The sequence below is a fragment of the Lathyrus oleraceus genome, chromosome 2 (genome assembly GCF_024323335.1).
Source record: "Lathyrus oleraceus cultivar Zhongwan6 chromosome 2, CAAS_Psat_ZW6_1.0, whole genome shotgun sequence".
Classification (NCBI taxonomy): Eukaryota; Viridiplantae; Streptophyta; class Magnoliopsida; order Fabales; family Fabaceae; genus Lathyrus; species Lathyrus oleraceus.
In genome coordinates, this window is record NC_066580.1 from 190,416,687 (window position 1) to 190,488,775 (window position 72,089).

The following is a 72,089-nucleotide window of genomic DNA, read 5'->3' on the forward strand; positions in this document are numbered from 1 at the left end:
GGGAAACTTTAGGTTTTGAATGTGGGAATTTTAGGTTTTGCATGTGGATTTGTAATTACATATAGCATAGAACGATTCTTTTCTTGATAGATCCTTTTGTTCTGAAATTGACACCATGAGAGACTTGGGTTTTTGGAAAATTTCACTGAAAATACTGCAGAACCCAAAAACCCGTAAGGTTTGCTAGCAACTCGCTAGGCGAACCAGAAGCGGGATTTCGCTGCCACTTCGCTAGGCGAAGCAGCAGCGAGCATGGCAGTAGTTTGAATTATGTGTTGCTTTCTAATCTGTTTGTGTGTTGTGTTGCTTCCTCTTTATGTTTTGCAGATGGAATCAAGATCCGGAGCTTCGAAGAAGAGAAAGGGAGGGAACACTTCCCGTCCCGTAACAATACAATTTGACACCGACAAGTTTGTCGGCCCGAAGCAAGCCGCAAGATACGTTGCTTTGGAGAAGCGGAAAATTCTACCGGAGAAGAGATTCATCATCAACCCTAAAGGCACGAACCGAACATTCGCCGGGTTGATTGACACGAAAAAGTGGGATCGGTTAATTAGCCCCCTGGAGCATTATGATATTGCAACGGTGCGTGAGTTCTATGCGAACGCACTTCCAGATGATGACGAGCCATTTACATGGACATCTAGAGTGTCCGGTCGTCCTGTTGCTTTTGATCGGGATGCTATTAACCGCGTCCTTGGTGAACCGCTCCAACTGGGAGCCGAGGAGAGAGACACCTACCACACAGAATTAAGGCTTCACCGGGATATGGATGCCATTTCTGCTGCCCTGCTTTTAAGAGGGAAATCAGTTGAGCTCAACCCATCTGGGGTTCCTATGAGATACCATAGGGAGGACATGACTCCCTTGGCTCAACTGATCCTGCTGTTGGTTCTGACAAATATCAAACCTAAGTCCCACACTTCTACCGTGCCGATCCCAGTGGCACACTTGGTACACTGTATCCTCACTAACGTCCAGATCGATGTGGCGAGGATTATTGCTTTGGAATTAAAGTCCGTGATTGAAAGCGGGCGGAAGGCGGGGGCACGAGTGAATTGTCCCCTTGCTTTCCCTTGCCTAATCATGAGTTTGTGCATGCAAGCGAGGGTGAGACTACCCTCTAGGGGTCAAGTAAGGATCCCGCCACCCATCGATGACCGTTACGTGGCCAAGTATTGCAGGGCGAAGAATGTTAGAGGTAGTGCAGCTGCTGAGGGTACCCGGGCTTCTAATGGTCCTGGTACTTCTACTCTCGGACCCGATCCTTACCAGCAAGCTGTCTGCAATTACAACTGGGACTGGATGGCGGCAACTCAGCGTGCCATGCTCGATATGCACGATTCTATGCAGCTGTTACAACTGCAGGGACGTGACCCCACCGGTGATCACTCATTGATGACGCGTGAGCAGTTTCTGCTTAACGCTAACTGGCCTGTGGACAGGCCTGTGTTTGGTGAGGGGGCGGGTGCTGGTGCGTCTTCTGGTGCTGCTGATGGTGATGGTGATGATGATAATGAGGCTACCGGTTCTGAAGCCGGTAGTGAGGAGGGTTATGAGTCCGTGGAGGGCTAAGTTATTTTATTTTTCATGTTATGTTTTATTTCGATTGTATTTTCAGAATTATGTATTTTGATTTTGGCTATGTACTTTTGGGGTGTTTTGTCCCCCATGAACAAATTTAAATTTTGAAGTTAATATTATTATTTATGTTTTAAATTTTGTTTTTTTAATAAATTTTTGGTTCGTTGAGTGGCAAACCTTCTAGATTGGTTGCTCCTCAAAGAAGTATCCAATGAAGGTGCATCCGAGCTTGGATGGCAATGATAAGAATAAACAAGTGAATAAGGCTAAGGTACATGGTTACCTCCGGCTAGAATTTTAGAATGCACTAAGAACTTTACTCTTTTTTGTAATTGAGTATTGTCTTTTTGCAACATAATTGAATGAATGTTTCATCTAGGACTTAAAACCACAAATTGTGAGGAAACCTCCATTGTACACTTAAATGCTGGATTCTAATAAGTTTTGTTGATTCATTTGATTCATGCTTTGTCTTTTATTATTGTGAATATGTGGAAGCAATTAGAAATGATCAAGGCACTTGTTTTCTATCGAGCACAACCAGTTCCAAATACAACTTACCTGTGAGCAGAGAGAGTATTCGTTAACCCCTTTGAGCTTAAACAGTTGAATCTCAGCTTGAAATAAAGCGAGATTTCAAAAATCTTTTTTTTACAACCCGAAAAATCTTGATTATTGTTCTTTTGCCGTAAAAAGTTAAGAGCATTCACTTAGGGTGAGTAAGAAATAAGTTGGGGAGAACGAAAATGAGAATCAGTAAGTGCCACAACTCTTGAAAAACCGAGCAAGCATTGAAAATAAAATTAGAAAAGAAAAACATCTGTTTTGTAAATATGATGTGAAAGAAAAGAGAAAAAATATAATATAGAGAAAATAAAAATGAATGCTTGCTTGGAAGAAAAATAGTGAAAAACAAAAATTGAGTTGTGAAATAAGAGTTGTGAAGGTTTCAAATGAGAAACAAATGGAACGAAGTTGAGATGTGTGAATAATGTACAGTGAATGTCTCTTTTGCATCGGCAATTTCATTTTCAATGGCCTTAGAAATGACCCTTGTTTGTTAACCTAACCAAGCTTCAACCGAAAAGTCCTTAGTGATCTTCGTGCTTCCACATTACCATTTATAATTGTTAGACATTGTATGAATCGAATTGATTTCTTCATTATTTGTTAGAGAGTGAGATTATTCCCGCGGTTGCAAACGCGTAAATCCTTCAATCCTTATTCGAAGAGGAGAGATAGGGTGATTCATTCAAGATAATATTGTTGTAGATAGATACATATTTCGCATTGCTACTAAGTCTTAGTTCTTGTGTATTATTTTATTCGAACCGTTGGAAATTTGTATCTGCTGATTCGCTTGTGTTTGAGCCGTTTTATCCAACTTCGGAGAAACCTTTTTCTTAAAGCAAATCCTCTTGTCCTTCAAGAGGCATACTTTGCTTGAGGACAAGCAAGAATCTAGTTGGGGAGAGTTGTTAGATACCCAAAAGTTCTAATTTGAGCTATCAAATATGGGTATCTTTCACTCCATTTCCTTGCTAAAGTGTTCGAAACCACCTTTGTTTTGGATGAAATGCAATTCAATGATAAACGATCTTGGTACCTTTGATTTGTGTGTTATTGTGCAGGAAGTAGGCATGAAATAATAGAAAGTGAAGACACAAGAAATTTGGCAAAGGGATCAAATAAAACAAGCATTCATCAGCTTGCTCGCTAGGCGAGGGCTGTGGCGAAGGACTCGCTAGGCGAGAGCCCAGCGAAAAGCTCCAGTATTTTACAGTGGCAAACATGACCACACTCGCTAGGCGAGCTTCCAGCGAGGTGTGTGGCGAACACGTCCAGACTTGGTGAAAAGCGCAGCCAGCACTCACTCGCTAGGCGAGCCTTTAGCGAGCTCCCAGCGAGCATTCCAGTAGCAAAACCTCTCAACCTCGCTGGAGCGAAGGTTGAAGCGTGGCCTTCGCTAGGCGAAGGTTTTGTTCGCTCAGCGAACATGACAGTCTGGCAATGGTTGTTTCTCTGGGCGCAGGTGCCTCAGGTGCCTCATTTAGGGGCTCGCTAGGCGAGCCATTCTGCTCGCCTAGCGAGCATGACAGCCCAGTAGCAGCTCTATAAGTAGCAAGGGCTACTTTTTGGAGCCATAACCTTATTTTTCCATACTTTTGTACTTTTTCTAGATATTTTTACAACATTGTTCTAAGGATCTTTTGTGACCTAGAAACCATTTTTCTTCATCTCTTAACCATCTTTCACAAAAAGAAGGTGGATTCCCATCCAATCTCGATTATTCGACTCAGATGTTGATCAACCTTCTTCCGAAACTTGTTGACCAAGCTACCATGAAAATGAGTAGCTAAGTCCTTCATTTTGTCAAGGTTAGATGTAGATGATCATTAGCTTTGTGTGTAAATGTAAGGATCTTCATTTGTAAACTCTTTAATGGTGAATATATGGTGAAAACTTTGTTCTTATTGAAAACTCTTTGTGTTGGTTTATGATCGAGAGATGTTTACCAACTCTTAACCTAGGTTTTCATCCAATCTTGTTTGTTAGCTAGAGATAGTAATGAATGATTTTGTTCACCATAAGGTTGAACCAAAAAGTTGTCATTTTGATAGATTGTGTTAGAGATAAACAATGGGTCAAAATGGGAAAACTCACAATGTGTGTTAGAGATAAACACATTGGGAGGACTTTGTGAAATAGTTTATCATCTAAAGGAGTTTATAAGTTTTGTTGATCTAACATATACATGCAAAGTGATCGTCGAACCCTAACTTTGGCAATATTTCTCAAATATTCAAACCAAAATTTTACCGCATTTTATTACACTATTATGCAAGATACCGTGACAAATACCAAAACCCCATTGTTACCTTAAGCTAAGAATTAAAACAACTGTCGAAAGGCGGTGATGTCTCACAATCCCTGTGGATACGATAACCAAAACCCGACACTTAAAATTACATTCAACAACTGCGCGTTTTGTTATTTCACTCTCTGTTATTTTTGTTCTTTTTCACGTTAGGGTTCTCACTGCTACGATTTTCGCTACTTCTAAGGCGTTCTCCTTCCACCTCTGTTAGATCTACGACGTTACCTCCTTCTATTAATTCGTTGTTAGCTGTTCGATTTTGACACCATAGGTATTTTTCTAATCTTCATATTACTTGGTTTCTCTTCTGAAGTTCGCTAAATGAGTGTCCTAAATGCGGTGTCTCGCGATATAAGAACAAGTTGTCTCCAGCAAAATTCTTGTGGTATTTTCCTGTTATTCCGAGATTTAGACGCATGTTTCGAGTGATGTAGCAACATTTGGAGTCGGTGCTGTTCAGGTTCGACCGAAAGGAAACTAAATTTGTAACGTTCCAAATTTATCAGACCATAATCTGAACAATATTTACATGTCATTTAGGTTCTTGCTACGATTTTAACTTTGTGGTTAGCAGACAAATCTGGTCGCCGGCTTTTACTTATTGTGAGTCTGAGCTTTTTCGATAATTTTTGCATTCACATTACTATTTGTTTGGAGGGTAATAAGAGATTAATCAAAATCTCCTATTGCAGGTTTCTTCATCTGCAATGGCTTTGAGTCTTTTGGTTGTTTCAATATCATTCTACTTGAAGGTAATAATAATTTTTTTGTTTGTTATATTTTTTGAACATTTTTTTTTGTTTATTTTTATATATACATAATACATTAACTAGATATTACACATGCATTCATGCATAAATGTTCAGAAATTTGTAACACATATTCACAGGATTATATATCAGTAAATTCTTCTTTATATTTTTGGTTTTTTATATGGATAATATATTTTATGTTGAATTTGCTCTCAGGAATATATATCACCAGATTCTGATTTATATGCGACATTGAGTCTCGTATCGGTGGCTGGAGTTGTGGTGTGTAAATACAACTTTATTACACAAATGATGGTTTCTATTGTTTGTTTCCCTAACTTCATTATTATAAACTTTCAATTTCTTTCAGGTCATGGTTATTGCATTCTCTCTGGGATTAGGAGCAATGCCATGGATTATAATGTCTGAGGTACAATTTTCTTCAATAATAATATGCATGACAACCCTATATGAACAAACCTTTGTTGTAATATAATGTGATAGTTGATGTGTTGAATATATTTTACATAATAGATTCTTCCGATTAACATCAAAGGCCTAGCTGGAAGTTTTGCAACACTTGCCAATTGGTTCTTTTCCTGGTTGGTTACATTAACAGCAAATTTGCTCTTGGATTGGAGTTCGGGAGGTTTGTGTGCATTGCCTATGTTAATTTTCTATAAATATCTATTGTTTCTAACCAGAAGCTTCCTATGTTTTTATCAGGAACCTTCACAATATATACTGCAGTGTGTGTTTTCACAGCAGGATTTGTTGCCATTTGGGTCCCCGAGACAAAGGGAAAAACTCTTGAAGAAATACAACAGTTTTTCAGATGAAGTTTCCTTTCGAGTAGCACTTCAGCTAGTGTTCACTCAGGTATTCACATTCATATTTTTTTTTCTGAATCAACTCAATTCATTTTTGTGCTCTTTGGTCTTGTTAAATATGAAAAATACCAAAACAGTGTGATTTTCTAATCTAGCAGCATACTTGCATTTTTGTTGTAATTGATTGATTATAAACAAATAAATGAAAGAGAGTGGTTATTATACATTTCAATTAGAGTAGCAGTGGTTTCGGTTCATGACATTTCAAATAGCAAGAGGATCATATAAACAATAAGCATATATCAGTATTTGTATTTTAATATTATAAAAGCATAAAAAGAACCTTTAGTTGCTCTTGTGAATTATAACAAGCAGATGTATGCCATTTTCTTCTGGTTACCTCTTGTGGCTGCAACATAACCTGAAATGAGAATATGGTCACAGAGACATGTGATGCATGTAAATGTTAAATAACCACCCACTTTAGAGGGCGCTTTCCAAAATAAGCGTCCTCTAAACCCTTTAAATTTCCACTTTAGAGGGCGCTTTCCAGTAAAAGCGCCCTCTAAACCCTTAAAGGTTTCCACTTTAGAGGGTGCTTTCCAGTAAAAGCGCCCTCTAAACCCTTAAAAGTTTCCACTTTAGAGGGCGCTTTCTTTAAAAAGCGCCCTCTAAAGTGGCCCTTAAAGGGCTTAAAGAGCCACTTTAGAGAGCGCTTTCACCAGGAAAAAAAGCTCTGTCTTTACCTATGCCAGCGCCAGATTAAAGGGTGCTTTAAAGCGCTGTTATAGGCCAAAAAAAGCGCCCTCTTTTCCCTTATTTGGCGTAGTGTGTCGAAGAAAAAAAATTGGTCTGTCAAAGTGGCAGAGAAGGCACTACGCCAAATAAGGGAAAAGAGGGCGCTTATTTTGGCCTATAACAGCGCTTTTAAGCGCCCTCTAAAGTGGTGCTGGCATAGGTAAAGACAGCGCTTTGTTTTCCTGGAGAAAGCGCTGTCTAAAGGGCCACATTATAGTGCGCTTTATGAAAAAAGCGCCCTCTGGAGTGGTCCATAAAGGGACACCTTAGAGGGCGCTTTCTGGAAAAAGCGCCCTCTAAAGTTGTCAATGTAAAGTGTTTAGAGGGCGCTTTCTGGAAAAAGCGCCCTCTAAAGTTGTCAATGTAAAGTGTTCAGAGGGCGCTTATTTTTTTAAAATAACTAACACTTTAGAGGGCGCTTTCTGCAGAAAGCGCCCTCTAAAGTTGTCAATGTAAAGTGTTTAGAGGGCGCTTTCTGGACAAAGCGCCCTCTAAAGTTCTCAATGTAAAGTGTTTAGAGGGCGCTTCCTACAGAAAGCGCCCTCTAAAGTGTTAGTTATTTTAAAAAAATTTGTTTGAAAAACAGTGGATATTTAATTGGTAACCTGTTCGCATGCTGCAAAAGTGTAAAATTCATATTGATTTCATCCTTTAATCCAATGTTATACACCATTAATCCATTGATATATACAACATGAATCCATTTATATACAACATTAATCCTCCATATATATACAACATTAATATATGATTCTTTGATCAACAATATACAACAACATATTCATGATTTAGTAAAGGTACAACAACAATATACAACATATATACAACAACAACATACAACAACAACATTCCATACATATATGTACAACAATATACAACCTAGCTATATGATTCTTTGATCAACAATGAATTGACACAATTCATCCTTCATTTCATCCAAATGAGCTCTTGAGTAAGATTTGTATTCCTCAAAGTACTACAATTAAGAGAATAAAACATATTCATGATTTAGTAACAAATTAGATGAGTTATCCGATAATATTAAAATAAACCCTAAGTTATTATTCCATACCATTTTTGGGATGTCTATACGATTCAACGCAATGATATCTCTCATAAATCTCAATACAAAAAATCCGCAATCGACCGAATTATTTTGCTGAGGACACTACACAGAAAAACAAACAATATATATATAGTTAATTTCTTACAAACACTATTATAAGCAAAAAAACAAACACTATTATAAGCAAAAATAAGATACTTAATATATACCTGAACTCTGACCCAGGTAATGTCCTTCCTAATGCGGTAATTCTTTTTCGATCTAAATTTTATTATTGCCCTAACAAAATAAAAACGTATATTGAGATCAATCTGACAGACATAATTAAATATAGAAATACACACGAATATTTAAGGGAATTTCACTTACGTGTCAACCGTCTTCTTCAAACCCGGATATTTACTCCAATCACCCGATAACGAATCGAGATAATACACTATTAGTCTCGAAAGATCCATAGCAACCAACACCCAGTGACCACTGTACAATAAAACAAAAATTTAGATGAATGAAAATTTTCTACGTAAAAGATATACATAGATTAGAATGAAATTATTAGAAAGAAAATCTAACCCGTTGCTAGAATTAAACGGTAAAAAATACAAACTGCGTGTAGTATTATCGCCGGCCGCCATGAATCTATCGACTAGATCATTCTTTACGGATGTTGGATTTTTCGATATTAACGTTGCGTTGACACGGGAAGCAGCAATAAAATTGAAACGGTTACACAATTCAGTTCCCCGCATCAATTTGTCATACATATACCTTAAATAGAAACATAATAAATATTAGACTACTCATTGAAATGTGTAAATAAATTGTTCAACTAAGTAAATTATAGATTGATCGGAGTACCATATGTATGTATGAATGATAGCGATGCCCAATTCGTCGTGCTCAAAAAGTTGTTGCATGTCCTCCTTTCTAATTATTTCGGAATGAGCTTTTCCGAAAACACCTTCATCAAAATCTATACTACGGATGGACCCGTCCATAATATCGGACTCTTCCACCATTTTCTCAAGACGCATCATAATTTGAGATTTTGTCCCGGACGTCGTTGGAATATCCTTCGTTGGAATATCCTTCGGTGGAATATCCTTCGTTGGAATATCCTTACCATCGCTTTTCAACTTTCGACCGGGAACCTAAAAATTCATATAAAATAAATCATTACTTTTTGTGATGCAAAAGAATCGTTGTGTATATAATTCAATGGGTATATATATTTGTACCTCTTTTTGAGATGCAATCGACTCGATGCGTCTTGAAATCCCTTTACCAGCTTTAGGGGTGGGTCTTGTAGGAGTCTAACATTACCATGTAATAAGGATTGATTAAATATCATAATTGTAACTGAATTGAAATGTGAATACTAAATATTCATAATCATTTAGAACATATATACCTCGGCATCAGGGAAAATTAGATCTGACGGCCAACCAACAAAGGATCCGACTGCATCTCGCATCAACGTTGTCTCTGAAACAACGTCGGGTAATGGTAGACGGGCGTCCGTATCTAATACGAGGTCAACCGAAACTTTCATAAATCCCACCGGGAGGGGATTATGGTGAAGTAATTCACCCGAAGTAATGTGCACTTTTCCCTTGCCAACCATGCGATAAGTTGGTGACGATAGATACAGCTGACAAGGTGAAATGCCCTAAACCAATAATAAATGTTATTGTTAACTTGTATATGTGTCAAGTAAAAAAGTGCTATTTTAATTTCATAATAACATATATAATTACCTCGGGAAATTTCGGTTGATGATTGATACTAGCTCGGTCACTAGTATCTTTTGCCTCGGAAGCGCACCTTTCCTCTCTATACCTTGCATTCTCGTTTTGCAGTTGGAGTACTTGTGCCCTTAACTCCGCCAAGGTCTCCATCACCTCTTTGTTGGTAGGATTTTTTGTTTTGATTTTTTTATAAAATGACGACGGAGTCACACCAAAACCCTTACCCCTCACACGACCGGAATACTCAGGAACATTTAGTACTCGACTAAGTACGCTCCTGCAATCCTGGACCTCGGTTGAAGGTACGGTTTGGGATAAAGTCTCCTGAAATATTATTAGAGGAGATTAAAAATGAATTATATGTCTAACAAAATTTTCGATATAATTAAAGAAATAATGTTACATATACTTACACATTCGTCATAAACATTTTGGACCGCTTCAACGACAGCCCCATCCTTCCCAACCCGAGCAGCCTTCCATAATACGTGCTCCGGAAGAGATGTTGCGTCACTTTTCTCCTCGGCTAGCTACACATTGAATTAGATTATAAGATCATCAATTATAACATATTGTGACAATGTATAAGCTCATAGCATTTGAATATACTCACAATTCTTTGTTGTAACCGTGCATAACCCGTACGCCCTTTTTTGTACGGATACGCGGGTTTTGATGCCCTTTTCCTATTTATGTCGCTTACTTCCTGGATAAAAAAGTTTAAGGCATATTAGAACCAAGTAACTGAACAATTGTATAATACCATAATTAATAGACATTACATGGAATTTTTCGTTTCTTCGTTTGGCGACAAAGTTATCCCATTCATCGGCTGAAATAATCTCGGCATACTTCATTGGCCGTTCTCCTTCAACAAATTTTCCTTCCTCATCTTTGAGAAATTTGTTGCACAAAAAGGATCGAAATCCTCGGAGTCTTTTTCCGGCCAATTGAATACAATATTTTTGCCGGCTTTCATCGATGTGAAAGGATCTCTAAAAAACATACAAATGGAGTGTGTTATTATAAAGTAATATTATAACAATATATGGTTAAAAAATAGTCAACAAAAAAAACATATAACAATATATGGTAAGTACCTGTATCTCCGACCATATTTTTTCCTTGCCAACCTTCAAATCCGGACTTCTCCAATTATCACATGTAATCGGAATATGTTGGCGAACAAGGAAACCAATGTAACTTGCCAACATTGAACCGTTAGGCTCAATTAGTTGGTCTTCAGCACTCCAATGTACTTCAAATTTTACACCCTTGTCTCTTGCACGAATGATTGACTTCATAACAGTCAATCCTCGTTTGATTTCTTTTTCAACATTATTACGTGATTCATTCGCGGCATGGGTATCGTCTTGGTTAGCCATTTTATCTGTAATATAGAAATGATTCAATAAGACCCAAGTAAGACAATGATTCAATACGTGAACACATTCATATACCTTCCATTTCTCTCATGTTACAACAATCTAAACTCTTTTTTTTTTTATCATTATTGAATACAAACTCACACACACCTACTGCATGCAAAAGACCAATGCAAACTTATGGTGTTTGGAACATGAACAAACTTGCATCCATAATCATCAAACTTCCAAGCACAAGCTCAAACACACTTCAAATATATCAGTTTTCAATCAGAAATAAAAAACTCAGTTTGCCCTAAACAACATTAATCAACATAATGCACAAAATGAAAAACAAAGTTTAGAAAATGCCCTAATCAAACACATGAAGAAAGTGAACGGTAACGATGGAGAAGAGAAATACCTTAAAGGTGACGGTAACGATGGAGAAGAAAGTGAACAGTGACGGTGGAAGAGGTTAACGCAGTGAACGTGAACGGTGAGGGAGGGAGAACGAACGGCGACGATGACGGTGAGGGAGGGAGAACGAACGGAGGACGAGAGTAATCGCAGTAGAGAGTAATCGCAGTTGAGAGAAAACCCAGTTACGTAAACGAAATAGCTTATAGAGAGGGAAAATAAAGAGACATGCAGTATATGTTATAATTTTAATGTTTACTAAAGGGGACCTTAGAGGGTGCTTTTTTAAAAAAAGCGCCCTCTAAAGGGGGCCTAAGAGGGCGCTTCTGAAAGCGCTCTCTAAGGCTTTCCAAAAGCGCCTTCTAAACTGGAAATGTACATGGACTTAGATAGCGCTTTTTCAAAAGCGCCCTCTAAGGGTAACCTTAGAGGGCGCTTTCACAAAAGCGCCCTCTATTGTTGTCCCTCCATTTTTTTTTGGCTTCACTTTAGAGGGCGCTTTGTTACAAAAGCGCCCTCTAAAGGGGGCCTAAGAGGGCGCTTCTAAAAGCGGTCTCTAAGGCTTTCCAAAAGCGCCTTATAAACTGGAAATGTACATGGACATAGAGAGCGCTTTTTTAGAAGCGCCCTCTAAGGTTACCCTTAGAGGGCGCTTTCAATAAAGCGTCCTCTATTGGTGTCCCTCCATTTCCTCATTATTTTTTCGCTACACTTTAGAGTGCGCTTTGTTACAAAAGCGCCCTCTAAAGTGCGCTGTCTATTCCAATAGTATGCTCCTTATTTTTTCTCTTCACTTTAGAGTGCGCTTTTGTAATAAAGCGCCCTCTAAGGGGCGCTGTCTATTCCAGTTTTTGGCGTAGTGAGGGTAGGAACATTGAGCGCAAGGACGGTGCGTCCATCGAGAGTCGTAGAATTTTTCTAATAAATATTTCTTTTTCAATTTAGTGCAAACGGAGTTTCGCTGGACTGGAGGAGTGGCGAAACGGAGCTTGTTACATGACATTCATTGAAGTGGCAAGCTGTCTAATTTGTGTTTGCAAAGTCTGAATACTAAAATCTGTTCGCCGCTGAAATTGGAGATTATTTACATTCATTTGCTTGACAAGTTCCTCTAGTGAAGGTTTAGAAGGTGAACAAGTGGTTACTTGTGGAGGGTTATATGGTGGTGGTGGTGGAAGGGGTGGCATCAATTGTTTCACTAAAGAGGTAAGTTCATCAATTCTAGTTTCTAGAGCTTTGTTGGAAGAAGAAACCTGAATCTCATTCACACCTTTTGCTTGGACCATGGAATTATCCCTTGTTGTGAACTGTTGGTAGTTAAGTGACATGTTCTCAATAAAGGATTTGGCATCAGCTGGAGTCTTATCAACAAGTGCTCCACCACTAGCAGCATCTAAATTGTTTCTTTCCATTGGTATCAATCCCTCATACAAGTATTGTATTAACAGCTATTTAGAAATTTGGTGGTGAGGACAACTCGACACCAACTGCTTGAATCTCTACCAGTATTCGGCAATTGATTCCATGTCAACTTGTCTAATACCACATATTTCTTTTCTGATTGAAGAAGCTCTTGAAGCAGGGAAAAATATTTCAAGGAATATTTTCTTCATATTATTCCAACTTGTAATAGAATTTTCCTCAAGATAATATAACCAATCTTTTGCAACACCTTGTAGTGAGAATGGAAATGCTCTAAGCTTGACATGATCTTCGGTAATTCCTTGAGGCCTCAATGGTGTAGAACATACAACCTGAAATTCGTTTAGATACCTATGCGGATCCTCACCTGCAAGACCGTTAAACCTTGGCAACAAATGTATTAAGCCAGATTTCAATTTGAAAGGTACAACAACAACAACAGGATATTCAATACACAAAGCATTATAATTAACATCAGGGGCAATAAATTCTCTCTGAGCTCTTTTGCCAGTCATGTTAAACTCAATAGAAAAGAAAAAAAAATCAACCAACAATGAGAAAACACATAACTAATTCAGCATTGCAGAAACAAATAGGAAAATATCGACAATGTCCATATTAAGTAAAAACAATTGAAATACGAAAAAATGATTAAAATAAATAAAAATCCAAAAACACGAAAATTAATCTAATAAAGTCAATTAAGAATTTTGAGAATTTTTTCGGAATTTTCTGAAACTACTAAAACAGAAAAAAAATCATAAAAAATAGAAAAATAAGGAATTTCGGATTTTTAGAGCGGCGTCCATTATTTAGTTCCTAAATAGAGGCTTTTGATCCTTGATTTTTTCCTATTTAATCGATAAAAAATCAAGAATAATTTGAGACAATTTTCTTTAAAAAAATAGATTTTTTATCCTAAAACACAAAAAAGATCATAACGCAAGAAAGTTACGGCAAAAAAAATGCTAAAACACAACACCTATGACTATAATAATGGTTAGACTAATAATGGTTAAAATCTACAAAAGTCCCCGGCAACAACGCCAATTTGATCCGTTGTCGCACACGGGTTAAAAATGAGTAATAATATGTAGTAAACGGGAAGCGACACCTCGAGTATAGTATCGCAAGGATTCTTGTATTATCGTTAACCTAATGAAATAGATTTTGGGGGGTTAATGGTTTATGGATCAATTTAGAAAACAAAGTAAATAAGTGATTAAAATAAGCGATTATAAAATAAGTCAATCTACTGTTTTCGGTTTCCGGCTAATCACTGGTTTTTACCTACCAATTCCCTAAGCGGCTTCGATCTCTACTCAATTTAATATTGATTGACAAGCGCAATAGATATATGATAGATTGATATTCCTATATTCAGAATTAAGCAAACGTATTACTACAATCGTGAATTAAGCAAACATGATTTACAAACCCAATTTAACGACAAAGTGACGAAAACAACGATTAACAGTTAGGAATGCAATCATACGAATTTAATCAAAACCATTCCAAGATTAAGAAAATTATTTTTCATAGAATAGAATTTAAATAGAAACTAAATTAAATTGATAGGATAAAAACCTCAATGCCTTGAAAATTTGGTTACAGCAGATTGACTCTAGAAGATTAGTTCATCTTCATAATCGTACAAAACAAAAGGTTATCGTGAATAATGTGTAATGTTCTACAATACAACGACTGCTCCTTTTAAACAAAATAAGGATTTCACTTATAATTCAAACTAGGCCAGAAAACCTAAATTCGGCCTAACAAATGGCCCAAAAGAAATTATTTCCTGAAGTACGAAACTTCAACGAATTATTTGAGACTTTTGCACTCCGAATCAGCTTTTGTCTTCAACACAAAAGTTTTAGCTATTTCTCTTAGCTTTCAAACACATGTCAAAACGTTCAAAACGACATCATGTAGCTTAAGTTACGATCCTAACAGTGGATAGGTATCAAATAACCGCTAAAACTGAAAATAACAAACAAAAATAGATTAAAGGCAAACATGAACTTAAATCTAAAAACATAATAAAATAGTAAAATAAGAAAAATAAACTAGATAAATGCCTAAGTACAATTATAGAAGAATGTGTATCAAAATGCACTGATCAAATTCCTCAACACTTGAACTTTTGCACTCCGAGCAAAATTACAATTTCAAAACAAAAGGAAAGAAAACAGAGCATGCACTTCCAAAAGTTTTCAAGATACAAGGTACAAGCAGAACTCTAAGTCTAAGTTTCCAGAATATGGTGTTAGTAAGCAACTTTTTGTGACATTTAAAGCCGATAGGAAAACAGATTACCAAAGAGTACATCAACAGCAGTAAGATCCTCACAGGATATAATTCACTCAACTCTCAAGTGTTTAGATTAACTGTTTATACTCAAAGTACAACATGAAAGTTAGTACTATCATAAGGTTGAAAAGATTCTAACATCCACAATTGAAATACATGCACACAAAGATCAAAAGGACTTTTATTTGGTTGTAATGTGGCCAAGGTAAGGGTGAGATAAATCCTAAGGGGGTACTAGGCTAAAATTCAAAGAGACAAAAGAGACTTGAAAGAAACTGTGGTAGTTGAATTTACAAAAGATTTCATTCACTTCAACAACTCTATAGAAACTGTTTTCTCTTCTCCTCTCTCTTTTTATTCCTTTGTTTTTTCCAGAAGGAGTATGTATTGACATCCTCCTATTTTTTATTTTTTTTTATTTTCTTTATCTGCCAACTTCTGAAATATTACAAACATAATTATTCAACCCCACACAACTCGAAACAAGACTCTTTCTACCCTTTGAATAGGGTGATAACATTGTTTTCCACTTCTCGGTTTGTAATGAGTTTTAAACAAAAAAGGGATAATAGGCTCAAGGGGGTTTCAAACAAGAGATGATATTATTTCAGGGTTGGCTTTTTTGGCCAACTGGCTAAAAAAACAAAAAAAAACAAAAATTGCCTTTATCGTATCAGTGTGCACAAATAAACAACAAGATCAACAAAAGTCAATTAAAGTTTTAGAGACTAACAGACATGAGTGAATCACACAATAAATAAATATATGGAGTTTTGCATGTTATCCATATAAGGCTCAAAACTCACAAGGGTTAATGACCTACTGCTAAAGATGTATAATTTAGAGTTTAGTCATACCTATCATACTAAAAATGCACAACAAATTTTTCACATCACACCACAAGACTTTAGTCAAGAGAACTAAGAAAAATACTCATAATTGTAACTCAAAAACTAAAGAAGAAAGCATGCATTTATTTATGTAAGAAAACAAACAAAAACCAAAACAGAGAAAAACTGAAAACAAAACAAATAAATGGTTACCTCCCCCACACTTAAAACATACATTGTCCTCAATGAAAGAACATAAATATAAAATAAGAGTGAGAGAAAGGAAATAACACACCCGAGGAGTCAAGGCGGATAAATGATCGCATAAGCATCCTTTCCCAAAGAGAGCTCATCTACAGTCTCTTCTTCCAAAGTCGGGTTCTTATGGAGTAGCTTTGGGTAGTGTCCATTGACCTTGAAATTTTGATTAGTGCATTTTCCTTGTATTCCAAGATCAAAGAAGAATCTTCGAAAAGTAAAAATGTTGAATGGACACGTAAAAGTGATCTCCTTTTTCACAACATCAAGAATCAAAGGATTATGAAGCCGTCTTACTACTTTTGTTTCATCTTTAAGTGAGATCCTATGCATACATATGGATGGGCTAATATCACGAGTGTCAACCAAGGTCCATCCAATTCCCTTCTTATATTTTTGCTTAAGTTGAAGCTTTGATGAATAATATGAATCCTCGGGAAGTGGTTTAGGCTCTAAAGAAGGTGGTTGTTCAATGGATGGTATGTTTGGGGCAGCCAGATGTCAAGAGCTTCAGCTACATAAACAACTCCATTTACACTATCACCCTGCAAGGCATCATCAATCTCAGCACAAACAACATAAAGGTTAGTGTTAGCACAAACGTCACATGAGTAAATATCATAAAACAAGAAAAAGTTAGAAAATCAACTGAAAACAAATCATAATAAGCTTCATCAACAACTTCAGAAAATAACTCTATTTGAAAAACAGAATGCTCTTCCACGTCAATCTTCTTATTTTTCAGTACTCTTTGTGGGAAAGGGATTGGTGATACATGCTTTTTTTCGACCTCAACAATAATAAAAGGTTCAGATTTATTTTCAGGTGTTACACTAACAATTTTATTATATTTTTCTGGGGCTGGTTCTGTAACTTTTTTGGATCTCAAGGAAATTGCACTCACATTAGGGCATTTTGGATTAACTATTGTTTGGGCAGGTAGTTGGTTTGATCTTTGAGCTTGTTGTATGGCATTCATTAAAGTGGCAAGCTGTCTAATTTGTGTTTGCAAAGTCTGAATACTAAAATCAGTTCACTGCTGAAATTGGAGACTATTTACATCCATTTGCTTGACAAGTTCCTCTAGTGAAGGTTCAGAAGGTGAAGTGGTGGTTACTTGTGGATGGTTATATAGTGGTGGTGGTGGAAGGGGTAGCATCAATTGTTTCACTAAAGAGGTGAGTTCATCAATTCTAGTTTCTAGAGCTTTGTTGGAAGAAGAAACATGAATCCCATTCACATCTTTTGCTTGGACCATGGAATTATCCCTTGTTGTGAACAGTTGGTAGTTAAGTGACATGTTCTCAATCAAGAATTTGGCAGCAACTGGAGTCTTATCAACAAGTGTTCCACCACTAGCAGCATCTAAAATGTTTCTTTCCATTGGTATCAATCCCTCATAAAAGTATTGAATTAACAGCTGTTCAGAAATCTGGTGGTGAGGAAAACTCGACACCAACTGCTTGAATCTTTCCCAGTATTCGGCCATTGATTCCATGTCAACTTGTCTAATACCACATATTTCTTTTATGATTGAAGAAGCTCTTGAGGCATGGAAAAATCTTTCTATGAATATTTTCTTCATATTATTCCAACTTGTAATAGAATTTTCCTCAAGATAATATAACCAATCTTTTGCAGCACCTTGTAGTGAGAATGGAAATGTTCTTAGCTTGACATGATCTTCGGTAATTCCTTGAGGCCTCAATGGTGTAGAACACACAACCTAAAATTATTTTAGATTCCTATGCGGATCCTCACCTGCAAGACCATTAAACCTTGACAACAAGTGTATTAAACCAGATTTCAATTCGAAAGATACAATAGCAACAGGATATTCAATACACAAAGCATTATAATTAACATCAGGGGCAATAAGTTCTCTCAGAGTTCTTTGGTTAGTCATGTTAAACTCAATAAAAAAGAAAAAAAAATCAACCAACGATGAGAAAATACATAACTAATTCAGTTTGCAGCAACAAATAGGAAAATATCGACAATGTCCATCTTAAATAAAAACAATTTAAATACAAAAAAAAATGATTAAAATAAAATAAATAAAAATCTAAAAACACGAAAATTAATCTAATAAAGTCAATTAAGAATTTTGAGAATTTTTGCGGAATTTTCTGAAACTACCAAAACAGAAAAATATATCATACAAAATAGAAAAATAAAGAATTTCGGATTTTTAGGGCGGCGCCCACTATTTAGTCCCTAAATAAAGGCTTTTGATCCTTGATTTTTTATGATTTAATCGACAAAAAATCGGAATAATTTGAGACAATTTTCTTTAAAAAAACTGATTTTTTTGTCCTAAAACGCAAAAAAGATCAGAACGCAAGAAATTTATGGCAAAAAAATGCTAAAACATAACAACTATGACTATAATAATGGTTAGACTAATAATGATTAAAATCTACAAGAGTCCCCGGCAACGGTGCCAATTTGATTCGCTATCGCACACGGGTCAAAAACGAGTAATAATATATAGTAAACGGGAAGCGACACCTCGAGTATCGTATCACATGGATTCTTGTATTATCGTTAACCTAGTGAAATATATTTTGGGGGGTTTCTGGTTTAGGGATCAATTTAGAAAACAAATTAAATAAGTGATTAAAATAAGCGATTATAAAATAAGTCAATCTACTATTTTCGGTTTCCGGCTAATCACTGGTTTTTACCTACCAATTTCCTAAGCGGCTTAGATCTCTACTTGATTCAATTTCGATTGACAAACACAATAGATATATGATAGATTGGTATTCTAATATTCAGAATTAAGCAAACGGATTACTACAATCGTGAATTAAGCAAACACGACTTACAGACGTAATTTAACGACAAAGCGACGAAAACAATGATTAACAGTTAGGAATGCAATCATACGAATTTAATCAAAGTCATTCCATAAAATACAGATTAAGCAACTGAATTTTCATAGAATAGAATTGAAAGAGAAACGAAATTAAATTGATAGGATAAAAACCTCAAGCCTTGGAAATTCGGTTACAGCAGATTGACTCTAAAAGATTAGTTCATTTTCATAATCGTACAAAACAAAAGGTTATTTTGAATAATGTGTAATGTGCTACAGTATAATGACTACTCCTTTTAAACAAAATAAGGGTTGCACTTATAATTCAAACTGGTCCGGAAAACCTAAATTCGGCCCAACAAATGGCCCAAAAGAAATTATTTCCTAAAGTACGAAACTATAACAAATTATTTGAGACTTTTGCACTCATGTCAAAACGTAAAACGACATCCCATAGCTTAAGTTATGATCCGAACAGTGGACATGTATCAAATAACCACTAAAACGTAAAATTGTAAACGAAAATAGATTAAAGGCAAACATGAACATAAATCTAAAAACATAATAAAATAGTAAAATAAGAAAAATAATTTAGATAAATGCATAAGTACAATAATAGAAGAATGTGCATCAAAATGCACTGATCAACAGTGCGTCCATCGAGAGTTGTAGAATTTTGCTAATAAATATTTCTTTTTCAATTTAGATTAAACTGAGTTTCGCTGGACTGGAGGAGTGGCGAATTGGAGTAGGTTCACTCAAGTATACAACAAAAGAATAAGAAAGGAAGTCTAAAGATGGAAGCATTACTCAGGTGACAGGGCATAAATGAATTCCAAGGTCAAATTTTCTAAGTAGACTAGTTGTTATGCTAACCGTGTGTAAGCGTAGCTAAATTTTTTTATTATTGGGGTTAGATGTATTTGATTTGTTGCCCCATACAGGTAAAAAACGATTTGATAAAATATAGCATACGTAAGCGACACTCGAGTAATATTGCAATAAATATTAATTAATTTAGCCAATAGAAACGATAAGGGGGTTTATCAAGGTTTTAGAAAACTTATATCGTAAATAGATAAACTGAAAACAAATATGATGAATGAACGAATCTACTGGTTCAGTTTCTGAATTATCATCGATTATTATAATGCAAATTCTCTAAGTGGATTTGATTCTTAGTTGATTAGAACATTAATCAAACAAGCCCTATCGATACTATATGAATTATGTTCTTAATTACCGAATTAAGTAAACGATTAAGGATAACGCGAATTAAAGAAAAATCTCAGTTAAGCACGATTAAATTAAGGAACATGCATCAATGAAATTTAATCTGATCTATTCTATAAGAAATAAAATTAAGAAAACAATATCCATAGACAAAATTTAAAAGGAATTGAAATTGAATTGAAAATTATAATAACCTTAAAGATTTATGGAATTCGAATTCAGTAGATCAACCTTTGGTGGTTTAACTCTCCATGGAATTCATAGGTGTCTATTCTAATTGTGTGTAAATTGAATACCCTAGCAGTAGTACTGTATGTTTGCTTAAATAATACAAGAAAACTGGGCTCTAAGAGCATCCGACCCAAAAAGCATAAATTTGGCCCAAAAACAAATTATTTTATTAAGCCTGAAAACAAAACATTAATTTGAATCCTTTGCACTCCTAATTGGCATTTTACTTCAACATAAAACGTGCAGATTTTCCTCTTAGCTTTCCAACTTATATTAGAAAGCGTCAATTGAATACTCGTAGCTCGCGTTATGACAAGTTTCCATGTGTGATCGTACTCTAAAAACACCCCTATTATGTATTGCATGCATATGCACCACAACTTATATCTAAAAATTATTTAAGGGTCTTAAGTCACATTTGCACTCATTTTATTTTGTGTAACTCTTTTTTAAATATCCAAATACTCATTTTATTCTGTGTAACTCTTTTTCAAATATCCAAATACATCAAATATATCAGCAATCAATTATTAATCATATCAATCCTAAAATGTAAATGGAGCAAATATCAACATTAGAATCTCTCGATTAGGATGTTCTTTAAGTAGGTGAGTGTTTTTCACCCCATTGTTATTGATCCTTGAGTTATAATATATTCGTCCTATATATTCTATTTTCTATTTTCTTTTTCCGAGTTTCCATGATTAATCTCAAATAATTACAGTTATAACCAAAAACAAAAATTCATTAATAGGTTCAATTATTGGTAAAAATATCTAATTAACACTCCAATCCTCTCATGCCCTCATTTGATTTTAATTTAAGTCTCTAATTTTGTTACAAACTTAATTAGATAGATGATGATGATGATGATGATGTAATACTTAAGGGAGGGGAAAATCTTGATGTTGATGTGAAGTAGAAGATCATGATGGCGGTAAAACTTCTTTCCTTTAACACATGCAAGGTTTGGCCCAAAAGGTAGAACATCTTCTTTTCCTCTCTTTCAATTGTGTTTCCTTCTTCTCCTAACAAGAGTTCTGCATTCTTCTTCAATATTTGATCCTTCAAATTTGCCATTGAATTTTTGAAGGTATGAAAATTGTCGATATGAACATTGCATGTAAGAAAGGGAAGCTAACATACCAGCTCATCTTGGATGGTTTCTCTCTCCACTCCATGTGGTGGAAGGAAGAGGCACTACTATAAAATAGACATTTTGTCACACTAAACTACATCGATCTGTATGTTAACCGTGGTAATACCTCAATTTTGGACGCTAGTGTTTATTTATATTTATGAAAATGCATTGCACTACGGTCAAACTAATAAACCGTGATTATACATTTATGGAGTGACAGAGTTCGAATCTCAGCTCCAACAATTTTCTACTTTTTCGTTAAAATTTATGTTTTCCTTATAATTATAACATATAAATTTAAATTTAAATACCTATCACCATGATTGATAGTGAGAACCATTCAGAAAGTCATTACATTTCATCACGTTTTTTTTAAAATAATGTTGTGAAATTGTTTACTTATATATAATATAAGTGAATTAGCTCTCGCTTCTTGACAATATCGTCATATCTATCACAGCAAAACCTTATCACATATTTTCACTCTTCTTCGTCATTACTCTCGCTTCATACATAAATGTATCCTTCTTCTTCCTTGTTCGAGGGTTTACGTTTTGTTGTTGAATGTTGTTGTAGTTTTATGTTGTTGTATGTTGTTATTGTTGTATATTTTTCGATTTTAGATCCTTCTCTTATCATGAATACTGAGAGCAACAAAATTATCCACAAGATTCATGTTATAAAAGAGTTTATTGATATGGTGGAGTTATGGTTGAACGAAGCTAATGAAGTTGAATCTGTTAGGAGACACATTACTGTTGTTGTTAACAAATTTTTGATTTGTTGTGGGTAGTTGTTGTTAACATGCTACTTTTTGTCGTGGCATGATTTACTTCCTTTTTGGATTAACAATGTACTGCTAATTGTTGTTGCTTGTTATGTTACATGTTAATGGTAGTTATGTTGTGGTTGTTGTTGCTTATCATGTTACAATGTACTGCTTATTTATGTTAACATGCTTCTTTTTGTTGGGGCATGATTTACTTCCCTAATGCTTTATTGTTTCTTGTTATGTTATAATATTAATGCTAGTTTATGTTTTCAACATATGTTAACTCATATTATGGGTGTGGTTCATAAATTCTTTGTTTTGTTATGGAGAAACAGTACAAGAAGTATGAATCAATTTTGGAAGCTTCGTCTGCGTTGTACTTTTTCTTCATGGCAACACAAAGTAGATCAACTTCATATCATTCTATAAATTTTTTCAATAAAAGTTATGTTGTTGTTGCTTTGTTGATGTATATGTTGTTGTTGAGATAATTATAATATATGTAGATTGTTTGTTTCACTCACCCTTCATTGAACATGCATTCTTTTAAAGTGATTTAGAAAATAATAATCTGAAACATAAGTTATATTTCACTACGCCAAAAACTGGAATAGACAGCGCCCCTTAGAGGGCGCTTTATTACAAAAGCGCACTCTAAAGTGAAGAGAAAAAATAAGGAGCATGCTATTGGAATAGACAGCGCACTTTAGAGGGCGCTTTTGTAACAAAGCGCACTCTAAAGTGAAGCGAAAAAATAATGAGGAAATGGAGGGACACCAATAGAGGACGCTTTATTGAAAGCGCCCTCTAAGGGTAACCTTAGAGGGCGCTTTTTAAAAAGCGCTCTCTATGTACATGTACATTTCCAGTTTATAAGGCGCTTTTGGAAAGCCTTAGAGAGCGCTTTTAGAAGCGCCCTCTTAGGCCCCCTTTAGAGGGCGCTTTTGTAACAAAGCGCCCTCTAAAGTGAAGCCAAAAAAATAATAATGAGGAAATGGAGGGACAACAATAGAGGGCGCTTTAGTGAAAGCGCCCTCTAAGGTTACCCTTAGAGGGCGCTTTTAAAAAAGCGCTCTCTAAGTCCATGTACATTTCCAGTTTAGAAGGCGCTTTTGGAAAGCCTTAGAGAGCGCTTTCAGAAGCGCCCTCTTAGGCCCCCTTTAGAGGGCGCTTTTTTTTACAAAAGCGCCCTCTAAGGTCCCCTTTAGTAAACATTAAAATTATAACATATACTGCATGTCTCTTTATTTTCCCTCTCTATAAGCTATTTCCAGTTTATAAGGCGCTTTTGGAAAGCCTTAGAGAGCGCTTTTAGAAGCGCCCTCTTAGGCCCCCTTTAGAGGGCGCTTTTGTAACAAAGCGCCCTCTAAAGTGAAGCCAAAAAAAATAATGAGGAAATGGAGGGACAACAATAGAGGGCTCTTTAGTGAAAGCGCCCTCTAAGGTTACCCTTAGAGGGCGCTTTTAAAAAAGCGCTCTCTAAGTCCATGTACATTTCCAGTTTATAAGGCGCTTTTGGAAAGCCTTAGAGAGCGCTTTCAGAAGCGCCCTCTTAGGCCCCCTTTAGAGGGCGCTTTTTTTACAAAAGCGCCCTCTAAGGTCCCCTTTAGTAAACATTAAAATTATAACATATACTGCATGTCTCTTTATTTTCCCTCTCTATAAGCTATTTCCAGTTTATAAGGCGCTTTTGGAAAGCCTTAGAGAGCGCTTTTAGAAGCGCCCTCTTAGGCCCCCTTTAGAGGGCGCTTTTGTAACAAAGCGCCATCTAAAGTGAAGCCAAAAAAAAATAATGAGGAAATGGAAGGACAACAATAGAGGGCGCTTTAGTGAAAGCGCCCTCTAAGGTTACCCTTAGAGGGCGCTTTTAAAAAAGCGCTCTCTAAGTCCATGTACATTTCCAGTTTAGAAGGCGCTTTTGGAAAGCCTTAGAGAGCGCTTTCAGAAGCGCCCTCTTAGGCCCCCTTTAGAGGGCGCTTTTTTTACAAAAGCGCCCTCTAAGGTCCCCTTTAGTAAACATTAAAATTATAACATATACTGCATGTCTCTTTATTTTCCCTCTCTATAAGCTATTTCGTTTACGTAACTGGGTTTTCTCTCTACTGCGATTACTCTCTACTGCGATTACTCTCGTCCTCCGTTCGTTCTCCCTCCCTCACCGTCATCGTCGCCGTCGCCTTTTTCTGCTGCTGCGTTCACGTTCACTGAGTTATTTGCGTCCACCGTCACTGTTCACTTTCTTCTCCATCGTTACCGTCACCTTGAAGGTATTTCTCTTCTCCATCGTTACCGTTCACTTTCTTCATGTGTTTGATTAGGGCATTTTCTAAATTTAGTTTTACATTTTGTGCATTATGTTGATTAATGTTGTTTAGGGCAAACTGAGTTTTTTATTTCTGATTGAAAACTGATATCATTTGAAGTGTGTTTGAGCTTGTGCTTGGAAGTTTGATGATTATGGATACAAGTTTGTTCATGTTCCAAACACCATAAGTTTGCATTGGTCTTTTGCATGCAGTAGGTGTGTGTGAGTTTGTATTCAATAATGATAAAAAAAAGAGTTTAGATTGTTGTAACATGAGAGAAATGGAAGGTATATGAATGTGTTCACGTATTGAATCATTGTCTTACTTGGGTCTTATTGAATCATTTCTATATTACAGATAAAATGGCTAACCAAGACGATACCCATGACGCGAATGGATCACGTAACAATGTTGAAAAAGAAATCAAACGAGGATTGACTGTTATGAAGTCAATCATTCGTGCAAGAGACAAGGGTGTAAAATTTGAAGTACATTGGAGTGCTGAAGACCAACTAATTGAGCCTAACGGTTCAATGTTGGCAAGTTACATTGGTTTCCTTGTTCGACAACATATTCCGATTACATGTGATAATTGGAGAAGTCCGGACTTGAAGGTTGACAAAGAAAAAATATGGTCGGAGATACAGGTACTTACCATATATTGTTATATGTTTTTTTTTGTTGACTATTTGTTGACCATATATTGTTATAATATTACTTTATAATAACACACTCCATGTGTATGTTTTTTAGAGATCCTTTCACATCGATGAAAGCCGGCAAAAATATTGTATTCAATTGGCCGGAAAAAGACTCTGAGGATTTCGATCCTTTTTGTCCAACAAATTTCTCAAGGATGAGGAAGGAAAATTTGTTGAAGCAGAACGGCCAATGAAGTATGCCGAGATTATTTCAGCCGATGAATGGGATAACTTTGTCGCCAAACGAAGAAACGAAAAATTCCATGTAATGTCTATTAATTATGGTATTATACAATTGTTAAGTTACTTGGTTCTAATATGCCTTAAACTTTTTTATCCAGGAAGTAAGCGACAAAAATCGGAAAAGGGCATCAAAACCCGCGTATCTGTACAAATAAGGGCGTACGGGATATGCACGGTTACAACAAAGAATTGTGAGTATATTCAAATGCTATGAGCTTATACATTGTCACAATATGTTATAATTGATGATCTTATAATCTAATTCAATGTGTAGCTAGCCGAGGAGAAAAGTGACGCAACATCTCTTTCGGAGCACGTATTATGGAAGGCTGCTCGGGTTGGGAAGGATGGGGCTGTCGTTGAAGCGGTCCAAAATGTTTATGACGAATGTGTAAGTATATGTAACATTATTTCTTTAATTATATCGAAAATTTTGTTAGACATATAATTCATTTTTAATCTCCTCTAATAATATTTCAGGAGACTTTATCCCAAACCTTACCTTCAACCGAGGTCCAGGATTGCAGGAGCGTACTTAGTCGAGTACTAAATGTTCCTGAGTATTCCGGTCGTGTGAGGGGTAAGGGTTTTGGTGTGACTCCGTCGTCATTTTATAAAAAACCAAAAACAAAAAATGCTACCAACAAAGAGGTGATGGAGACCTTGGCGGAGTTAAGGGCACAAGTACTCCAACTGCAAAACGAGAATGCAAGGTATAGAGAGGAAAGGTGCGCTTCCGAGGCAAAAGATACTAGTGACCGAGCTAGTATCAATTGTCAACCGAAATTTCCCGAGGTAATTATATATGTTATTATGAAATTAAAATAGCACTTTTTTACTTGACACATATACACGTTAACAATAACATTTATTATTGGTTTAGGGCATTTCACCTTGTCAGCTGTATCTATCGTCACCAACTTATCGCATAGTTGGCAAGGGAAAAGTGCACAATACTTCGGGTGAATTACTTCACCATAATCCCCTCCCGGTGGGATATATGAAAGTTTCGGTTGACCTTGTATTAGATACGAACGCCCTTCTACCATTACCTGACGTTGTTTCAGAGACAACGTTGATGCGAGATGCAGTCGGATCCTTTGTTGGTTGGCCGTCAGATCTAATTTTCCCTGATGCCGAGGTATATATGTTCTAAATGATTATGAATATTTAGTATTCACATTTCAATTCAGCTACAATTATGATATTTAATCAATCCTTATTACATGGTAATGTTAGACTCCTACAAGACCCACACATAAAGTTGGTAAAGGGATTTCAAGACGCTTCGAGTCGGTTGCATCTCAAAAAGAGGTACAAATATATATACCCATTGAATTATATACGCAACGATTCTGTTGCATCACAAAAAGTCATGATTTATTTTATATGAATTTTTAGTTTCCCGGTCGAAAGTTGAAAAGCGCTGCTAAGGATATTCCAACGACGTCCGGGACAAAATCTCAAATTATGATGCGTCTTGAGAAAATGATGGATGAGTCCGATATTATGCACTGGGCCATTCGTAGTATAGATTTTGATGAAGGTGTTTTCGGAGCTGCTCATTTCGAAATAATTGCAAAGGAGGACATGCAACAACTTTTTGAACACGACGAATTGGGCATCGCTGTCATTCATACATACATATGGTACTCCGATCAATCTATAATTTACTTAGTTGAACAATTTATTTACACATTTCAATGAGTAGTCTAATGTTTATTATGTTTCTATTTAAGGTATATGTATGTAACATTGATGCGGGGAACTGAATTGTGTAACCGTTTCAATTTTATTGCTGCTTCCCGTATCAACGCAACGTTAATAACGAAAAATCCAACATCCGTAAAGAATGATCTAGTCGATAGATTCATGGCGGCCGGCGATAATACTACACCCAGTTTGTATTTTTTACCGTTTAATTCTGGCAACGGGTTAGATTTTCTTTCTAATAATTTCATTCTAATCTATGTATATCTTTTACGTAGAAAATTTTCATTCATCTAAATTTTTGTTTTATTTTACAGTGGTCACTGGGTGTTGGTTGCTATGGATCTTTCGAGACTAATAGTGTATTATCTCGATTCGTTATCGGGTGATTGGAGTAAATATCCGAGTATGAAGAAGACGGTTGACGCGTAAGTGAAATTCCCCTAAATATTCGTGTGTATTTGTATATTTAATTATGTCTGTCAGATTGATCTCAATATACGTTTTTATTTTGTTAGGGCAATAATAAAATTTAGATCGAAAAAGAATTATCGTAATAGGAAGGACATTACCTGGGTCAGAGTTCAGGTATATATTAAGTATCTTATTTTTGCTTATAATAGTGTTTGTTTTTTTGCTTATAATAGTGTTTGTAAGAAATTAACTATATATATATTGTTTGTTTTTCTGTGTAGTGTCCTCAGCAAAATAATTCGGTCGATTGCGGATTTTTTGTATTGAGATTTATGAGAGATATCATTGCGTTGAATCATATAGACATCCCAAAAATGGTATGGAATAATAACTTAGGGTTTATTTTAATATTATCGGATATTTCATCTAATTTGTTACTAAATCATGAATATGTTTTATTCTCTTAATTGTAGTACTTTGAGGAATACAAATCTTACTCAATAGCTCATTTGGATGAAATGAAGGATGAATTGTGTCAATTCATTGTTGATCAAAGAATCATATAGCTAGGTTGTATATTGTTGTACATATATGTATGGAATGTTGTTGTTGTATGCTGTTGTTGTATATATGTTGTATATTGTTGTTGTACTTTTACTAAATCATGAATATGTTGTTGTATATTGTTGATCAAAGAATCATATATTAATGTTGTATATATGGAGGATTAATGTTGTATATAAATGGATTCATGTTGTATATATCAATGGATTAATGGTGTATAACATTGGATTAAAGGATGAAATCAATATGAATTTTACACTTTTGCAGCATGCGAACAGGTTACCAATTAAATATCCACTGTTTTTCAAACAAATTTTTTTAAAATAACTAACACTTTAGAGGGCGCTTTGTCCAGAAAGCGCCCTCTAAACACTTTACATTGACAACTTTAGAGGGCGCTTTGTCCAGAAAGCGCCCTCTAAACACTTTACATTGACAACTTTAGAGGGCGCTTTTTCCTGAAAGCGCCCTCTAAACACTTTACATTGACAACTTTAGAGGGCGCTTTTTCCAGAAAGCGCCCTCTAAGGTTTCCCTTTATGGACCACTCCAGAGGGCGCTTTTTTCTGAAAGGCGTTGTCTTTACCTATGCCAGTGCCACTTTAGAGGGCGCTTAAAAGCACTGTTATAGGCCAAAATAAGCGCCCTCTTTTCCCTTATTTGGCGTAGTGTTTGAAATTCAACTTAGATCAAACATTATTTTGGAATTGCATCTATCTCGTAATTCATTCATCTATATCACTCTTTAACACGTAGAACTTGATTTATTACCCAAAATTCTTCAAAGCATTGATTCGTTCTCTATTAATTTATATTGCAAAACATCAAATGTGTTGAAAAATAGGACCATCTTCATCGGTGTCATCATAATAATCTTCATCATTGACTAAAAAGTAATGATGATGATGATAGCGATGATGATGATCCCGAATTAGTCAACATATTGATGTTTTACAAAATAAACTAGGACTGAACCGTTGCTTTGAATAATTTGTGGCATTGAATCAAATATTATGTGTTAAGAAGCAAGAGATGAATTATAGTGTGAATGCAATTTGAAAAATAATGGTTTATTTAAGTTGTATTTAAAGAATAATTTGATTTTTAAAATTATTATCTTCTACGTCAAGTTTTATGGTTGTATATGTTTAGTGAGGTGTAAGGAAAAACAAGCAATACACATATTTTATAATAAACTCAGGGTACTTTTCATAACGGTTATATTCTGTAACCGTGGTGAAATATTAATTATTTCCAAATAAATTGCTGTAGCGGTTAGGTTTTGAACCCCTGGCCTTAATATATATCATAACAGTTGTTTAATATAACTGTTGTGATAGGTAGCGCTTTACCTTGCTTATAACAATAGTCACACGCCCGTTGTGGAAACTACCATACATACAATCACATGCTACCTAACAACGGAAGTGAAACCGTCATTATATGTGTTTCGCAACCGTCATTATATGTATTTTTCGTAGTAATGAGAATGAAAAGAAAGAAACAATAATATGACTTCTTCCAGAACCTTCCTTATCTATGGTTAACGAAAAGACTATATTTCCCATCCTTAAAAGAATGTGAATTCTCTATTATATCCTCCATGTTAAATCGTATTACCAAAAGACCTTTGCATCGTAATTTTGACTTAGGGACTTAATTACCTTTACGCAAATCCAATAAATCTTTATCTAGTTTTGAAGTAATATATTATATCATGAAATGAATAAAGTGTCCTTCCTTATCAACACAAAGTTACTTAATACCTTCACTCTTGTAATTAATCCTGGATTCTTCCTTGAATTCTAATTATGGTTTAAGAGATACACTATCTTTCCTTAACCCTATCTATCATTAACTTGACTTGGCGTTCCATAAACATTTTGTGATCAAAATAAAATAATCTTTAGGATAAAATTTCAATTTTATCTCTCATTCCTCTAATTACACAACCTTCAATACATCTTTGGTTCTTAACAGATTCAACACTCTCAATCCATTGTAAATAACTCGCCAACTGAATATTCAACATGATACCTAGATCGGTTAGAATAGGAGAATGTGGGATGTTACGTTTCCCCCTTTCTTCATTAGTTTTGTCTTCAAAATTTATGCTTACCTAAAAAAACAATTCATCTGCCTTTAGGGATTCCTTCCTCACACATTTTCATTACATCTATATTTCAAGTTTAGTTCTATAATATATGATTCCCCTACTACACATATAATGTCTCCACTTAAACAAATGAAACCTCAAATGATTACTCTGGTCCCTTTTTAATATTGTCGGAATAATCTCTTACTGAACTTAAATTACTTATATCCAACTCTCTTTAGGTGTCTTTTTTACTATTTATGGTTCAAGACTCCTAGATCTCCAAAATTGAATTGTTGTAAGTTGTTCCATGTTCGTCTCCATAACATCTTTCACATATTTTCCAATGGGCCAGTGTCACCCTCGTCTTTAAATAACGATATTGATATTGGTGAGAATTGATTCCTTAACTCATTCAGCTCCCATCCAAATATGGAATCTACAACTTTTATTCATGAGGTACGATGTTCAATTTGCTAGGTTGATTGTTTCAGGAAAACTATTTACACTAAAACTCACTCCGACACTTGCTTCTCAAAGAAGGTTCATTGAATTTTTTGTTAGAACACAAAACTCAAACTTGAAGGTTTGACAATGGTGGAAGAAAAGAAAATTGGGGAAGATGAAATTGAGAGAGAATTAGAGAGAATAAAGTAATATTGGATAAGTATTAATTTTTGCATTAATTTTGAATTGGGAATATTACAATTGTATTTATACATTGAGAATAAAATGATACAACTAAAGTGACTCTACCAAAATAAATTCTGTTAATTTTTGGAAGGGTAAAAACAGAATTTAATTTCAATTAACACACTACCTCACTTTAATTGCTCCAAGTCCACCATGCTCAAGCACTTCTTTAGCCTCTTGAACACATCATTTGTCACACCCTTTGTCAACAAATCCGCGACTTGGTCTTCGCTTCGGTAATAGCTCAATCTAAGCTTTCCATCACCGACCAATTCTCTCAAATAATGAAACCGCATCTCAATATGCTTGCTCCTTCCGTGTGCAATCGGATTCTTCACAAGATTTATTGCGGAAACATTGTCTACAAACAGTGTGGTGGCAGCATCATCACCACATCCCAATTCCTTTAATAGATTCATAAGCCACATAGCTTGGCACGCACCTAACTACGCCGCAATGTACTCGGTCTCACAAGAAGAGAGTGCTACAACCGGTTCCTTTTTCGAACACCAAGAGATTGGTGTACTACCAAACATAAAGATGTACCCCGCCGTCGATTTTCGGTCATCTTTATCTCTGCACCAATTAGAATCGGTGTAGCCAAGTAAATTGCACTTACGCCCCGTGTCCGATGCGGGAAAGAGAATTCTGCAACCAAGAGTATCTTTAACATATCTAAGGATCCTCTTAACCGTCGCCAAGTGAGACACCTTCGGTCTCTCCATGAATCTACTCGCAATACCGACACTAAAAGCCAAATCCGGTTGCGTATTGCACAAATACCGTAACGATCCAATCAAGCTCCGGTAACTCGTTGGATCGACATCATCCTCCTTATCACTTTTGGACAGATGCATTCTAGCCTCACAAGGTGTAATAGAAGCATTGCAATGCTCCATATCACACTTTTTCAAAATATCTAGAGCATACCTCCTTTGGTGCATAAGCAGCCCCACTTTTGACTTGTGAAACTCTATGCCAAGGAAGTAATTCATGACACCAAGATCCGTCATCTCAAACTCTCTCATGAGCTCACTTTTGAACCTTGAAACACTCTTGTCATGGCTTCCCGTAATCAAGAGATCATCAACATACAAGCAAAGTATAATCACACCATCATTCGTATCCGATCTCACATAAACTCCATGTTCGGATACACATCGTTTGAAACCAATGTCAATAAGAAATCCGTCAATACGTTTGTTCCAAGCTCTTGGAGCTTGTTTCAAACCTTACAACGCCTTGTGTAGCTTGTAATACTTCATCTCTTGATCTTTTATCACGAAACCGGGTGGCTGCCCCACATAGACTTCCGCAACAAGAGGACCATTCAAAAACGCAGATTTGACATCCATTTGGTAAAGCATCCAATTGTTGCTATGCGCAATACCAACAACCAAACGAATAGTCTCTAATCTAGCCACCGGTGCGAATACCTCCTCATAGTCTATACCTTCTCGTTGCAAGAACCCCTTCGCCACTAATCGAGCTTTGTGCTTGATTACTTCACCTTTGGGATTTGCTTTAACCTTATAGACCCATCGCACACCTATCGGTTTCTTTCCAAGTGGTAAATCAACCAACTCCCAAGTACCGTTTTTCTCAATAGATTCCAGCTCCTCTTTCATTGCACATATCCACTTAGGATCACTTAAGGCTTCTTCCTCATTTACCGGTTCGGATTCGGCCATAAGCGCGAAATGAACAAAATCACCATCTTTATTCACTTTGTTATCTTGGAATCTTTCGTAATCTCGGAGTCTATGAGGTAAGGCTCTTTGCCTCACTGGTCTACCATTATTAAAAACATCATTTTGCGCTATTGTAGGTGCTGGTACAGTGGTGTCAGAAGCCTCCGGATCAGTAATTTCAAAAACCTGTTGCTGCTGTTTTTCTATGAGTAATCGATTACTGCTATTTGGGTAATCGGTTACTGCAGCATTTTCTGCATTTTTTACTTCATCAAAAGTCACATCCCGGGTTATGACGATCTTCTGATTTTTTCCATCGAACAACTTGTACCCTCCAGTAGAGTGATATCCTACAAATATCATCTTCTCACCCTTATCATCCAATTTCTTTCGAAGTTGGTCTGGTACATGACGATATCCAATCGATCCGAAAATGCGCAAATGATTCAAATTCGGTTTGAAGCCACTCCAAGCCTCTTCCGGTGTGAGTTTCTCCAGCTTCTTAGTGGGACCCCTATTCAACAAGTAGGTGGTTGTAGACACGGCCTCACCCCATAATTCCTTAGGCAAATTTTTCCCACAAAGCATAATATGCACCATGTTCATTATTGTACGATTTTTCCTCTCGGCAGCCCCATTTTGTTGAGGCTTATATGGAGGCACCACCTCATGTAAAATTCCCTCAAGATCACAAAACTTCCCAAACTCACTAGAGGTATACTCACCGCCACCATCTGTTTTGAGAATTTTGAGCTTCCGACCGCTTTGGCGCTTCACCATGGATTTGAAATTCTTGAAAACTCCAAATACCTCATCTTTTCTCTTGATAAGATATGTCCAAAGCTTCCTACTAAAATCGTTAATGAACGTAACAAAATATCAATTGCCACCATAAGTCTCTACTTGCATCGGTCCGCAAACGTCGGAACATACCACCTCAAGTAAGCATTTGGTTCTTCGACCCGCATTTTTGCTAAACACATTCTTGTGCTGTTTAACCTTCACACATTCCTCACACAATTCAGTTGGAATACTAATGTGTGGCAGCCCCGTTACCAGTTCACTTTGTTGCAACTTTCTTAGATCCCTAAAAGTAAGGTGACCAAGATGGTAATGCCATAACCACTCATCTGTACTTTCCGTGGTAGCTAGACAACGATGCTCCATAACCTTTAACTCAACCTTAAAGGTTATATTGGCAGCCATCGGCGCTTTTAGAATCAACACACCATTTGAATCCAAAACGCGTAAAATCTTGTCCTCCAACCGAATTTTGTATCCTCTTTCAAGTAATTGGCCAATGCTTAAAAGATTACACTTAATTCCCGGTATATACAAGACATTTTTTATCCTTGAATGTCCACCATTCCTTTTTCCCATCAAAACATCTCCTACCCCTTCGGCGCTTAAAGTGGTGTCGTCGGCAAATTTGGCTTTACTTTTTGCCGCTTGATTGATTTGCACAAACCAATCTTTTCGACCCGTCATATGTGTTGAACAATCGGAATCCAAGTACCACTCATCTCTCCCTTGGACTCCATCACGAACGGTAACCAATGCATTTTGATCCGAATGCATTTTCTCTCTATTTTCCGGAACGGTACAGCTGCTGTCCCGCAAACTATCACTACTGTAGCTGCTGCCCGGAACATCCGTAATGCCATAACTCTCCTCCGTGATCATTACTAGAAGTGTGTCCTCATCATCTACCTCTTCCCTAGCAACCTTGGATTCATTATTGTGATTCTCATTCAATTTACCATGACACGAATTTGCAAAGTGTCCAAACTTTGTGCACTTGTAGCATTGCACCTTACTCATATCACGCTTCTTGAAACCATTGCTATGACCACTATCCTTGGAGCTACTTTCACCCTTTTCACTCGTCGAATGCTTTGAATTTTGCGAATCGTTTGAGCCAAAATTCTGAAAATTTGATTTACCTCTCGCTGCAAATTTTCCTTTCGACCTCTTATTCTTCTCATTGAAACACGCTTGCAAAGCAATCTCCGCTTTGGCTTTGTCGGCGCCTCTCTCATCCATCCTTTGTTCATGTGCCTCTAACGAACTTTGAAATTCATCCTTGCTCAAAGTTGTTAGATCCTCTGATTCTTCAATAGCCACAACTATGTTGTCGAAACGCGACGTTAACGAACACAATACTTTCTATACAACATTCTGCTCAAGAATCGTTTCCCCACAAGATTTGATTTGATTAACTAACCGGGTAATGCGCGCAATGTAGTCGTTGATCGTTTCTTTGTCTTCCATTTGTGTTAACTCGAATTGTCGCTTGTAAGTTTGTAACCTTACAACCTTCGCTTTGACGGCACCGACATATGCTTTCTCCAAGATTTCCCATGCTTGCTTCGCCGATTCACAATCGCCAACCTTCTCGAAATTGTCGTTATCAACACACGAATGAATCAAGAATAAGGCTTTGTAATCCTTCTTCTTCTCTTCTTTGTGTGTAGCTCTTTGAATATCGGTAGCCTCTGCCCCTAATTGTGTGGAAACTTGGCCCTTTTTCCTTCCTTTGGAAGATGTCTTGGTTCAAGGATTCATGCTTGTGAATAGTGGGTTGAGTGTTCTCCAAAGAATGACTTAAACAAAACAAAGCAAAAGCAATACTAACTTCTAATCAACTAACAACTAACATTTAATTTCAAGCCATTTACTTTTATGCACTTAATTTTAAGTCTTTATTCATTTGCCATTATTCATACCATTTAACTTGTTTACTTTAATGTCATTTTCACTTTGCTCACTTGAGCCATATTTTGTGATTATATTGTGATTGTATATACTTGTTTATGTATTTTGTTTGTGGTCTTTTGACCTTAATATACATAATAACAACAAAAACCCTAAAAGACATTTGTGTGGACTGTTGGATTTTATCTGAGACATTGGATTTAGAATTAGGAAACACTCCTTATGCAAAAGGACTTGGCCAATGCCAACTTTCATGAAACCAAGTGCTTGTGAAGTGAACATCATCTGATGCAAGTATTTTGATGCCATTTGAGTTCATCTGCTACATGGTCTTATTGAAGCTATTACTTTGAACTTGTGCTAAATCCTATCTCTGATTTCATCTGATACATAGGAATTATGAAGAAGATCATGGAGTTGCTAAGCTTGGATGAGGCTATCTTTATTTGATGCCTTGCTCTTCATCTTACTATTTGTGTATTGATATTGCTTGACTCTAAAGTCCAAGGGAAATTTGAGTTTCTATATGACATTCTTGTCTATTGGATTACATCCCATTGGTCAGATCTTTTAAACTCTTAAATTTTAATTTTTTGCTTAGAATTAGTCTTTTCATCTCCTCCCCACTTCTTTAATTCCAAATCTCTCCCTCCTTTTAAAATATTTTTTGCTTGTGTTTTTCTAAACTTAGACCATATTGCAAATTAGAAACATTGGCCTTATGCCATTGCATTTTAAAAAAACTCTTTTCTTAATCAAAATTGTAAATGAACTTAACTATACTTGACTTAAAATTTCAAAAGACAAAAAGAACTAACACTGATTCAAACCTTTTTAGGCCTTTTGTGCCTTTGTTAAACTTAAATTTTTTGTTAAAAGTAATGCATTCACTTTTAAGTTGTTACCACAAACTACGAGGTTTTGATCCCTCATTTTATGTTGGTACATAGGCACAAGTCCGAAGGTCTTGTCAAACACAAAAATATAATTAATGAATTCTTTTTCCACCCCTCCATTCTATTTCAAACATCATTTTATACAAAAACACATATGCACACAAAAAGGGCTCTCTAGGAGTACCTAGGACACTTTGGGTGCTAACACCTTCCCTCTGTGTAACCAACCCCCTTACCTATAATCTCTGGCATTTTATTAGTTTTGATTTGAAAACTTCTTATCTTTTGGGTTTTGTTCGTACTTTTCCCTTTTCCCATGGAAATAATAAAAGTGCAGTGGCGACTCTGGTTTAATTGACGTCTAGCTTATCCATAGCTCGATGGTCATGAATTTAGTGCTACATAAATTAAATGGAGAATCTGCTGGGGAGTAGTCTCCAGTGAGTTTAGCCTACTTTTTTTTGTGTGTATATTTGTATATTTGATGTTTGTATATTTGTTTGTATGATATAATCTGCTTATTGTGCTTGGTGATTTCTGAGTGGTGAGATAAGTTCTAACCCGAACTTTAGTGCAATTAAGATAGGAAGATGGTATAGTCATGTTCGACTTGTGTGGGGTAGTCCTTAACAAGTTTGCCTTAGATCCATCTACTCAGTGGAGACTCTTTTGGAGTTATTGATGTCACACAAGTTATTTGTGGTTAGGCATTACTCTCTTTGATTTAGGGTCCGAGAAGCTGAGGACTGTAGAACATTTAACCCATCTTGGCCTATTTAGGACATAGTGCGGAGACTGTTCAAGTGTAGACTTGATAACAGTTGTTACGCGATACTACACTCAGACGAGTTTCTCTTGAGAATATATGGGTTGATAAGTCAATCATCCTAACCTATAATATCCGATAGATGGAATTAAGACTCTGGGAACTTTTTAGAACATGATATACAGGTTTTTATCCTTAGTACACTCCTTTGGGATGGTTCTTAACCTGACTCCATGCTCGTGACTCACAATAAACCCTTGATTCTTGGTTGATCCAACCGAGTCTTGTCAATATCAATGGAACTTGGGTGTTGATAAGGTGAAAACCGTAATCCACCCAAATGGATGATTGATCTTGATAATGACTTGATTCATCCCTTGACCTTTGTTTGTTTGCCTTGTATGTGATCCCTTATTTGTGATTGTTGCATTCATGGATTCGTGCGCATCATAACATTCATCACACCAAAAATGACTTCAAGGAACTGAGGTTTTATTTGCAAATATTTTCAGACCATGGATTGTGGATGAAGGAACACTAAGAAGTACAGTTTCAGATGTCCAGATTTGAAAGAGTTAAGGAAGCTATCATCTTTTGTATTAGATCCCTTGGACTTCAAACAACGTCATGGGAAGCTTCTGTCTGTCTTTGTATACCGATGTGGTTGAAGGACTCTTGAGTGTGTTGGCTCAATTTTATGACCCTATCTACCGTTGCTTCACTTTTCCTGATTATCAGCTTGTGCCTACGTTGGAGGAGTATGCCCATATCTTAGGAATACCTGTTTCTAACAAAGTGTCTTTTAGTGGATTGGAGGAGATTACCATATCTCATCTTATAGCTGAAGCTCTTCACTTGAAGAAGTATGAGATAGAGGCTCATTGGGTGAAGAAAGGAGGATTGTTTGGGCTGACTTCTGATTTCCTCATCGAGGAAGCTACTGCCTTTGCTCAAACCAGTAGTGTGGATGCTTTTGAAACTATCTTTGTATTGCTCATCTATGGTTTAGCCTTATTCCCTAACATTGACGGTTTTGTTGATGTTAACGCCATTAGAATTTTCTTGATTGGGAATCCTGTGCCTACTCTGTTAGGAGATATGTACTTCTATTTCATTCTAAGGAATTCTAAAGGTGGTGGAACTATTGCGTGTTGTGTTCCTCTTCTGTATAAGTGGTTTATTCTGCACTTGCCTCAGACGCCTACTTTTGTGGAGAATAAACAATATCTAAGGTGGTATCAAAGACTCATGTATCTCACTAATGATGATATAGTTTGGTATGACTTTTCATTTGGTAGCCTAGAGATTATTGACAGTTGTGGTGAATTCTCTAATGTGCCTCTCATTGGTACACAAGGAGGAATCAACTACAACCCTGCTTTGGCTCGTCGTCAACTTGGGTTCCCCTTGAGAGACAAGCCTAATAACACTTTGTTAGAAGATCTTTTCTATCAAGAGGGTAAAGATCCCCAACATTTGAAGCAAAAGATGATACATGCTTGGCATAATGTGCATAGGAAAGGAAGATCCGAGCTTGGTCCACGCAACTGTGTAGCTTTGGAAGTTTACACTCTTTGGGTGAAGAAGAGAGGTTTTGAATTGAAGATGCCTTATGCTTGTGAGAGACCTATGTCTATGGTTGTGGTTGAGCCATCAACTCTCCCTAACCAAGATGTAGAGGAGTTAGAAGACGCACTCGCCAAGATGAAGCAAGAGAAGGATATGTGGGAAGAATGTTTCCATGCTTTGAGCAGAAAGCATGAGGAGTTGCAGCTTGAGTCTAAGGACAAAGATGCACTTATTGAGCTTCTTGAAGACCGAGCAATGAAGAGACAGAGAGATCCAGAGGCTTCATCTTCCTCTAGTATGCCTCAGCCTTCCGTTGCTTGGAAGAAGATTGTTGATCAGCTTGTTCTCGAGAAGACTCAGATGAAGACTTCTTTTGAGTCTGAGATTCAACGCATCCGAAGGAAGTACGCGTCTACAACTAGATCTTCTGACATTATTGTTTGGGATCCTTATGATGATTAGTCTCCTTTTGTCTTGTATTTTGTATTTCGGTTTCTGAAATTGTACTCAGTGTAATCCTTCCAATTATATAAATAAAAGGGATTTTATGGTTAATCAAAATTGTTGCAATTGTTATTATTATTATATTTGCAAATAAAATAGTAAGTTCCTTGAAAATAAAAACAATCAAAGCATTGCATTTCATGCATCATTTGCATACAGGGTTTCTCTTTCGCCAGATGTCTTATTGGTTATTCTTCTGTGCTTCAGCCATGATGGAGTCAGTTCTAGCTACTCAAAGTCAATCTTCTCCAACGCCTGCAACTCCTCCTCCTCAGAGGATGGTCATATCAGATGTTGTTTCTTCAACCATGCTTGCTGCTCATTTTGCGCCTACCATGTCTGTCGGATTCCCGCCAAAAACTTGATCGCGACTTTATGAGTCTATTGGGGTATTAACTTCAAGTGCACAGTCTAATCGCGTAGTTTTAAAAGATATCGATCCCACAGGGACTTAATGAATCGATATACCGTTTTTCTAAGGTCACTTCGTAAAGCTAAGGCGGATGATACTTTGATGATTAGGGGGAAAAGTAAAACTAAAATTGGATCTAGATTAAATATCAAATAACAAGGATATCGGTATGTAGTTCGTCGTAATTAGGGAATCAAATCTTCGTTGGTTTCTTAGTTTTAAAATAAGTCTTTTCAGTAGACACTATTAATTAAAAGTCTTTTCTCAAACTCTCGCTCTGTTGAATCAGACTATGACTTTATATTAACGTACGCTCTCACTATTTAGTTAAATCTAAAATCACTTTTTGAAAACAATAGAATCTATAGAAACTCTTTTTAAGAAAATACTAACCATTTAAAGGCCCTCGTCTCAAACTCTCGCTTTGTTGACTTAGACTATATGATTAAACTTAAATGCTTAACTCTCGTCCTCACATTTAACCTTTAAAAATAATTTTTGAAAATGATTAGGATTTAATTAACTTTAAAAATTCTTTCGCCCTGATTTAAAGTTAATGTTCAATTTACAATGTCCAGTTAAAAGCTCAAACTGTCGTTCTATTGATTTTAACTTCTTTATGTCTTTTACTCTCGTACAAAAACTTTGGTATTAACTCTGTAAATTGAGACCATAAAAAGAGTGACTAAATTTTGAAACAAATTTGAACCAACTAGTTTTGATTCCTTTATTCCGCTTACTTTACATACCAATATCTAAATTAATTAGCCGGACATGGCAAACACGCATAAACAATAATCATGCATAAATACAGCCATATCAAACAGACAATATATATAAACAGCAGCACAGAGCATATGTAAATTAAAACAATAACTCAATTAATTAATGAACCTGGTAAATTACTAGAAATCTTGGTTTTGTTCCTAGCTTCGATGTTCGAACACTCCACCACAAGTCGGTTGGATTTGTTCTTCACAATTCTTGAGCAGACAGGTAAAAACAAAGAAATAAAAATACTGTGATCCGACGTAAGGTTAGATCCAGTGAAAAGTACACAATAGTTTCCGGTGTAGAAACTATTGTGAGAAAATAAATTGAATGCTTACTAAATTAAGCTAGCAAAGAAAAGAAAATAAAAAGCAAAGAAAATAAAATGCTGAAGAAAAAGGAATGCTGAAGAAAATATATTGCTATAAAACTATTGCACGGCGTGGAGAGATACGGCAGAGAGAGGGGCGAAGGAGTTGACACGGTGTAGCAACTCGTGGAATTGATTTGTCATTCCACTCATGTATTCCAGAAATTCATGTCCCATCTTAGCTAACTTTTCTCTGATAGCATCTTGTTCTGACATCAAGGCTTGAATAACGGTATTATAATCAGTTCCGGGCATATGATGTCTAAGATCAGGTATTGCCGATTCTGCAGACGGGATACGATGAGGTGGAGAGACAGCATCATGGTAACCAGTTGGTGTCTGCGGATCAGACTCAGCATAAGGAATCTGGTTGCCAAGAATCTTATAATCTTGGATGGTTTCAACAGATCTAACAGGAGAAGGTATTCCATCCAGGTTGTAAAGCCAATTATTTCGGTTATGGACACTAGTCATCGGGCTAGGCATGGTGAATAGGTAAAAAGCTTGGTTATTAATTAATAGTTCAAACTCTTCAGGTCCAAGATTTCCTATAAACATAGTGTTGAAGAGGAAAATTATATTCATAGGCTTTATACGCACCAGGTCAAGCTCCCAGTCAAGCCCCAGCTATACCTCCTGGATATCAAAAGCCGACCCCATCTACACCTAACAATAACGTTCCTAGGAAATTCAATTTGGAAATCATGATGGAGAACTTCATAGCTTCTCAACAGCAAACCAATAAAGAATTCTTAAACCAGAATGTACACACTAGCGAACAAATTAAACAACTAGCAAGTAAAGTAGATGCCCTGGCTACCCATAACAAAATGCTGGAAACACAAATCTCGCAAGTAGCTCAACAACAAGCACCTACTGCTGCCCCAACTGGTACATTTCCTGGACAACCCCAACCTAATCCGAAAGGCCACGCTCATGCAATTATATTAAGAAGTGGAACAGAGGTAGAAGGACCGTCTGACCCAAGGATTGAGAACCAAAACTCTAAAAAGTCAACTGAGGAAGAAGGTAGACCTAAGGAAAAGGAAGAGAGTAATAAAGAAACCGTAGAAAACAAAGAAACTTATGTACCTCCGCCGCCTTACAAACCACCTATCCCTTACCCTCAAAGGCTAATTAAAACCAAAGACGCGGGCCAATTTAAGAAATTTGTTTAAAAATTTAAATTTAAACTATAAGGTCGCCAGTGAAAAGCGAATTCTTGATATAAACGAATTAGAGGAACTTAGACAAGACGCATACGAAAATGCCAGAATCTACAAGGAAAGAACGAAAAAAATGGCATGATAAACGCATATCAAGAAAAACTTTCAAACAAGGCGATGTAGTCCTTTTGTTCAACTCTAGACTTAAGTTATTCCCAGGAAAGCTACGCTCTAGATGGTCTGGCCCTTTCCAAGTCACTAATGTCTTTCCCAGTGGAGCTGTAGAAATTAAAGGAAAATCTATTGAATCATTTATCGTAAACGGGCAGCGTCTAAAACATTATCACTATGATGAAAACAATGAAGACTCGCAAGTCCTGCACTTAGACGTATTGTCTCCAAAATTAATAGATTAACATTTAATAGTTTTATGTCGAGCTTGCGACATTAAACAAAGCGCTTCGTGGGAGACAACCCACAAATTTTTATATTTTCTTTGATTATTCTTTTTGATTTTATTCAGTTTTCATTCTTCATATTCTTTATTTTAATTAAATTTTTCTTCTTTTCTTCTTTCGACATCTGGTCAAATCCTGACTAAATTCTTTATCGTGAATAACCAAGAAGTCCGAAGCGTTGTTTTTCCCAACATTGCCCTCACAGATGTCACCAACCCCAACCGATTCATCTACGATCTGAATGCTCCCGAACCCACCGAGCCTACACAAGCAAACCCGCCCCAAAACGAGTTTGATGAAATGGAGCAGGGTGATCAAGGTCCTGAACAACAGTCAGCCCCACATAATCCTTCCGATAATGTGACTGGTTCATCCTCCCGACGTCGTCGAAGAAGAAGGCCTGCAACAAATGATGACATCATGGATGCTATTGAACATCAGGCCCAATGGCTTGATGCCATGCATGCGCAGAATAACGAAGTAATGTAACTGATGCGCCAGATGTAACAACAACAAGAGGAGAGGAATGCAATAACCGACCAGCGGTTCACTGACTTGCTTAACAGGTTTGATGACTTGGAAGTACGTCAACGATCACCGGGGCCGAGAACAAGAGGACGCAGGCAGAATTGAGTTTGGGTTCCTTTTTCTTTTCCTTTTCTTTCATTTTTTTGAAACATTGGGGACAATGTTTCATTTAAGTGTAGGGGGGAAAACTTTGTTTCAGTTATATTTATTTTCCTTTCAATATTTCCCTTTCAAGTATGTTATTTCCCTTTCATATACAATTTTAAAAAATAGGAGTGGGGGGTGTGACGTCCGTCACACCATGTGTTCGCTCGTAACACTAAGTAGAGGGGTGTGACGCTCGTCACATGAGTGTGGCGGTCGTCACAGGCCATTTTCCTTGTAGTTGGCGTGGGCTGGGCTTTAGTGAAATGCTTTTCCTAGAGAATCCTCTTTTTGCACCCCTTTTCTTTCCTTTTCACATATGCTTCAGTTTATGTTACCTGAAATAAATAATAATAGAATACCAAGTAATATCGAATAATATAAAATAAATCGAATCAAATAACACTATAATTTAATTAAATCAAGTCCAAAAATGTGATATTATTTCATGTTATCAAACTCCCCCATACTTAGACTTTTGCTTGTCCTCAAGCAAGATACAATGTAGATATTGATTTAAAATATTAGCCAGATGAAATTTCCAAACACACATCAATTCGTACTAGGTTACAAGTAAATCTCGTTTAGGAATAACCTGAGTTTAGTCTTAACATCAACAACTACCGTCACAACATCAGATAACCCCACCTTATGCAAACCAGTTCGAGTCGTGCTATTATAGCTAGCCTAGTTCTTTTACTCTTATTTCACCCGTTTTCATTCTAGCAAAATCACATTAAGCCCTTTATCTTTTCGTGCACATAGTGGAGTAACCGGTTAGCGATTCTGATCCCCTTTTAGCTAGAAGTTCTGGTACATAAGTTGGATAACTTCGTTATTTAGTCCATTGCAAATTGCGGGGGATCGGACCGTAGTCCGCCCCACCAAGTTCAGCACCAGAAACCGCTGAACCAACTCACAATGAATCGTTCATACTATGTTTTTTTTGTAGGGTCCGCAACCTTTGGATTAAATGACCGGGTAAGGATCACCTAACTTAATTAGTGCATTTCCTGATTTTTAATATGTTGTTTTGGGAATCATTCACTTATATTCATCGGCTCTCCACGTAGTTTGCTATTAAGATGGTGCCGACTTCTCTTATAAACTACTCGGGGTTACTATAAAACTAAAAGTGCAAGGAATTGGTATAATAGGTACTTATCCTGATCTAACATGTTGAGGTTTTTGGAGCGTTGGGGCGGTAATAATTTTTGTCTTGATTTCACTCAAGTTTTATAAAATAAGCAACCTTTATACTTATCGACTGTGTTAAATTTTTGTTATGGCTCAAGAAAATTGAGGGGAATAGATAATAAAAACTTTTCACACTAGGGACTTGACTTAAAATAAATTTTATATATATATATATATATATATATTTAAAATTGTATATGAAAGGAAAATAACATACTTGAAAGGGAAATATTGAAAGGAAAATAAATATAACTGAAACAAAGTTTTCCCCCGTACACTTAAATGAAACATTGTCCCCAATGTTTCAAAAAAATGAAAGAAAAGGAAAAGAAAAAGGAACCCAAACTCAATTCTGCCTGCGTCCTCTTGTTCTCGGCCCCGGTGATCGTTGACGTACTTCCAAGTCATCAAACCTGTTAAGCAAGTCAGTGAACCGCTGGTCGGTTATTGCATTCCTCTCCTCTTGTTGTTGTTGCATCTGGCGCATCAGTTGCATTACTTCGTTATTCTGCGCATGCATGGCATTAAGCCATTGGGCCTAATGTTCAATAACATCCATGATGTCATCATTTATTCTAGGCCTTCTTCTTCGACGACGTCGGGAGGATGGACCAGTCACATTATCGGAAGGATTATGTGGGGCTGACTGTTGTTCAGGACCTTGATCACCCTGCTCCATTTCATCAAACTCGTTTTGGGGCGGGTTTGCTTGTGTAGGCTCGGTGGGTTCGGGAGCATTCAGATCGTAGATGAATCGGTTGGGGTTGGTGACATCTGTGAGGGCAATGTTGGGCAAAACAACGCTTGGGACTTCTTGGTTATTCACCATAAAGAATTTAGTCAGGATTTGGCCAGATGCCGAAAGAAGAAAAGAAGAAAAATTTAATTAAAATAAAGAATATGAAGAATGAAAACTGAATAAAATCAAAAAGAATAATCAAAGAAAATATAAAAATTTGTGGGTTGTCTCCCACGAAGCGCTTTGTTTAATGTCGCAAGCTCGACATAGAACTATTAAATGTTAATCTATTAATTTTGAAGACAATACGTCTAAGTGCAGGACTTGCGAGTCTTCATTGTTTTCTTCATAGTGATAATGTTTTAGACGTTGCCCGTTTACGATAAATGATTCAATAGATTTTCCTTTAATTTCTACAGCTCCACTGGGAAAGACATTAGTGACTTGGAAAGGGCCAGACCATCTAGAGCGTAGCTTTCCTGGGAATAACTTAAGTCTAGAGTTGAACAAAAGGACTACATCGCCTTGTTTGAAAGTTTTTCTTGATATGCGTTTATCATGCCATTTTTTTCGTTCTTTCCTTGTAGATTCTGGCATTTTCGTATGCGTCTTGTCTAAGTTCCTCTAATTCGTTTATATCAAGAATTCGCTTTTCACTGGCGACCTTATAGTTTAAATTTAAATTTTTAATAGCCCAATAGGCCTTATGTTCTAACTCCACTGGGAGGTGGCAAGATTTACCATAAATAAGCTTAAATGGGGTTGTTCCTATGGGAGTTTTGTAAGCGGTTTGGTATGCCCATAAAACTTCGGGTAATTTTGATGACCAGTCTTTCCTTGATGTAGCGACTGTTTTTTCCAATATTTGTTTGATTTCTCTATTAGACACTTCCACTTGTCCACTAGTTTGAGGATGATAAGGTGTTGCTACTCGATGTTTTACACCATACTTAAACAGTAATTTTTCGAGTATCTTAGATATGAAATGCGATCCACCGTCACTAACTACTATTCTTGGGACACCAAATCTTGGAAAGATTATATTCTTGAAGAGTTTAATTACTACCCGTGTGTCGTTTGTTGGAGAAGTTATAGCCTCAATCCATTTTGATATGTAGTCAACCGCTACGAGTATGTACTTGTTACCGAAAGAAGGTGGAAAAGGTCCCATGAAATCTATTCCCCACACATCGAAAATTTCTACTTCCAAAATGCCTTTTTGTGGCATCTCGTCACGTCTAGATATGTTTCCTGTGCGTTGACACCTATCGCATTTCTTGACAGCAGCATGCACATCCTTCCATATGTTTGGCCAATAAAGACCGACTTGTAGGATTTTGGAGCAGGTTTTGGATGTACTTGCGTGTCCATCGTAAGGAGCGGAATGACAATGTTGGATTATACTTTCTACCTCTTCTTCAGGTATACAGCGATGGAAAATACCATCGGGGCCTCTTTTGAAATGTAAAGGGTCATCCCAGTAATAATGTTTTATGTCATGGAAGAATCGTTTCTTTTGTTGGTAGGATAAATCAAGTGGAATCACTCCGGCGGCTAAATAATTGACAAAATCGGCGTACCATGGTGTAACGCATACAACCAAGGTGGTCTCTACCTGTTCATCAGCTCTATTTTCTTCCAAATTAGCTATAAGTTTATCGTACGAGAAATCATCGTTGATCGATGTTCTTTCCGGTTCTAGGTTTTCAAGTCTAGAGAGGTGATCTGCTACTACGTTTTCAGTTCCTTTTTTATCTTTGATTTCCAAATCAAATTCTTGTAGCAATAAGATCCACCTTAGGAGTCTAGGTTTAGCATCCTTTTTTGTTAAGAGGTACTTAATGGCAGCGTGATCAGTGTAAACGATTATTTTAGCTCCGACCAAGTAGGAACGAAATTTATCTAGAGCAGATACTATTGCTAAAAGTTCTTTCTCGGTCGTGGCGTAATTCATTTGTGCTTCATCTAGAGTTCTACTCGCATAATATATGACGTGAAGTTTTTTATCCTTTCGTTGTCCTAGAACAGCGCCTACGGCGTAGTCACTTGCGTCACACATTATTTCGAATGGTTCATTCCAATCCGGGGTCTACATTATGGGCGCGGAGATCAATGCTTGTTTAAGTGTTTGAAATGCTTCTAAACATTTATTGTCGAAGATGAATTCAACATCTTTCATTAATAATCCGGTTAAAGGTTTAGTTATTTTAGAGAAATCTTTAATGAATCGTCGGTAGAAACCGGTGTGTCCTAAGAAGCTTCGTATTTCTCTCACAGTTTTCGGAGGTTGAAGGTTTTCGATTACTTCTATTTTGGCTTTGTCTACTTCAATTCCTCTATTTGATATGATGTGTCCTAAACAAATTCCTTCTTGTACCATAAAGTGACATTTTTCCCAATTAAGTACTAGGTTTACTTTTACACATCGTTCTAGGACTTTTTCTAGGTTTTCAAGGCATTCTTCGAAACTTTGTCCGCATATGGAAAAGTCATCCATAAAGACTTCCATGATGTTTTCGAGAAAATCGACGAATATTTCCATCATGCACCTTTAGAAAGTTGCAGGAGCATTGCACAAGCCAAACGGCATTCGTCGATAAGCGAAGGTACCAAAGGGACATGTGAACGTTGTCTTTTCTTGGTCATCAGGATGAATTGGTATTTGAAAGAAGCCTGAGTAACCGTCTAGATAGCACAAATGAGAATGCTTGGCTAATCGTTCTAACATCTGGTCTATGAATGGTAAAGGAAAATGATCTTTTCGGGTTGCTTTGTTTAGCTTCCTATAGTCAATGCACATTCTCCATCCCGATTCAATTCGTTTGGTTATAGTTTCTCCTTTTTCATTTTTGATCACTGTTATACCTCCTTTCTTTGGTACTACGTGTACAGGACTAACCCATTTGCTATCGGATATAGGATATATGATACTTGCCTCTAATAACTTCGTTACTTCCTTCTTCACCACCTCACTCAGGATCGGGTTTAGTCTCCTCTGATGTTCCCTAGAAGTTTTACAGTCTTCTTCTAGCATGATGCGGCACATACAAATAGAAGGACTTATCCCTTTAAGATCGGTGATGTTGTATCCTAGTGCGGTTGGATATTTTCTTAAGATATGTAGGAGTTTTTCGGTTTCAAGTTTTCCTAGGTCTGCATTGACTATCACTGGTCGTTCAAGTTCTGAGTCTAGGAATTCATATCTCAGATTTTTGGGAAGTGTTTTCAGGTCGAGGGTTGGTTTCTTAAGGCATTGCGTAGGATCCGATGTTATTGCTAAACATTGGTTCAGTTTGTCTTCTACACGATAGTCAGACAAATCGTCATTTTCTAATTCTGTTTCTTTTATGCATTCGTCGATGTTATCCATGAAGTAACATGTGTCTTCTATTGCAGGTGCTTTCAAAAATTTGGAAAGAATGAACTCAATTTTCTCTTCTCCTACTTCGAAAGTGAGTCGTCCTCGCTTTACGTCTATGATAGCACCGGTGGTTGCTAAGAAGGGTCTTCCCAATATAATAGGGGTAACTTCATCTTCTCTTATGTCCATAATTATAAAATCGGTGGGAATGTAGAATTTACCTATGTGCACGGGAACGTTTTCAAGAATTCCTACGGGATATCTAACGGAACGATCTGCTAATTGCACAGACATTTTAGTTGGTCTTAATTCTCCCATTTCAAGTCTCTTGCATATGGACAAGGGCATAACACTGATACCGGCTCCTAAATCGCATAAAGCTTTGTCTATGACAAATTTTCCTATGTGACAGGGTATAGAGAAACTACCAGGATCTTTAAGTTTAGGAGGCATATTTTGGATTATTGCGCTACACTCAGCAGTGAGTGTAACGGTTTAGATATCTTCAAGTTTCCTTTTATTAGATAAAATTTCTTTTAAGAACTTAGCATATGAAGGCATCTGTGTAATAGCTTCTGTAAAAGGAATCGTGACGTTTAATTGTTTCAGTAGGTCAACAAATTTCTTAAATTGGCCCGTGTCTTTGGTTTTAATTAGCCTTTGAGGGTAAGGGATAGGTGGTTTGTAAGGCGGCGGAGGTACATAAGGTTCTTTGTTTTCTACGGTTTCTTTATTACTCTCTTCCTTTTCCTTAGGTCTACCTTCTTCCTCAGTTGACTTTTTAGAGTTTTGGTTCTCAATCCTTGGGTCAGACGGTCCTTCTACCTCTGTTCCACTTCTTAATATAATTGCATGAGCGTGGCCTTTCGGATTAGGTTGGGGCTGTCCCGGAAATGTACCAGTTGGGGCAGCAGTAGGTGCTTGTTGTTGAGCTACTTGCGAGATTTGTGTTTCCAGCATTTTGTTATGGGTAGCCAGGGCATCTACTTTACTTGCTAGTTGTTTAATTTGTTCGCTAGTGTGTACATTATGGTTTAAGAATTCTTTATTGGTTTGCTGTTGAGAAGCTATGAAGTTCTCCATCATGATTTCCAAATTGGATTTCCTAGGAACGTTATTGTTAGGTGTAGACGGGGTCGGCTTTTGATATCCAGGAGGTATAGCTGGGGCTTGACTGGGAGCTTGACCTGGTGCATATAAAGCGTTATTACTTTTATATGAAAAATTAGGATGGTTCTTCCAGTTTGAGTTATAGGTATGCGAGTAGGGATTTCCTTGAGCATTGTTCACTTGATCTACTTGGATTCCTGTTAGGAGTTGACAATCTGTAGGGGTGTGGCCTTGAATTCCACAGACTTCGCAATTTTGAGTTACGGCAACCACGGTGGCTGGAGGTGATACATTTAAACTTTCAATTTTCTGGGCAAAAGCATCCACTTTTGCATTTACGTGATCAAGGCTACTTATCTCGTACATGCCCCCTTTCGTTTGAGGTTTTTCGACCATTGTTCGGTCGCTTCCCCACTGATAATGGTTTTGGGCCATGTTTTCGATAAGTTGATAAGCGTCAGCATAAGGTTTATCCATAAGCGCACCACCTGCGGCGGCGTCTATTGTTAACCTTGTGTTGTACAAGAGACCATTATAGAAGGTATGAATTACTAACCAATCCTCTAAACCATGGTGTGGGCAAAGTCTCATCATGTCTTTGTATCTTTCCCATGCTTCGAAAAGAGACTCGTTATCTTTCTGCTTAAATCCATTTATCTGGGCTCTTAACATAGCTGTTTTGCTTGGAGGAAAATATCGGGCAAGAAAGACTTTCTTCAACTCATTCCATGTGGTGACTGAGTTGGAGGGAAGAGACTGAAGCCATCTTCTAGCTTTATCTCTTAACGAGAAAGGAAAGAGACAAAGTCGAATTGCCTCTGAAGTGACACCATTAGCTTTAACAATATCAGCGTATTGGACAAATACGGATAAATGAAGGTTTGGATCCTTGGTAGGATTTCCAGAAAATTGGTTCTGTTGCACTGCCTACAACAGTGAAGGTTTAAGTTCGAAGTTGTTTGCTTCGATTGCGGGTGGAGCAATACTCGAATACGGCTCATCTTGCGATGGAGCAGCGTAATCTCAAAGAGCATGAGCTGGTTCTGCCATCTCGGGTATCGGCGAAGGAAGGAGATTTTCGAGATCAGGAATTTCGATTGGAGGAAGATTGTTTGCAGTACGATACTCCCGAATTCGTCGTAAGACTCAGAGATATCGTTCAACGTCGTTGATTCGTAAGTAGTTCGGTTCGCCTTGTGAGCGAGTGTGTGGCATACAAATCAACGAAAGACAAGGGAAAAATAAAAATTGCCTTAGTCTCTACAGCGTAACAGAAGAGTTACGATATCGACTAAATAAAAGTCCCCGGCAATGGCGCCAAAAACTTGATCGCGACTTTATGAGTCTATTGGGGTATTAACTGCAAGTGCACAGTCTAATCGCGTAGTTTTAAAAGATATCGATCCCACATGGACTTAATGAGTCGATATACCGTTTTTCTAAGGTTACTTCGTAAAGCTAAGGCGGATGATACTTTGATGATTAGGGGGAAAAATAAAACTAAAATTGGATCTAGATTAAATATCAAATAACGCGGATATCGGTATGTAGTTCGTCGTAATTAGGGAATCAAATCTTCGTTGGTTTCTTAGTTTTAAAATAAGTCTTTTCAGTAGACACTATTAATTAAAAGTCTTTTCTCAAACTCTCGCTCTGTTGAATCAGACTATGACTTTATATTAACGTACGCTCTCACTATTTAGTTAAATCTAAAATCACTTTTTGAAAACAATAGAATCTATAGAAACTCTTTTTAAGAAAATACTAACCGTTTAAACGCCCTCGTCTCAAACTCTCGCTCTGTTGACTTAGACTATATGATTAAACTTAAATGCTTAACTCTCGTCCTCACATTTAACCTTTAAAAATAATTTTTGAAAATGATTAGGATTTAATTAACTTTAAAAATTGCTTTCGCCCTGATTTAAAGTTAATGTTCAATTTACAATGTCCAGTTAAAAGCTCAAACTGTCGTTCTATTGATTTTAACTTCTTTATGTCTTTTACTCTCGTACAAAAACTTTGGTATTAACTCTGTAAATTGAGACCATAAAAAGAGTGACTGAATTTTGAAACAAATTTGAACAAACTAGTTTTGATTCCTTTATTCCGCTTACTTTACATACCAATATCTAAATTAATTAGCCGGACATGGCAAACACGCATAAGCAATAATCATGCATAAATACAGCCATATCAAACAGACAATATATATAAACAGCAGCACAAAGCATATGTAAATTAAAACAATAACTCAATTAATTAATGAACCTGGTAAATTACTAGAAATCTTGGTTTTGTTCCTAGCTTCGATGTTCGAACACTCCACCACAATTCGGTTGGATTTGTTATTCACAATTCTTGAGCAGACAGGTAAAAACAAAGAAATAAAAATACTGTGATCCGACGTAAGGTTAGATCCAGTGAAAAGTACACAATAGTTTCCGGTGTAGAAACTATTGTGAGAAAATAAATTGAATGCTTAGTAAATTAAGCTAGCAAAGAAAAGAAAATAAAAAGCAAAGAAAATAAAATGCTGAAGAAAATGGAATGCTGAAGAAAATATATTGCTGTAAAACTATTGCAAGGCGTGGAGAGATACGGCAGAGAGAGGGGGGCTTCAATTGGATCCCTTGAGGTCTATTTATATTCCTCCATAAAGTAACCGTTTCCCAAAAGTTCCTTCAGTATGGTTTCTAACGCGTCAACGAGTCAAGCGGAGAAATAGGGGAGAAGTGCTTTTGTTACGCGCGTCAAAGGCAGAAAAATAGGAGTGGGGGGTGTGACGTCCGTCACACCATGTGTTACGCTCGTAACACTAAGTAGAGGGGCGTGACGCTCGTCACATGAGTGTGGCGGTCGTCACAGGCCATTTTCCTTGTAGTTGGCGTGGGCTGGGCTTTAGTGAAATGCTTTTCCTAGAGAATCCTCTTTTTGCACCCCTTTTCTTTCCTTTTCACATATGCTTCAGTTTATGTTACCTGAAATAAATAATAATAGAGTACCAAGTAATATCGAATAATATAAAATAAATTGAATCAAATAACACTATAATTTAATTAAATCAAGTCCAAAAATGTGATATTATTTCATGTTATCAATTCCCGTGGGGAATGCCGCCCAATTTTGTGCCTGAGGGTTTTGCGCCTACTTTTGCTTTCATGCCGGCATCTAGCCCGGTCATGTCTGCTCCACCACAGGTTGTTCACACGCTGCCTCGTGTTGAGGACACCATTTATCATTTCGAGTCGTCTGAAGGCCCTAGTGTTTATGAGTAAATGGATGAAATGAAGGACCAATTCCTTGAGCTGCGAAAGGAGTTGAAAAGCTTGAGGGGAAAAGATTTATTCGATAAGAGTGCAGTGGAACTTTGCTTGGTTCCTAATGTTAAGATCCTGATGAAGTTCAAAGTCCCTGACTTTGAAAAGTATAAAGGGAATACCTGTCCACTCAGTCATCTCATCATGTATGCTAGAAAGATGTTGATGCAAACTGATAATGATTAGTTACTGATTCATTATTTCCAAGACAGTCTGACTGGTGCTGCTCTGAGGTGGTACATGGGTTTGGATAGTGCGAGTGTTCCACACGTTCAATGATTTGGGTGAGGCTTTCGTGAAGCAGTACAAGTATAATATGGATATGGCGCCAGATAGGGACTAGTTGAGGTCATTGTCTCATAAGGATAAGGAGACATTCAAAGAGTACGCTCAGCGATGGAGAGAACTTTGGAAGAAAAGGAGATGACCAAGATTTTTCTCAAGACCCTGAGCTCATTATACTATGAGAGGATGATTTCCAATGCCCCAGTGATTTTACCGAAATGGTAAACATGGCGATGAGACTAGAAGAAGGTGTCTGAGAGGGACGATTATCTAAAGAGGAGGTTTCGTCTAGCAAGAAGTACGACAGTGTGTTTGCCAGAAAGAACGAAGGCGAGACTAATGCAGTATCGGTTGGGAGGCAGAGGAGGCCTCATGTTAGAAGGAATCCACAACCCCATCAACATCATCATCAAGTATCATCTGTTATTCCAGTATTTACAGGCAATCAATCAATGCTCATTCAACCAACAACGTCCATAATAGCCACCACAAAGAACAAACAACTACAACAACAACAACAACCATCAACAACAATAGAATTTCGAGAGGAAGAATATCTCTTTTGACCCGATTCCTATGACTTATGCTGAATTGTACCCATCATTGGTTCTCAAGAACCTTCTGCAACCAAGAAATCCTCAACAGATTCCAGAACCACTTCCATGGTGGTACAAGCCAGAGCTTCATTCTGCCTTTCACCAAGGGGCTCCTGGCCATGATATTGAGATCTGTTACCCGCTGAAGTACAAAGTCCAAAAGTTGGTCAAAAGTGGGATGATGTCCTTTGACGATCGTGCGTCGAATGTCAAAGCTAACCCACTACCTGCTCATGGTAATCCTTCTGTCAATATGGTAGATGGTTGTCCTGGGGAGTTCAAAGTGTATAATGTTTGTTTCATTAGAAGGTCTTTGGGGACGATGCACAAAGATATCAGTTTGGTAACAGATTGTGAGCATGACCATGATGGTTGTGCAATTTGTAGTGTTAACCCCCGAGGTTGTGTGGTTGCGAAAAGAGCCATCCAGAGGTTGATGGATGAGGGTATGATCCAGATTCTTCAGTCCCATCACTTGGGTGACGATGTGAATGTAATAGTTCCTATGTTCAAGACACCAGAGAGAGTGGTAATTCAATTTGACAGCAGCAGTAGTAACAATGTCAGCAATAGATTGGTATCGCCGTTGGTTATACGGTTAGCGGGTCATGTCCCGTATGCATCCGATAAAGCTATTCCGTACCAGTATAATGTGACTATGTTAGAGAATGGTCAAGAGGTTCCATTACCTACGACCAGTTTTGTTGTGAGCATTGTTGATGTTACGTAGGTGACCCATAGCGGTCTTGTTTTTAGGCATGTGTTCCCAAAAAATGTAGAAGATGCATCTGTCAACAAGAAGGTGGATGTGCCTGTAGTGGATCCGGTTAGTGCTCGAAGATGTCATTCTGGTGAATCCAGCGGTTTGAAGCCTAATGATGATGATGAGGTACTCCGGTTAATTAAGAAGAGCGAGTTTAATATAGTGGAGCAGTTGCTCCAAACTCCCTCAAAGATTTCAGTGTTCTCTCTACTTGTGAACTCTGAAGCACACAGAGAAGCATTGCAAAAGGTATTGGAGAAAGCTTATGTAGAGTATGATGTTACGTTAGATCAGGTTGATCATATTGTGGCTAAAATCACCTCCTGTTACAACTTGAGCTTCTGTGATGAGGAACTTCCTGAGGAAGGTAGAAATCACAATTTGGCGTTGCACATTTCAATGAACTATAAAGAGGATGCTCTGTCAAACGTATTGGTTGATATCGGTTCTTCATTAAATGTACTCCCGAAATTAATTCTTTCCAGATTGTCGTATCAAGGAGCTCCGATGACATATAGTGGCGTGATCGTCAAGGCATTTGATAGTTCTCGCAAGACTGTGATTGATGAGGTGGACCTTCCAGTGAAGATAGGTCTGAGTGATTTCCAAATTAATTTCCAAGTAATGGATATCGACCCAGCCTATAGCTGTTTGTTAGGAAGGCCATGGATACATGAGGCAGGAGCCGTTACGTCAACACTACATCAGAAGTTGAAGTTTGTCAAGAATGGAAAGCTTGTTATCATCGGTGGGAGAAGGCTTTGTTGGTAAGCCACTTGTCGTCTTTCTCTTATGTAGAAGCTGAGGATGAGGTTGGAACTCCGTTCCAAGCTCTATCTATTGCTGAGGAAAAGAGAGTTGGGGCACCTATGTCATCCTGCAAAGACGCTCAGAAGATTGTTGAAGACGGTATTTCTGATCAGTGGGGCCAGATGGTAGAGGTCATCGAAAACAAGAGTAGAGCCGATTTGGGATTCCAACGAGGTTCATTTGAGATTAGACATGAAGATATGCAACCCAGTTTCCGTAGAGGAGGGTTCCTTCATGGTAATGAACAACACTTAGTTGATGTGATCGAGGGGGATGAAGATGAAGACCGCACCAATTTTGTGACGCATGGAAAAGCTTGCAACAATTGGATTTCTGTTGATGTTCTTGTTATTATGCATCGTTCTAAGTAATTTCTTTTATTGTTTTTGAAAATCCTTCTTTTATGCTTAAGGGAGAAGTGAACATTGTTGGCATTTTCGAATTTGATCATTAATAAAATGCAATTCTATTCATCCACATCTATTATGTTTTATTTTTACATTTTGCTTTTTCTGAAAATGGTAATCACAAAAGACATAAATAAATAAAATGTAATTTGTCCATCTACATAATATTTGGTCACAAAATCACTTATCTAAAATCAAAATATCAAATCATTATGCAGGTTGGTGTCTAAACCCATTGAATACAATGATCATACTCCTTCGCCAAACTTTGAATTCCCTGTGTTTGAGGATGAGGAAGGAAGTGATGAAGAAGTATCTGATGAATTGTCTCGTCTACTTGAGCACGAGGAAAAACTCATTCAGTCGTTCGAAGAGCAGATTGAGTTAGTCAACTTGGGTCCCGAAGATGATGTGAAGGAAGTCAAGATTGGGTCTCGACTGTGTCTAGAAGTTAAGAAGGGGTTGGTTGATCTTCTCCGAGAATATTCAGATGTATTTGCTTGGTCCTATCAAGACATGCCTGGGTTGGATTCTGAGATTGTGGAGCATAGATTATCGTTGAAGCCAGAGTGCCCGCCAGTCAAGCAGAAGTTGAGAATGACTGATCCTGATATGGTAGTGAAGATCAAAGAAGAAGTGCAAAAGTAGATCGGTGTCGGTTTTCTTGTTACTGCTGAGTATCCATAATGGGTGGCCAATATTGTGCATGTACCGAAGAAGGATGGAAAATTCCGCATGTGTGTTGATTATAGAGATTTGAATAAATCCAGTCGGAAAGATGATTTCCCTCTGCCACACATTGATATGTTGGTAGATAATACAGCTAAATTCAAAGTCTTTTCATTTATGGATGGATTTTCTGGATACAATCAGATCAAGATGGAACCCGAAGATATGGAGAAGACCACGTTCATTACACCCTAGGGAACATTCGGTTTTAGAGTGATGCCTTTCGGTCTAAAGAATGCTGGTGCAACTTACCAAAGAGCAATGACTACTCTTTTTCATTATATGATGCATAAAGAGATCGAAGTCTATGTTGATGATATGATTGCTAAATCCATTGATGAAGAGGAACATGTTGAGCATTTGTTGAAACTATTCCAGCGTTTAAGGAAGTATAAACTCCGCTTGAATCCCAATAAGTGTACTTTTGGTGTTCGTTCTGGTAAGTTGTTAGGCTTTGTTGTCAGCGAGAAGGGTATTGGTTGATCCTGCCAAGGTCAAAGCAATACAAGAGATGCTTGCGCCCAAAAATGAGAAGCAAGTCATAGGCTTGCTCGGCCGCTTGAATTATATCTCAAGATTCATTTCACACATGATTTCCACATGTGCGCCTATATTCAAGCTTTTTCAGAAAGATCAGCCTTGTGATTGGACCAAAGATTGCCAAAAAGCTTTTGATAGTATCAAAGAATATCTGCTTGAGCCTCCGATTCTGTCTCCATCTGTTGATGGAAGACCGTTGATCATGTATTTGACTGTGCTTGAAGAGAGTATGGGTTGTGTTCTAGGTCAGCAAGATGGAACTGGAAAGAAAAAATATGTGATTTACTACCTCAGTAATAAGTTCACCGATTGTGAGACTCGGTATTCTATGCTAGAGAAGACTTATTGCGCATTGGCTTGGGCTGCTAAGCGTCTGCGCCAGTATATGTTGAATCATACTACTTGGTTGATATCCAAAATGGATCCAATCAAGTATATTTTTGAGAAGCCTGCTTTAACTAGGAGGATTGCCCGTTGGCAGATGTTATTATCAGAGTATGATATTGAATACCGATCTTAGAAAGCGATCAAAGTTAGTGTCTTGGCTGATCATTTGGCTGACCAAACGATTGAAGATTACCAGTCAATGCAGTATGATTTTCCTGATGAAGAGATTTTGTACTTGAAAATGAAAGATTGTGATGAACCATTGCTTGAAGAAGGGTCAGAACCTGGTTCTCGTTGGGGCATGGTATTTGATGGAGTTGTTAACTAATATGGTAAGGGCATTGGGGCAGTGATTATTACTCCTCAAGACACGCATTTTCCATTTACAACTAGATTGACTTTCAAGTGTACAAATAACATGGCTGAGTATGAAGCTTGCATTATGGGGCTTGAAGAGGCCATTGATCTCAGAATAAAATATCTTGACGTCTATGGAGATTCAGCTTTGGTGGTGAATCAGATCAAAGGTGAATGGGAGATGAATCAACCCGGTTTGATACCATATAGAGACTATGCGAGGAGGGTTTCAACTTTCTTTATAAAGGTTGAATTTCATCATATCCCTCGAGATGAAAACCAGATGGAAGATACTCTTGCAACATTGGCTTCAATGATTGTGGTAAAGTATTGGAATATGGTTCCCAATCTGACTGTAATGTGTCTTGATAGGCCAGCTCATGTGTTTGCTGTTGAAGAAGCCGAAGATGAGAAGCCGTGGTATTTTGATATCAAGTGTTTCCTCCAAATTCAGATTTACCCGCCTGGGGCATCTTTGAAAGATAACAAGACTTTGAGAAGATTAGCTGGAAATTTCTACCTGAATGGTGATGTATTGTACAAGAGAAACTTCGATATGGTTCTTCTCAGATGCGTGGATAGACACAAAGCATACTTATTGATGACTGAAGTACATGAAGGTTCCTTTGGTACTCACTCCAATGGACATGCTATGGCAAAGAAGATGTTGCGAGCAGGTTAATATTGACTGACAATGGAATCTGATTGTTGCAAGTTTATGAAGAAATGCCACAAGTGTCAAATATATGTAGATAAGATTGATGTTCCTCCGACTGTTGAACGTCATTTCCTCCCCATGGCCCTTCTCCATGTGGGGAATTGATATGATTGGTATGATTGAGCCTAAAGCTTCGAATGGACATCGTTTCATTTTGGTGGAAATTGACTACTTCATAAAGTTGGTCAAAGAAGCATCATATGCAAATGTAACCAAGCAAGTGGTTGTGAGGTTTATCAAGAATCAAATTATATGCCGGTATGGTGTGCCAAGTAAGATCATTACTGATAATGGATCGAACTTGAATAATAATATGGTGGAAGCTCTTTGCAAAGACTTCAAGATTGCACATCATGATTCTTCTCCCTATAGACCTAAGATGAATGGGGTTGTTTAAGATGCAAATAAGTACATCAAGAAGATCATCTAGAAGATGGTTGTAACGTACAAAGATTGGCATGAGATGCTCCCATTTACTTTGCACGGGTATCGTACATCCATACGCACTTTAACAGGGGCAACCCCTTTCTCGCTTGTTTATGGCATGGAAGATGTGCTCCCGGTAGAGGTTGAGATCCCATCATTGCGTGTGCTCATGGAAGCCAAGTTGACTGAAGCTAAATGATGTCAGACCATATTTGACCAGCTGAATTTGATTGAAGAGAAGAGGTTAACTGCCATGTGTCATGGTCAGTTGTATCAGTAGAGAGTGAAGAAATCTTTTGATAAGAAGGCCAGACCTCATGTGTTCAGAGAAGGTGACCTTGTGCTCAAGAAAATCCTATCTTTCAAACCAGATTCTAGGGGAAAATAGACTCCTAATTATGAAGGCCCACATGTTGTTAAAAGAGCCTTTTCAGGCGGTGCTTTGATTTTTACAACTATGGATGGTGAAGAGTTCACTCGTCCTGTGAACGCAGATGCAGTCAAGAAATACTTCGCCTAAAAAAGAAAAGAGCAGCTCGCTAAGTTGAAAACCTGAAAGGGCGGCTTAGGAAAAAATGAGCGTCTCAGTGGATGGAAACCTGGAAGGGCGATCCAGGCAAAAGTTAGAGACATAAAACAGAAAGAATTATCCTGATAAATTGAATATCCCACCTTGGGGAAATTTATGCAAAAGTTAGGGATTATGGCAAGTAACCGCATGCTGTTGATCTTCAGTTTTAAAGACATTCTTGAGCAAATCGGTCAATTCTGATTCACCATCCCCGACTGACGCCAAGAGTACAACGGATATCAAAGTTGGTAGAAGGATTAGTGATCATTGTATTCAATGTAGCCATTTTCCATGTAAATTACCATTTTTCAACTTTTGTAAAGATCTATGGAGTTTTGTCATTTACAGACTACCATTCCATTAAATAAAGTTGAGCTTTTTATCAAGTTGTTTCTATTCTTGTTTAATTCAGTCTAATAGATTTAAGTTTTTACTATGATCATTTTTGAAATTAAATTTTAATCAAAATTGTGCTTTCTTAAATATATAAAGCAGTTACTTTAAGCAATCAATTTTATTAAAAGGAATATCAACAACGGTTTGAAAAGCAGTAAGCCCAAAATGCGGAACATTATTGATTCTCCCCAAGCAGTGGGCGTAATCCCTATTTCCTCCCCGGCAGCTTTTCAGTAACCGAGTTTTGTTGGTTTCCCCAGCCGAGTTTGTTGGCCTCCCTTTAAGTGTAGGCGTGTTATTTCGATAGTTTGCACGGTTTTGGCATAATTTTTGCTTCTCCGTAAGTCGTCAGAGTTACTCCTGATTTTGAGCAGCTTTTGTGGTTCCTCCCCTGCAGGGTTGTCTCCCATTTGATATGGTGTTGACCTAAAATTCCCCTCAGAGTTGATAGCAGTTTCCTCAGTAGATCTTTTCTTTGTGCTTTCCCCAGCAAGGATTGAGCCTTCGAGATGTCTGATTTCTCTCCAGCAGTTGTTTCCCTCATGTGGGGATTGGCTAGGGATTTGTATCAATGATTCAAATCAGTGACGTTTGTATCCTTTGTGGTCGTTTTGTCAACATAATCATCATACATATACATATACATATACATATACATATACATATACATATACATATACATATACATATACATATACATATACATATACATATACATATACATATACATATACATATACATATACATATACATATACATATACATATACACTCATATAATTTCATTATTGCATTATTACACTTTGTGATTCATTATTTATTTTGATCCTCTATTATGGTGGTATACCTTTCTCCCGTGCAGATTTGGTGTGTCTGTCCTCTTTCAATTGTAGAGTGTCAGCCCATTAAGCAGAAAGAATTTAACCTTTCTCTTTTCCCCACTGAGTTATTTCCTCGTGGATGATCATTATTTCAGTTTCCTCCCAAGTTGATTATCTGGATGGAACCACTCCCCTTGAGTTATATCCTCATCGGGATGAGTCTTGATTGACCGTTTCTCTCTAGATCTTACCTAGATAGATGCTTTTGGTCCCCTTAGAGTATATTACCCAGTAACTGGTAATATTCTTCTCATGTTTCACTTTTGTCCAATACCCGGCAAGAGTAACTTTTTCTCCCCAGTAGATTCGTTTTCATATTTCCCCAGGAAGTATATCCTTGATATGTTCATCCTAACCGATGACAGATATTTTCTTCCCTTGCTTGAGTTTATCCTTGATATGTTCATCTTAACCGATGACGAATATTCTCTTTTTGGTATTCTACCCAGTAAAAGGTAGTTGTAATCCCTATTTTGTTCCCTAGAGAGTTAATCCTTGATATGTTCATCCTAACCGGTGACAAATTTCCTTCTCTTCGCGATCTTCTTCCCAGTAACTAATAGTTATAAATCCTACTTTTTCCCCTTTGCAGAGTTTATCCTTGATATGTTCATCCTAACCGATGACAGGTATTCTCTTTGTGGTATTCTATCCAGTAGCTGATAGATGTAATTCCTATTTCTCCCCTCTGAGTCTATCCTTGATATGTTCATCCTAACCGATGACGGGATTCTCTTTTCGGTATTCTATCCAGTATTCGATAGATGTAATTCCTACTTTTTCAGGAAGTTTATCCTTGATATGTTCATCCTAACCGGTGACGGATATCCTTCCTAATTTCCCCGGGCAAGTCTATCCTTGATATGTTCATCCTAACCGATGATGGATTTTCTTTCCTTTGAGTCTATCCTTGATATGTTCACTCTAACCAATGACATATATTCTCTCTTTGGTCTTCTGCCCAGTAACCGGTAGTTGCAAATCCTATTTTGTGGCTTTTCCCAGCAGTTTATTCTTACCCAATAACTGGTAACGAATATACCTTCTGGTTGCCTTCAGCGGGTCATCCTTGATATGTTTACCCTAACCGGTAATGGATGTCCTCCCTGTCAGATTTTTGTTATCCCCTTACCCAGTAACCGGTAATGGATAATAGATTTCTGCTCCTCCTGTGTTGAAGATCTTTTCTTCCTCAGTTGAGTTTGAGTGCGCATTTCCTTAGTGAAATCGTTGTTTCTTGTTTGGGTCGAGTATTTCAGCCTTGTTCTAATTTACCCGTTTCTCCCGTAGGTGTTCCTTTTATTCCCCGACCGAGTCTTTCCGTTGATGGAATCCCTCGAGTCTCCCAGCTTTTTTAAGTCATAGCCTGGCCTACGCATAACTCTTTTATCCCCCCAGAGTCTCTGTCTCCCCAACGAGTTTTCCTTAGGGAATGCGTTATGCTCCTGTGGACTTTCAGTCTCTCTAGATTCTTTTCCTTTGTGGCAACACTTTTCCCCACAGAGATTTATTTTAACATTCATATCATATGCATCATGAGGTCTCTTATGGACCAAAATATGTTTCTATATGTTGTTATTTAAGTCCATTATACTGAGTCGATACAAAGATTTTAACCTTCACCTCCTTAGCTAGAATGTCCTTAAATAGGGGCAGTTGTAGGACCCCGATTTTGACCCTAAGGTCCCTCATGCTATCTCATCATATGCATTAGCATTAGAATCACACCTTGGCATCCTCTTTACCCCTCATTCATTGGGTTTGCATTGGGAAAGGTCACCAAGCACCATCTGATTGTATCATACTTTGTATTTTATATTTACTAACCAAAAATACCAAAAAATATGTCTTTGTATAATCTAACTCTTTTGTAGGTGGGGCACATGCTCATCTTTGATCTATCAAGCTCACATCTAGGGTTTAAGACCCTCATTGCAAGGAGCTCAATCAAGAATTGGTCTATTATGGCTCTAATCATCATATATGGATCCCCATGATCTGCACATGTTATTTTGATCAAGAATCCATCAAGAGTTTGGAATTGGTTTGCCTTGGAAACCCTAGTTCATCTGGGTATCTTATGTAACTTCTCCAACAAGCTTCTTCAACAATTGATCAAATATTTCAAGGGATACTTCAAACTTCATCATCTTATGCATATATTATCCTCCATGAGTCCCAAAAGTCAAGAGAATATCAAGCTAGCAAGTTGGTTCATGGTGGTTAACCAGAGGAAGTCAACTAATCAAAACTGGGGTTCCCTAGACCCTATCTCTTACAGTTTTTGTCATATGAAAATTATTCCAAGAGAAAATTTACTATAAATGACATTCCAAACAACTTTCATTTTAAGGTCAATATCTAGTTTTGCATGAAAAGTCACTTTTTATGGTGAACGATTATAGGTTATTTTGTCTAAACCCTAATTTGAAGGTCAACTTCCCAAGATCATAACTTGCTTAATTTTTATGAGATGAAATCCATTAAAGTTGCATGATAAAATTCAATATTTCTACTGCAACTTTGATGTTTGGAGGAAGAGCAAATTCAACTTTTAAATGCATGTGATATGAGGAGACATTATAGGTCATTTTGGACCAATGCCATTGAACAAGTGATTTTCCTCAACTCCAAAAATGCATAACTCCTTCATGCTAAATCCAAATGAGGCCAAATTTATGACCCTTTTGAATAAATTTGAGAGAGATACAACTTTTATGAAGGAACATTTCTCATTTGAAGCTCATATAAAAAATTATCCATGGTGGAATAAGTGAACATATGGCTTGACACTTAGAATTTTTTTTGATATGTTTGATTTTCTCAACTTCCACCTCAAAAATCATAATGATCGAAGCTTCAAATGAAAAAATGTTCAACATGAAATTTGTTCCTCTTGATCTAACCTTTACAAAAAGTCTAATTTCATCCCATTTGGACAAAGTATGAGTGACTTGCATATGGCTTGAACTTGGATCACCATTTGGCATAATTGAACTTGCATTCCTCATACACAATTGCATGGCTTACCAATGTGACTTCAGCAACTTTTGTACTCATTTTTGGACTTGAAGGGTTGATTACATGGGCCTATCACACGCCCATGCATCCATGCAATGAACATTGCTATTTTTGGAACTTTGATTCAAGTGTGCAAATAACAATCATTTGGCCTATAAATAGAGACCCTTACACTCTGAATTGAGGATCCTGCGCGCCAGCTTTGAATCCCCAACTCCAAACCCTATCATTCAAAGGATAAGCTTGAGGATTTCCATTGGAAATCGAGTTTGAATCTCCACTGTTTTGAGATTCAAATCTCCAAGAGTCATGTTGCTTTTGTTGATTCAATCCCATTCCATAAAGTGTCCAGAGCAAGGCCAAGTGAAATTGGAAGCAAGATCATGTTCATACAGACCTACATTGAAGGTGATTTTCAGAATTTTTCATCTCTTCGATTCTCACTCAATTCTCCATAATTCTTCTTGATTTTTTATTGTCTGAAGTCCTACCAATGTAGGCAACAAGATTGAGTTGCTTTGAGGTCAAATCGAAGCAACTCAGATCATGATCCTCAAAATTCAACTCCCTGTATCTTTCAATATACTTGGAGTTAGGAGAAATTGAGGCCAGATGCGAGCTCCTGAGTATTTTCTCTTTAAATTCATGTCCTCCTTTTTTATATTGGTTATGGTCGAAGGTGGACCAGTCCGGTGAGGTCCACCGGAGAAGAAGACTGGAGTTACAGCTCCGACCGTGTGTTGGCACGTCTCAGCCCATAGGATCCTTGCAAAACGTCTTAATCTCGTGCGTTGGTTTTAAATACCATCCCTGCAGCGTATTGACTAATGTCCATTGTGGAACGCGCGCTAAGGACCACTTGATCTGCCACCTCAATTAATGAGGGAGATCAAGTGGTCCACGTTTTTTGCTATTTTCTGATTTTCATTTTATTTAGCTTATTTTCATTAATTCATATTAATTTTAATATTGATTCAAAAAATATGAGACTTTCACCAAAAAAATTTAAATAAATTACTCTTTCATTTTCTGAATTAAAATTATTTTTTGGATCATTATTAATATTTTTCATGATTTAATTGTTTTTGTGAATATTTTTAATTGTTTAAAAATAGTTTTAAGTTTCCAAAAATAATGAAATTTTTTCTCCAAGGTCCTTTGACCTTGTTTGACCTATGATAAATCTCATGGCTATTTATTTGGTGTTTTGATGAGGTTTTAGGATTTTGACCAACCATATATTTAATTTAATGCATTCTTTTATTGATTTTAATTGTTTAATTGCAAAATAAATTGTGTTGAGCTTTTGATATTGACTTGTTGAGTTTGACTTGTGTTGTTGGGCCTTGGTCAATGTTGATTTGACTTTGTTGAGTTAAAATCATTGGATTTAGGGGATAGATGAAATGTACATTTCATCTCCCAAAATGAATGAATGATTTTAATTTAATAAAAGTCCTCCTTTGACCAATTTGTGTCAATTCCATTTCCCCTCCCTCTTCATCTCAATCCCATTCTCTTCTCATTCATCTCATGGACCTATGATATCTCAATATCATAAGGCTAGTTGATTGCAAAATAAACATAAGTATGGATGAGATTAGGTCCACCCCTTTTGTATTTTCTTTTAAGTGTGATATGTTTTAGGAGTATAGTTTATAATACCATATCTCTAACATGAATTAACACTAAAATTTCTATTGCCCGACCTCAAATAGTTGTGACTTCTACATAAGTCCAATTATGATTGTTTAACATAACGCTAAATTTGACCCAAAGGCATAGCATTTTAGTAAGTGAGATTATAAGTCTCCCCTCTTTTATGGTATTGTGTGGAAACTTGGCCTTTTTTCCTTCCTTTGATAGATGTCTTGGTTCAAGGATCCATGCTTGTGAATAGTGGGTTGAGTGTTCTCCAAAGAATGAGTTAAACAAAACAAAGCAAAAGCAATACTAACTTCTAATCAACTAACAACTAACATTTAATTTCAATACATTTACTTTTATGCATTTTAATTTTAAGTCTTTATTCATTTGCCATTATTCATACCATTTAACTTGTTTACTTTAATGCCGTTTTCACTTTGCTCACTTGAGCCTTCTTTTGTGATTATATTGTGATTGTATATACTTTTTTATGTATTTTATTTGTGGTTTTTTGACCTTCATATACATAATAACAACAAAAACCCTAAAAGACATTTGTGTGGATTGTTGGATTTGATTTGAGACATTGGACTTAGAATTAGGCAACACTCCCTATGCAAAAGGACTTGGCAAATGTCAACTTTCATGAAACCAGGTGCTTGTGAAGTGAACTACATCTGATGCAAGTATTGTGATCCCACTTGAGTTCATCTGCTACATGGTCTTATTGAAGTTGTTACTTTGAACTTGTCCCTAAAGCCTAGCTCTGATTTCATCTGATACATGGGAATTATGAAGAAGATCATGGAGTTGCTAAGCTTGGATGAGGCTATCTTTATTTGATGCCTTGCTCTTCATCTTGCTATTTGTGTATTGATATTTCTTGACTCTAAATTCCAAGGGAAATTTGGATTTCTATATGACATTCTTGTCTATTGGATCGCATCCCATTGCTCAGATCTTTTCAACTCTTAACTTTTAATTTTTTGCTTAGGATTAATCTTTTCATCTCCTCCCAACTTCTTTAATTTCAAATCTCTCCCTCCTTTTAAAATCTTCTATGCTTGTGTTTTTCTAAACTTAGACCATATTGCAAATTAGAAACCTTGGCCTTATGCCATTGCATTTAAAAAAAACTCTTTTCTTAATCAAACTTGTAAATAAAGTTAACTATACTTGACTTAAATATCAAAAGACAAAAAGAACTAACACTCATTCAAACCTTTTTAGGCCTTTTATGGCTTTGTTAAACTTAAATTTTTTGTTAAAGGCAATGCATTCACTTTTAAATTGTTACCACGAACTAAGAGGTTTTGATCCCTCATTTTATGTTGGTACGTAGGCACAAGTCCGAAGGTCTTGTCAAACACAAAAATATAATTAATCAATTCTTTTCTCACCCCTCCATTCTATTTCAAACATCATTTTATACAAAAACACATATGCACACAAAAAATGGCTCCCTAGGACACTTTGGGTGCTAACACCTTCCCTATGTGTAACCAACCCCCTTACCTGTAATATCTGGCATTTTATTAGTTTTGATTTGAAAACTTCTTATCTTTTGGGTTTTGTTCGTACTTTTCCCTTTTCCCTTGGAAATAATAAAAGCGCGGTGGCGACTTTGGTTTAATTGACGTCTAGCTTATCCATAGCTCGATGGTCATGAATTTACCGCTACACACCTCTAATTCAGTTTGCAACATATTTATTTACTTTGTAGACAAACTTATAGGTGGAGAAAGTTATATCTAAATAACTAGAAGCATTGAACCAAGTTCTAACCATTAAAGAGCATGATACGGATGATAGACTACAAAAAACTCATAAAACATTAATAAGTATAAGTTATTTTCTAATATAAATAAACAACTCATATTATAATTTTCTAATTCAATTTGAAAGTTATATATATTCAGTAAGGGATTGGAAAAATACTCAAACCACACAGGATATAATAAACTCATCTTCTATTACATGTTGACTGAACGTAATGAAATTTGCAATGTAAAACAACATAGAACTTTTATCATCAACAACATAACTTAAACAACTTACAACACACCTCAATAAAATCAAAATAATCAACAACATAGAACTTTTATAAATAACAACATACCTTAAACAACATACAATATAGCTCAACAAAAACAAAATCATCAACCACATACAACTTTTATCAACAACAACATACCTTAAACAACAAGCAACTTTTATCAACAAAAACAAAATCATCAACAACATAGAATTTTTATCAATAACAACATACCTTAAACCACATATTATTTTTCTCAATAAAAACAAAATCATCAACAACATACAACTTTTATCATCAACAACATATCATAAACAACATATAACTCTTATCAACAACAACATAACTTAAACAACATACAACTTTGCTCAACAAAAACAAAATCATCAACAACATACAAATTTTATCATGAAAAACATACCCTAAACAATATAGAAATTTTATCAACAAAAACAAAATTATCAACAACATAGACCTTTTTATCAATAAAAACATACCATAAACAACATACGACATAGCTCAACAAAAACAAAATTATCAACAACATACAACTTTTATCATCAACAACATACCCTAAACAACATATAAATTTTATCATCAACAACATAACTTAAACAACATACAACTTTTATCAACAAGAATGTGAAGAGAAAGTGAAAGGCAGAAACGTCTATGTACCTGAAATGTGAAGAGGAAGTAAAAGAATAAATTTTTGCATAACACCTTTATTTGGTATGCAACAGTTTATGGAGTAAGGTGTGAGAGAGTGTTAGAGTTTTGTTAAGAGAGATATTGATGTGTGTCCTGAAGAGCAAAATTTCACTTAAAACGGTCGTGATTAAATGTAACTAAGTTTCACAACGGTTCCTACTTCAGACCGTGGTGAAAGGTATTTTAATTTTAATATAAATATTAAGATTATAAATGACACGTCTATTTTGTGACCGAAAAAGGAAAACTGTTGGTCTGGGATTTAAGGCATGTACGCCTTACCATATCACTACAGTTATTATTATGGATCGTAATGGAATGTGTTTAATAAAATAAAAATAGAACCAATGGCGCTTAATTAAGAGCTACTACTTTGATTGGCATAATATCTGAATTAATAAGATGTTGCATTAGATGTACTTTATAGAAGTGCCAATGCAAAATTCTTCTACCAAATAAAAAAATCAACCCAACAAACACCTATATGATCATACTATTATCTTAATTAACATTAAGTTCACGGGCATGCTCAAAACCCTTGATGATAAACTTAATGGTCTACAAATTCTCCAATGTATCCTCTACTAAAATCGAAGTGTGATTCACATACTAAAGATGAGAAACTATCATATAAGAGAACTCCACTTTAAACTCGGATAGGAAACTCAAACCCACGAATTTTATAATAAGACCATTAAACCCTTCTCCACTTTCTTCTTGAGAACTTTTTCAATACTAACTGGTTCAGATTCTACCAACATGACACAATAAATGACTTCCCCTTCAGATTCTATCTCAGTATCTTGCAACATGTCAAACTTTGCAAATCTTCTTGGTACTTGTCTGATTCTTTATGGTCTCTGAACTTGTTCATAATCCTTTTCAGATGCTAGAACAATAATAGATGTTGGACTACCTTCTGAAGCTGGACCACCTTCATAGGCATGACCGCCTTCAGAGGCATGATTACCAGCAGAGTCTTGATCATCATAAAAATCTGGACTATAATCAGATTCACTTCAGAGGCATGTCGCCTTTAGAGGCATGATTACCACCATAGTATTAATCATCATCAGAATATCTATCAAAATCAGATTCACCTTCAGAGTCATACTCACCTTCAGACTCTACTTTAGTTTCAGAGCCACCTTCAGAGTCAGACTATTTCAGACTCTGACTCATCTTCAGAAGTAGAATCTCCTTCAGAGGCATATTCTCCTTCAGAGTCTGAAATATCTTCAGAAGTTAACTCATGTGTTAACATTACACCAAAGTTGGATTAAGACTTGTTGGAATCCCATGCTTTTGTTTCCTTCACAATGGCATCTCGATTAACTTCCATCTTGTTAGTGACTGAACAATAGAGCTTATAATCATGTGTATTATGGTACCTAATCAGTAGCATTGCTTTTCTTCTATCATCCAACATCTTTCTAGTAGCACTTGGAACATGTTTGTAACAAACATAACCAAATACTCTGAAATTACTCGCATTTTACTTATCTCCAATCCAAACATATGTTGTAGTGACAACAACTTCTCCCGATAAGGTGTGAGGGAGCTACTTCTCCTTCATCCTGCTCCTTGTCATATCAATCAAAGTCATATTTCTTCTATTAGCAAAACCATGGTGTTATAGAGTATATGGAGCAATCACCTCATGTTTAACTTTATTCTCTTCATAGAACCTTCTAAACTCTAATGAGTTATACTCACCTCCACATCAGTTCTGAGAACTTTCAACTTCTGACCACTTTGTTTTTTAGCCTTAATCTTGAACTTCTGAAACTCAACAAACACCTCATGCTTAAACTTGATTAGTGCTACACATGTCATTCTTGTGAACTCATCCATAAATGATACAAAGTACTTGTTTCCTCCAAGTGAAGGTACTTCAGATGGTGCACATACATCAGAATGCACTACTCCCAAAGCATATTTTTCTCTTGGAGCCACTTCTAATGTAAATGGAAATTTAGGTTACTGGCCTTTCATGCATATCTCACATGATCTCTTAGGCTTCACAATCTTAGGAATGTCATTTACTAACTTCTTAGAACTTAGATGCCCTAAGCTTCTGAAGTTTAGACTCCCCGATGTCTTATTCCATAGCTCACTGACACCTTCATCACCTTCTGCCACTACAAAAAGGTGTGTAAATTGTGTCGGGTAATTTAAGAATATTGTGGCGGTTTCAACCGCCACAATTTACAAATACGACGTTTTCGAAAACGCCTTAAATTTGGATGCCGCGAGGAAAATAACGGCGGTTTGAAATTAAACGCCGTGCAAACCGCCGTATTATACATAATTAAAATGTTGGTTTTTATTTGAAAATAGTGGTGATTTCAAACGCCATATGTTTCACATAATAAACAAATATCTTCAAATTATACGTCAGTTGAAACCGCCCTAACTAACTAGAAAGCCAAAATAATATTTTTTAAACCGCCACAATTTTCAAATTAATTTCAAAAAGATCTTATTGAAATATGCTAAAATATATTTAAATTTTTTGTCACAATTTAACCACCACTAAAAATAAACTATAATATATATAATAAATTTACACTTATGCATTTTTATAAAACAAAATACATTAAAAGACCCAAAATTTTATAAGTATCGCAAACTATTACCAAAATACTAAATCATAAAAATGACCCACAATTTTTTATCCATTAACTTAAGCTATTCTTAAAATAAAAAAGTTTTAGAATATAAAATGCCATAAAAAATCATGTGTCATTTGAAGGACTCTGGTGATTTTCTTCATGTGAATTACTTGCATTCGAAGACCTTCTTATGTCATAAGATAATGAATGTTCACTTCCTACTTCAGAAGTCTACAAAAAGCAGAACAATTATTATATTGCAACAAATCACTATGAAAATATATAACACATATATGTTTTGAGTTTTCATATCACGCTCTCATAACTAAATATTGGGTGCCAATATTCCTATCACACTTTTAAACTAATAATACACAAGTCTATAATTACTCCAAACAAAATTGTATCAATTGAACATAATTATTCGAACATGTCATTATTCCAACTCAACAAAAACGTAATTGTATCAATGTGACATAATTTCATAACACACGTTTACAATCTTGTTGAGTGAGACTATGAACCCAAATTAAGATCATACTCTATACATGTAGATAGATAAATAGACATAAAATATATTTTTCATAAGACATGCATTTATATGTAAATAAGATATATACAAATTTTTGGTTAGATGTATTATAAAAGAGACCAGGGTTAGATGTTTTACAAACAGTGTGTGTAGTGTATTGACAACATCCAGTTTAGCCTTAGTTTTGACTAAAAGAAAACAAAGAGCACCACCAACACAAACAACTCCGATGCAAACTCAATTTCTCGTGTCAAATATCATTAGTGAATTTTTCAAAAAAAATTATGTGTAATGTATTAGCTAACTATGTAAGGAGTGTACCACCTTCTTTCGTACTAATGTAACCAACAACCTCAAGGAAGAACTTCCAAGAAAGTTGAAGTATATATTTAGAGAAACATCAAAATCATAATATTAAGTGCATATTTATAGAAACATCAAAGTATAACAACAACATAACGATCCCGTGCTAGCTATATCATGAGTGTTATATGTGGATCTCATTAGTGTTACTAAATAGACTTTTTAATCATAATTTTTATCTCATGAATTTTGTTTATATTCATACATCAGCGTACAAAACAACGTTAGACAATCACCATAAATAAAACAAATCTATGAGACAAAGGGGAATGACCCTGTTAAGTTGGTTAACCCTTAATTACATTACCGAGACAACTTGATGCATTTTCTCCTTTAAATTCCCTCAATTTCACTTAATTATGATGAAAATAATACAACTTCAAGTGTCATTCATA

General features: G+C 36.6%; 2 protein-coding genes and 1 non-coding gene across 3 annotated transcripts; 2 read left to right on the top strand and 1 right to left on the bottom strand.

Moving 5' to 3' along the window:
* Window positions 1–1,086: 1,086 nt before the first annotated feature.
* On the top strand, window positions 1,087–6,053 carry LOC127122548 (sugar transporter ERD6-like 6). Its single transcript, XM_051052865.1, has 7 exons — window positions 1,087–1,311; window positions 5,003–5,065; window positions 5,155–5,214; window positions 5,431–5,496; window positions 5,585–5,644; window positions 5,749–5,863; window positions 5,941–6,053. Exons 1-7 carry the CDS (start codon window positions 1,087–1,089, stop codon window positions 6,051–6,053), a joined length of 702 nt encoding a protein of 233 aa, XP_050908822.1.
* Window positions 6,054–31,633: 25,580 nt separating this feature from the next.
* Window positions 31,634–32,200, bottom strand: LOC127122549 (secreted RxLR effector protein 161-like). The gene has a single exon (XM_051052866.1). The coding sequence runs from the start codon at window positions 32,198–32,200 to the stop codon at window positions 31,634–31,636; it is 567 nt and encodes a 188-aa protein (XP_050908823.1).
* A 17,949-nt stretch (window positions 32,201–50,149) lies between these two features.
* LOC127123982 (small nucleolar RNA R71) lies at window positions 50,150–50,256 on the top strand. Its single transcript, XR_007803633.1, has one exon. It is a non-coding gene; the product is annotated as a small nucleolar RNA R71 (small nucleolar RNA).
* The last annotated feature ends 21,833 nt before the right edge of the window (window positions 50,257–72,089 follow it).

Excerpts from the sequence above, each read along its gene's own strand:
- LOC127122548 (XM_051052865.1), top strand. The coding sequence starts at position 1,087 with ATGAGTTTGTGCATGCAAGCGAGGGTGAGACTACCCTCTAGGGGTCAA. Across the intron at positions 5,497-5,584 it reads TATCGGTGGCTGGAGTTGTG|GTCATGGTTATTGCATTCTC; the intron begins GTGTGTAAATAC and ends AATTTCTTTCAG. Across the intron at positions 5,864-5,940 it reads CTTGGATTGGAGTTCGGGAG|GAACCTTCACAATATATACT; the intron begins GTTTGTGTGCAT and ends TGTTTTTATCAG.
- LOC127122549 (XM_051052866.1), bottom strand. The coding sequence starts at position 32,200 with ATGACGGATCTTGGTGTCATGAATTACTTCCTTGGCATAGAGTTTCAC.